Source organism: Staurois parvus, unplaced genomic scaffold, assembly GCF_062004578.1.
Source record: "Staurois parvus isolate SC_StPar_1 unplaced genomic scaffold, SC_StPar_1.0 ptg000534l, whole genome shotgun sequence".
Taxonomy (NCBI): Eukaryota; Metazoa; Chordata; class Amphibia; order Anura; family Ranidae; genus Staurois; species Staurois parvus.
In genome coordinates, this window is record NW_028318330.1 from 1,225,764 (window position 1) to 1,297,852 (window position 72,089).

Here is a 72,089-nt window from a genome sequence, read left to right on the forward strand (position 1 = left end):
TTAGCGCCATCTAAAGGCCAGAAAAGTATGGCATTTATTTATTGACTTTGTAAAATCATCCTTGCCCCTAGGTGGATGCTGCACCCATCCCCCGCCGGGTCCAAGTGTGAGAACTCAGCGATCACGTGATTGCTGACCATGAGTTCTCACAGCTGTGCTGAGCAGAGAGTGATGACTGTCAGTCACCGCTCTCTGCCCTGCCCCCCCACACTCACTGGGCTGTGGAGGGGGAGGGTGTGGCTGGTCGAGACTCTGATGTCGGGATCTTTCGCCAGACTGGACCGGCTGAGTGACGTCAGCTGACAGCGGGCTTCACCTGAAAACGGGTCACAGGAGTTCAGAATGAACTGCACTCCTCTGATCCACAGGAGAAGTACAGACAAAAGAGCTTTGCCTGAACTTCTCCTTCAAAGAATATGTTCCTCCAACATGTCCTATTCCTGATCTGTGCCGGCTGTCCCATGTCCTGGTATGAAGACGTCTCCTCTTCTCTCTGTATTGCTTCCTTTGTGTGAGATCCCCGGTGATCCTGCCAGTCCCTCTGATTTCCTATTAAAACTGACCACACTAGGCATGAGAGCTCAGCATGGTCAGTTCTGTAGCTGTGCTGGGAGCTCAGTTTGCTATCCTCCAATCATCAGACTTGTCCTGAAATCCCCCCTCCCTGCACAGCCATTCACTGGGAAGGCCAGTGAACTGAAGATAAGTGATTGCATGAATAGTAGTAAGGAGAATGTCACTTCCTGATATCATTGCTTACTACTAGTGAAATCTGTGAATGATCACCGAGGTCACATGGTACAGGGCTATTCCCAACAGACTTGTACCATGTGACAAGCTGGGACCAATCACAGCTCTCACAGTATTTCTCAATGGCTGCAGGAATGCAGCCGGAGAGGAGAAATTATTGCTTTTACAGCCTTTAAGGGTGTAAAAAAACATAAATAATATAAAAAAATAAAAATGTAAATTTTTTTTTAATTATAATTTTTGGTTATAAACTAATTTGTTTTTTTTTACTTAAAAGATATCTGAATACATTTTGGCCAAAATTTATGAAGAAAGATTATTTATTTGCAACATTTTATAAGACTTTTTTATAACACTTTTTTTTCAAAGTTTTTGGACATTTTCATTTATATAGCAAAAAAAAAAAAAAATTCCAGCAGTGAATAAATACCACCAAAATAAAGTTTTATCTGCCTCAGTGCGGGAGTGTGACCTCAGAGTGCGAGAGTGTGACCTCAGGGTGCGAGAGTGTGACCTCAGGGTGCGGGAGTGTGACCTCAGAGTGCGGGAGTGTGACCTCAGGGTGCGGGAGTGTGACTTCAGGGTGAGGGAGTATGACCTCAGGGTGCGGAAGCGTGACCTCAGGGTGCGGGAGTATGAACTCAGGGATTAGTATGTTGCCTTGTCTGATGAAGGAAACCAAGGGCTCTATTTATAGAACATTCATTGGACCAATGAGACAATCATTCCTCCAGCTGTGACAACATCCGGCCTATGGTAAGTAACACAGTGCTTTCCTATGATCGCCGGCTCCATCTAGTGGCCACAATGAGGTGATTTTTCTGAAATCTCTCCATCAGTAAAACTAGCCCAATATGATATTATGGCCACTAGATGGAGCCAATGATCATAAGAAATAAAATACGGCCAAAACTCCTCCCAGCTGGAGAATGCCGGTCACATCCATTCAACATTGTTCTCCATAGACCTCCAAGTGTTTGTGAAATCTCCCACCACAAAATGTACTCAGCCAATCACAGGGCAGGACTCCATTTTTATTCTCCTGCCATCAATGGCCAACCCAGTCCCACACTTCATCCATGTCTTTGGGGACCTCTGATCTCCTTATGAACTGTTTCTTCCATGATGAAGATCAGCCATGGAGTATATCTGAGGTGTATATCAGGGTGTGCTTCTTCCCCACATGAGAGCTGGGATGTCCAGCAACATTCATCTAGAAGACATTTCCCACACTCAAGGCACTAATACACCTCCAGGGTTGTGTGGGACCCCTGATGTACAGGAAGACAGGACTTCAGTGAGGAACATTTCCCTCACTCAGGACAGGAATACAGCTTCTCCCTTGTGAGATCTCTGATGTTTGTGCAGACTGGACTTCTCTGAAAAACATTTCCCACATTTAGGACAGGAAAATGGCTTCTCCCCCGTGTGAGATCTTTGATGTCTGACAAGTTTTGATTTTTCTATAAAACATTTCCCACACTCAGAACAGGAATACAGCTTCTCCCCAGTGTGAGATCTCTGATGTGTGTAAAGATTTGATGACTTTGAAAAACATTTCCCACATTCAGGACAGGAATACGGCTTCTCCCCTGTGTGAGATCTCTGATGTGCGTGAAGACTAGCCTTGTCTGAAAAACATTTCCCGCACTCAGGACAAGAATATGGCTTCTCCCCTGTGTGAGATCTTTGATGTTTGTGCAGAATGGACTTCTCTGAAAAACATTTCCCGCACTCAGGACAAGAATATGGCTTCTCCCCCGTGTGAGTTCTCTGATGTTTGTACAGACTGGAATGCTCTGAAAAACATTTCCCACACTCAGGACAGGAATATGGCTTCTCCCCTGTGTGAGATCTCTTATGTTTGTGCAGACTGGAATTCTGTGAAAAACATCTCCCGCACTCAGGACAAGAATATGGCTTCTCCCCCGTGTGCGATCTCTGATGTGTGTAAAGACTGTACTTCTCTGAAAAACATTTCCCGCACTCAGGACAGGAATATGGCTTCTCTCCCGTGTGAGATCTCTGATGTCTAAAAAGATGGAACTTCGATAAAAAACATTTCCCACACTCTGGACATGAATACGGCTTCTCCCCAGTGTGAGATCTCTGATGTGCGTGAAGACTAGCTTTGTCTAAAAAACATTTCCCACACTCAGGACAGGAATGCGGCTTCTCACCCATGTGACATCTTCGATGTGTGAAAAGATATGACTTATTAGAAAAAGATTTCCCACACTCAAGACAGGAATACGGCTTTTCCCCCGTGTGAGATCTCTGATGTCTGTAAAGATTGGACATCACTGAAAAACATTTCCCACACTCAGGACAGGAATGTGGCTTCTCCCCCGTGTGAGATCTTTTATGCACATTGAGATAAGATTTAGAACGGAACATCTTCCCGCACTCAGTACAGGAGAGACTCTCCACTGTTGGAAGGCCGGCCCGGTCCCGCACAGTCTGAGGCTCCTCAGGATATGAGGAATCCGATGGTCCATCTACACTGGGTGGTGCCGGATGGACATTGGAGGGAGCCGGGTTTTCTCCTGGACTATACTGTGTGATGTCCTCATCTTCTACTTTCCAGTCTGGAGACAAAGTGAGACAATCCTCGGAGGTTTTCCTCATCTCCAGGCCATGGACTAAAATACAAAGACAAAGAGGATTACTAGACAGGAGCTGATTGGTTCCCCCAAACCAGGACTCCGCCCACATCAGGCAGGATGGGGAGCACAGCTCAGGAAAGTGACCAGGGGATTACAGGCTGATATCACCCAGTCCCCGCCCTACTCTGGACCAATCAGTGAGCAGTATGGGTGGAGGAATGGATTTAGTGTTCATGACCCACCTGTGCTGATCTCTGTAGGAGTGTCCTCCTCTATAAATGTCCCCGTTATTCCATCCTCCTCCATAGACTGCTGATCATCCCTCACATACGCCTCTTCTTCTTCTGCTTTCACCTCAAATTCTATATCGATTGGATCTCCACTCTAAATCAAGGAAATGAGAGAAAATATCATCTGTAAAATGTAAGATATATGATTGTGACATCACACACAAAATCCACACATTGTCTCCCTTCACAGAAGCAGATCACATGTGATATGTGGGTACATTTCCCCTAAATACCGCATGCCATCCTGAAACTGTCCATTTCCTATCCCGTGTTGCGGTATTGACCACAAACACTGAACACGCTCAGTAAATACCGCATGAACAGGCGTTACATTCACAGAAGGAAATAAAGAATGAAATGCATGCGGTCATTAATTAGTGGTGGAGACATGCGGCATTCAGGAAATGTGTACTGCTTGGTAAAGAGTGGCAACAAAATATTAAGAAAATGGCGTGGGGTCACCCTCCCGGGTCTGGTATAGATTTTGAGGGGGACCCCTTGTCAAAATGAAAGAAATACATACCAGACCCCTATCTGAGCATGCTGCTGGCAGGTCAGGAAAGGGGGGACAAGCAAGCGACCCCCCCTCCTGAAACATACCAGGTCACATGCCCTTAATATGGAGTGGATGCTCTGGGGCAGGGGGGCTTTGCTCCCCCAGAGCACCTTGTCCATATTGATGGGGACAAGGGACTCTTCCCCACAACCCAGGCTAGTGGCTGTTGGGGTTTGCAGGCAGAGGACTTACAAAATTTAACAATGGGGCCCTCAGATCCCTCACCCCATGTGAATGAGTATGGGGTACATGGTACCCCTAATTATTCACCCCCAAAAAAGTATTCTTTTAAAGACAGCAGGCAGTTTTTGACAAGTCCTTTATTAAAAAAGCAAAAATAAAGCAAAATGTCCCCCCGGTGTAGATCCATCATCAATCACGATGCTCGCTGTCACCGCTGACTCGGAAAGAAAAGCTCCGCTCCCAATGAAGACTCCCCTCTGTCTGACAGCTCTGCTGCCTCCTGCCACTAAATATACTAAGGGACGGTGCCACTCGGTGACGTCACTGACCGGGGCATGTTGTATTGGTGACGTCACTGACCGGGGCATGTTGTATTATTGGTGACGTCACTGACCGGGGCATGTTGTATTGGTGACGTCACTGACCAGGGCATGTTGTATTGGTGATGTCACTGACCGGGGCATGTTGTATTGGTGATGTCACTGACCGTGACATGTTGTATTGGTGATGTCACTGACCGGGGCATGTTGTATTAGTGACGTCACTGACCGGGGCATGTTGTATTGGTGACATCAATGACCGGGGCATGTTGTATTGGTGACGTCACTGACCGGGGCATGTTGTATTGGTGACGTCACTGACCGGGGCATGTTGTATTGGTGATATCACTGACCGGGGCATGTTGTATTGGTGATGTCACTGACCGGGGCATGTTGTATTGGTGACGTCACTGACCGGGGCATGTTGTATTGGTGATGTCACTGACCGGGGCATGTTGTATTGGTGACGTCACTGACCAGGGCATGTTGTATTGGTGATGTCACAAGAGGGCAAGGCCACCCAGTGATGTCACAGGGTGTTGGCGCTCCTTAGTTTATTTAGAAGTGGGAGGCGGTGGAGCTGTCAGACGGCAGGAGGGGAGCTTTGTTTTTTATTTGAGTCAGCGATGACAGCGAGTATTGTGATTGGATCATCGATGGATCTACATCAGGGGGATATTGTTCTTTATTTTTGTTTTGTCAAAAATTACTTCCAGTGTTTTCTTAAACTACTTTTTTTTGGTGAATGAATAGGGGTACTATGTACTCTATACTCATTCACATTGTGGGGGGCCGGATCTGGGGGCCTTCTTGTTAAAAGTGGCTTCCAGATTCCAATAAATCCCCCACCCACACACCCCCACAACCACTGCCCAGGGTTGTGGGGAAGGGACCCTTGTCTCCATCGACATGGGGACAAGGTGCTTTTGGGAGGGCAGAGCGTCCCTGCCCTGAAGCACCCACCTAATCACCCAATGTTGAGGGTATGTGGCCTGGTATGGTTCTTGAGGAAGGTGGGCACTCACTAAGGGTCTGGTATGGATTTTGGAGGGGAACCTACACTTTTTTATATTATTTTGGCATCGGGGTTCCCCTCAAAATCCATACCAGACCTGGAACGTGGCAGCCATTTGCTCCTTCTTTACTGGTTGCTGAGGACACTGGCAGCTGCCCTCTCCTTAACAACAAGCTATTTACAAGTGTTGCTATGGACACCAGTGGTAAATTCCCCGCAGGATTCACTACTAAAAAACAGCATGCAGCATCTTACTACATACTGGGATACGGGAAGATACCGCTTTGTGATTGGAGCCCATAGTCTCTACAAGTCCATGTTCTAGATTCTCCATCCCACCAACCTTGTAATAGTGAGGGATGGTGTGACCTTCCTGTGTGGAATCCCGGGAATACAGAGGACGGGGACATCTCTCTGGTGGGTTCCTGGTATTAGGTGGCTCCATCATATCCTTGTGTCCTTCTGAAAACTCCTCCATCACTCCATACTCCTCATCCTCCTCTTTATACTCTTCTTTAACATCAATATTATCATCCCCGAGGATTCCACTCTGAAAGATATAATAAAACATTCATTGTAACAAACATGCTGTGTATAAATCACAACTACCAATAATTGTCATCATCTACCTGATGATGGTGAGGGATGGTGTGACCTTCCTGTGTGGAATCCCGGGAATACAGAGGGCGGGGACATCTCTCTGGTGGGTTCCCATGACTGGATCCATCTGTAGGAAACACACACACTGACTGAATCCATTGTTTCTATGTGTTTATCAGATGATGGGGGATCTAGGTGGATCCTCCGTACTGCTCTCTCCTTTACAATAAAGTCTCCTCTTACCCGGTGATGTGAGGGGCGGCTGATTGTGCATCATGACGTCCTTGTAGAGATCCTTGTGTCCTTCTAAATACTCCCACTCCTCCATGGAGAAATAGACAGTGACACCCTGACACCTTATAGGAACCTGACACACACAATGATACAGTCACCATCCAGACACATCCCTTGTCTGTTACTGGAGAATGTCCCAGAATTCCCGGCACCGCTCACCTCTCCTGTCAGCAGCTCCATCATCTTCTTGGTGACTTCTAGAATCTTCTGCATGTTGTGTCTCTCAGGGTTTAGGGAGTCACATGGAGGCACTGTGATGGTCATATGATCACCTGACTTCAGAAGAGGAAATCTCTGTATTGAGGAACCAATAGGAATATCATGTTAGACTCCCAGAATCCTCCTCACCTCTCCGGTCAGGTCTGTGTTTTATTAATAGAGATAAAAATGATGTCATGTGATCTCCCAGAATCCTCCTCACCTCTCCGGTCAGGTCTGTGTTTTATTAATAGAGATAAGAGTGATGTCATGTGACCTCCCAGAATCCTCCTCACCTCTCCGGTCAGGTCTGTGTTTTATTAGTAGAGATAAGAGGGATGTCATGTGACCTCCCAGAATCCTCCTCACCTCTCCGGTCAGGTCTGTGTTTTATTAATAGAGATCAGAGTGATGTCATGTGACCTCCCAGAATCCTCCTCACCTCTCCGGTCAGCAGGTAGATGATCTCCAGGGTGAGGTTTAGTATCTTCTCAGTCATGTGACTCTGGTCCTCCTCCATCCTCATTGGTGCCATCATGTGATCTATACAGGTCTCCTTGTAGACGGATAACTTTGGGAAATGAAAGTAAGAATGATTTGGATGGTATTGGTCACACAATAATAGGATGTGGATGTGAGGGGGGAATAGGAGGGTTGCTGGACATTGAAGAACTACTCCCCCCATGGGAAGACATTTAATCTGGACTGTTTAGGGTTTACAAAATTTTCAAGGTCCCGGGACCCTCTTGACCTGCTGCATCAGAAATCCCCTTTTCTCTGTTGGGTTTGTTTAGTCTCTGAACTGGTTTTGATGAGTTTTAGATCTGCAGACAAGGAATGATAAATCTGATCCTTCCTATGACTTGTTTGCTCTGAGGCAGTGCTGTGAGGTCAATGTCGGATCATCATGAGGTCCAGGAAGGGGAACTTGCTGGCCGGAGTTGCTGGATAATCAGGATAATTGGCAGAACTCCGGCTGCAAGGCTCCAATCTCCAGCAGCCTGCTGACTGACAGGAGTGATGTCACTGTCACTCTCTGCAGTAAGAGAAGAGATTGGATTGGATAGCAGGAGGATGGTGCTGGTGGAGTAGAGAGCTGTGGGGGAGGAGTCTGTTCTCATCTCTTCTATGTGTGGGTAGGAGGAGGACAGCAGGGGGAAGGGTTTGATCTCTTAGTTGTCAAGTATTCTGAAATTTCCAGGACATTGTACAGAGTGGCAGTGGATTTTTCTGGCTCTGAATTCCAGCACCGGGCACTGCCAGATTCTGTGGTATGGGAAGGTATTGGACTGTCCGCCCATTAAGCATTAATGCTATGCATACAGACCTCCCCAAGGACCAAGTGTCCTTCTTTGTTCTATTTTGTGTCTTGACCAGTGAGATGGTGAGGTGAAGACTTCCTACACGTGCTGGCAGGAGATCTTTAAGGAGGTCAGAAAAGTAAGTGAAGGTGGGGTGGGAGGACCATCAGAGACCAAGAGTTCCTATGAGCCCTAAAGCCCCCTCTTACCTCAGAGCCTTGCAGCCTGAATACCCCCTCAGAGGTCCCCACAGTCCTTCAGCCCCACTAACCTCTCAGAGTTGTTCAGCCCTATTACTTCCTAACAGACTCCAAAAGTTCTTCAGCTACTCCTCCTCCTCAGAGGTCCCAGAGTCCTTCAGATGCAGGAAACCCTCAGAGGATCCAGAGTTCTTTAGTCCGACTACTTCCTCAGAGCCCCCTCAGCTCCTCTACTTCCCTCAGACCCCTCAGTATTTCCCTCCCTCTGACACCAATGATGGAACATATTCTTCATGGCCGGCTGGGGAATGTTTCCTTCCTCCTGAGCAGCAATGTAAGGGGCTCTATGCTCCATACTCCTGACCCCGGCACTCCATCATTGTGTTGGCTGCATAGTGTAATGATTGCCCATTGGCTGCCTGTGTAGTGTCATCATTGTCCTTTGTAGGCCATGTATGGTCAGGATGGTCCTTGTCTTGTCTATTTATTGTCAGTGCTGTTTGTTTAGAGGACCATATTACTAGAATTTATCTCCACAATGAGGAGAATGTTCCGGCCCCGGAAGTGGGGGAATGTTCTGCCCCTGAAGGGGTCATCTGGGTTCCCACACTATATATGTGTGTATCATCATCTGCTGGAGATAAAAGACGTCACAGTGACTATGGAGGAAGAGGACGGACATGACTATGGAGGAAGAGGACGGACATGACTATGGAGGAAGAGGACGGACGTGACTATGGAGGAAGAGGACGGACGTGACTATGGAGGAAGAGGGCGGACGTGACTGTGGAGGAAGAGGACGGACGTGACTGTGGAGGAAGAGGACGGACGTGACTATGGAGGAAGAGGACGGACATGACTATGGAGGAAGAGGACGGATGTGACTATGGAGGAAGAGGACGGATGTGACTATGGAGGAAGAGGACGGACATGACTATGGAGGAAAAGGATGGATGTGACTATGGAGGAAGAGGACAGACATGACTATGGAGGAAGAGGATGGACATGACGGGGTTACTGGGTGTAAATAGGAAATAATATCTTATTACCTCATCTGCTGTAACTTCTGGTAACGTCTCTTCTCTACTTCAAAGCCACTTCGAACTTCCTGCCTGACATCACTTCCTGTCTGTCCCTGACATCACTTCCTGTCTGTCTTCCATAGAGGCTTCCTGTCTGGGAAGAAGTGAGATCTCCACCTTGTGGAGCTCAGAGGAACTGCAGCCCCGAGAAACATCTGTAGGGCTCTGTTTACACCTTTGCAGTTTGCTTTTTGTTCTTTTTGCAGTTCATTTTGTGTTTTTGTTGTGTTTTTGATATGTTTGTAAGGGAGAATATCACCAGCACACCGAGGATCACCAAAATGGGTTCAAAAGTTTTAATGAACGATGACATAGTTACAGAAAGGCAATGTTTCGGAGTCTCGTAGGATCCCTTCATCAGGCATGTGACAAAGGGTCCTGCGAGTCTCCAAAACATTGCCTTGCTGTAACTATGTGATCGTTCATTAAAACTTTTGGACCCATATTGGTGATCCTCGGTGTGCTGGTGACATTCTCCCTCGCTGATTCTATTTGTTTCCAGCTGACGGTCGCTGCAGCCATTTGTAACATAGGAACGTGTGCGTTTGGATTGTACACTTGCATGTTGATATGTTTGTGATGCGTTTTTACCGCATTTTGCATTTTGTTTAGATCTTTTTTTTTTGTCTTTTTCAAAGTGGGATTTTTTTTTGCTGGGCAGAATAAAAATGCAAAAACACACTACCATGCATTTCAGCAGATTCTCCATTGAATTCTATTGCATTTTGCTTTTTAAAAAGTCCCTGACCCTTTATAAAAACACAGCAGTTCAAAAAAGCCTAGATGTGAACATGGCCCATAGGAAACCATGTTAAGTGGACTGTTGTGTGTTTCTGAAAATAGAAAGTACTAAAAACGCATTGGTGTGAATGGAGCCTGAATAATCATTCCTGTAAAATATCTGCCTTACACGGCTACCAGGGAAATTCATATATAACACAAGATAATGAAGAACAAATCATTCTAGTTCTTATGGAACCAACACTTTAACAAAGATATTTTATTACATATAGAAAACAAATTAAAACAGATTCCCTCTGAAATAAATCTTTTTGGTGAAGAAAATGTAAAAATATTCTTTAATGCATAAAAATATCTATCAATCCACTCATAATGAAGATGTTAGACATAAATGACAAGCATGTAATGGTCACAGAGGAATGGTGGTGGAGATCTCTCACAGTAAGAACACTTCCTTGAATGGTTCTATAAATAAAGAATGAATCCTGGAGGGAATAAAGCTGTAAAGCAATAAATAATATATAAACTGGGCCATCCACTTCATCCATAAAGACATTGTGATTGAAGATCTTCTAGATCACATAGAAGGAGGACTCATCCATGATTTCATACATTTGTTTGGAAGGATAGAACAATCCTCAGAAGGGAACATGTAGGATGACAGGAAAGGCTCCTGACTGGTGAGATCCTCCAAACATAATGATGACATCCATGAACTGGAGCGAGCTCGTTGGGGTGATAAAGCCAATCTGGAAACACTGTGTAGACGTTCTCCAAGAACTCAGCACACTCCAGGTGTGGAGAAAGTCTCCAGGTGGGTTTAGCCTGTCATTTATCATAGATACAAACACACTGTAACCGGGATGGATCACTATGACATTTGCTTTCTTTTTTAGTCTGCTGGCATAGCTGTGTCCAAATCTATACCTACCGTGGTGCTTTATTTCTCCTCCTGAGACCGACACTTCCTATCCTCCATCCTACAGCCATCATACTACACTGCAGTGTGGATGGGAAGAATACTCTCCATGATGCAATGATAGAAATTGACCAGAATTCCTGAACACCATAATTCCAATCATATCAATGTGGAACTCTTTGGCGTAATCCTCTTTGGACATACTGCAAAAAGTTCTGCAATGCCTTCTCTTCTCACCTTGGAACTCCTATCTGAAGATATCCACCTTGTAATGTCTTTTGGGGACTGTTTTTTAAGAAAATGATATTATCCCAAAAATTGGGAATCCCAGCTGACTGCTAGGGGTTAACATTCTAGTGTAAATTTCAAGGGATATTTCAAGAGGTTACCACACGCAATGAGTGGAAGAGACTATTTGAATTTCTACAGGTGATCAAAGTACCAGAAAATTACAATGGTGGGATCTGATTCTGGTTATTCCAAGACCTTGCAGATGTGTGTCATCTAAACAAGTACCATTGTCTATGGGAAGCCAGGAGATACTTCAATGGCAGGAAACTCAATTATAGGGAGTCAAACACCACTATTTGGAGGTCTGTAGGTGAACATATACGAGGTCTGGAAGTGACAATAGGGGAACCAAACCTGATTGTCTGAGAGCTCACACAAAACCTTGGAGAGTGTGATGACAAACAAGACTTCTTGAAATGTGACAATATACTATTATCCACTCAAAATATAACTGGCTGTTTACCCTAATTCCCACACAATAAACAGGTAAACAGAGGGTATTTCCTCCTCATGGAAACTTCATTCCTTAAACAAGAAGGTGAAACTTAGGTCATCTAAAGCTAAAAACTTGATATATCTACCCACAGAGACATTATCAAAAGGCATATTACCAACACTTTGTATCAAGGGAAAATATCTTTGAGAAGGTTGGGTATTGCATCCCACTCAACCAAGTTTGAAATAATGAAAATAAAATGATTTGTGAATCGGGGTAAATTGTACATTTCCAAAAGAAATCAGCTATTCCAATACAGTTTAAACATCAGGAAAATGAGAAACCAAATGTATTCATATCTTTCTATGGTCCTTATCTAAGAGTTAGTAGTGAAATCAACTATACTTGAATAGGACATATATATTTGATACCTAAAGACATTTTGTTTCTATCAAAGTATGAGTCATCGTTAAGACCACCAATTTTTTTTTGATACCTGACTGTCCCCAGTGGACAGATGAGGAATATCTCTAGGTATGCACACTTCTTGACCGGCCAATCAACAAGCCTGTTGGGAGGGTCCCTTGAAACAAAAGGTTGTATGGTCTAAAAATGCCATACACCTCAGAAAAAAGAACACTTCTAAACTGCTACACTTGTTCTATGACACTTCTGATCTAGACTTCTGATTTACACTTCTATGACTATACTGAACTACTTCTTCTGATATACTTTACTTATATAATAGCTACACTCTACTCTAAATACTACAATCAAGACTGCTCTAACTTACAAAATATATATTATCTATCCTATTGCTAACACCTACTGCACTATCCCTCACTTGCTACCTGCGGCCATTTTTCTGAAGGAGTTCCAGCTGCCATTTTGTCTTGAGGACCATTTGAAGGCCCAACTGCATCCCACTGGAGAACCTCAAACTCAAGATTCTGGGAGTGGTGAGACTGCTAGGTTATAATTTTCTTTGATATTTCCAATTTTCTAAAGGCTTATAACATTTATTGTGTGTTTAGGAATATTAAGGTCATACAGATATAATTATCACTAGTATTGTTTGATTTTGGTATCAAGATTATATATTGCATATCAACTGATTTGTAGTTTTGTGGTAGTGCAGTTTATCAGAGAATACTTTCTTCTATCCCTATGGCCACGGAATATGAGAAATAATTTCCGAGGCGCTATAAGACAACTTATACCTAAATTTGTTTTTTCCTATATTTACCGTCATCTGTAAGCATCTATTGTTTGATTGTATAGAAGTTAGAATATCATATATTTGATTGTATGTACAAGTATACATTTATCACCAGTATTTTGCGTTTGTATTAATATATATATAAATTTTGTACATAAATAAATTTATTTATTTATCAAAAAGGCAATTTTTGTGTGTATGGTACAAAATCATACTGGCTAAAAGGACTCAAGGTACATTATTAAGTGGTGATCAAATTATTAAGGTGTCCAAATTATTGGTTCATTAAATATTTGCCGTATTTTAACGGCTGGAGGCACTGCGATATTTTGTTTAAGGGAGAGGACACCGCCCTACGTATTTAGAATAAATTCTTACATAAACCACCACAACCTGTAAACTTGTACACAAAGGGCATTGGCTCTGTCAAAGATCTGCTGAACAACACTTACATAAGAACGTTTCAGGATCCCAGCCTGATAAACTGTTGTGCATGTAAATTGCTTTGATCCACAATCAATGCATACAGATCTTCTGTGAAAAACAGCTCCAAAAATCAAGGGGAGTAGTTAAATTTGCTGTTTCCACCTGAATTCCAGGTTGGGCAGTGAATGGGGGAAGTACGGGTGCTGCGGAATTTATGGGCTGCCAATTTGGATTTGCAAGCACATATGAAAGGATACTAGGGACTCTACAGGCCTGTGTGCGAATTCTTGGTGGCTGAGGGACAATACTTGTGGTTGCTGGACAATACTTGTGCTCTCCACCACACTATCTTGTACTGCACTTCTGGGACTCACCACATCACTAAGTGATACTGCAGTGATGGTATGTGAAAGACCAGGATGTACTAGGCTGCTGGTGCTCACCAGTTCACCAAAAGGTAGCGTGGCACTAGTACTGGCACTTTGCTGCATATGAGAGTCATCAAAATTTACCGGCAAGTGCTAACAGAGATCAGGCCTGCTTCTGCCAACACTGCGGTTTTGTGTGCAATGTATCAAGTGACAGTGACCTACTGACACTGCATGTCAGGGCTCCAGGGTGTGACCAGAGGTATGTGACTGACGCAGGGAAACGCAGGCTTCAGATATGTTATAAACAATAAGACAATTTATTAAAGACTAACAATACAAACATAAACGCAGTGCAATACTAAAACATAACACAGTGCAAACGAACCAAACCACCCACAGATAACAATATATACAATGCAAGCGTCGTCAGGCAGGCCGGGTCAATAACAATCGGGCAGGTAGGAACAGGGGGTCAGGCAGAGAATGGTCGGGGTCACAAGCCAGGGATGAAACAGGAGAAGTCAGCAGAGGTCCGGAATCAGGCAGGGTCAGCAACGAATCAGAGACAGGAACAGGAATGCAGGAACAAGATTCAGGGCCCAGGAAAAAGACAGACACCAAGGCCAAGACTGCAGGTCTGGCCATCACCTAAATACACCTGCATAAGCAGTTTCAGGTGTTTGGCTGGCTGCAGGGTTGAGTCTCTGATTGCTGGGAGCACCCGCTGGCCAGCCCTGGTACTGCAGCCCACAAGGCAGGTGAGTCCCACCATTACTGGCCAGTCCATTCCTGACAGGTCTGCTCTGAGGTTAGGAAGGAGAGGAAGAGGACAATCCAAAGGTCTGCTCTGAGGTTAGGAAGGAGAGGAGGAGGACAATCCAAAGGTCTGCTCTGAGATTAGGAAGGAGAGGAGGAAGAGGACAATCTAAAGGTCTGCTCTGAGGTTAGGAAGGAGAGGAGGAGGAGGACAATACAAAGGTCTGCTCTGAGGTTAGGAAGGAGAGGAGGAGGACAATCCAAAGGTCTGCTCTGAGGTTAGGAAGGAGAGTATAGATCTTTGAAAACCAGAAAAGGGAATTCCAAGAGAAAGAAACCAAAGAAATGAAGCAGTTACTTGTTTGCAACATTTTATAACAGAAACTAAGAAAACATTATTTTAGTTTTATTTTAATGTTTGGTCTTTTATAGCATAAAAATAAAATCCCAGAGATAAATAAATCCCACCAAAAGAAAGCGCAATTTGTGTGAAAAATGATACAAATGTCATATAGTACAATGTTACATTCCTGAGTAATTGTCATTGGAAGTGTGAGAGCGCTGAAAGCTGAAAATTGTCCCGGGCTGGAAGGGGGTTAAATGAAAACGACATTATGGCCACTAGATGGAGCCAATGATCACATGAAATAAGAACATGGCCAAAACTTGTCACAGCTGGATGAAGGCTCCTCACATTCCTTCAAATGATGTTTTTTTAAATAGACCTCCAAGTGTTTGTGAAATCTCCCACAACAAAATGTACTCATAGGTCAGGATTCGATTTTTATTCTTCTCCTGCCATCAATGGCCGACCCGATCCCACACTTCATCCATGTCTTTGGGGGCCTCTGATCTCCTTATCAACTGTTTCTTCCATGATGAAGATCAGCCATGGAGTATATCTGAGGTGTATATCAGGGTGTGCTTCTTCCCCACATGAGAGCTGGGATGTCCAGCAACATTCATCTAGAAGACGTTTCCCGCACTCAAGGCACTAATACACCTCCAGGGTTGTGTGGGATCCCTGATGTACAGGAAGACAGGACTCCAGTGAGGAACAATTCCCTCACTCAGGACAGGAAAGTGGCTTCTCCCCCATGTGAGATCTCTGATGTCTGGAAAGATTGCACTTCCATGAAAAACATTTCCCACACTCAGAACAGGAATACGGCTTCTCCCCTGTGTGAGATCTCTGATGTGTGTGAAGATGGGGCTTATTTGAAAAACATTTACCGCACTCAGGACAGGAAAATGGCTTCTCCCCTGTGTGAGATCTCTGATGTGTGTAAAGATTGGACTTCCGTGAAAAACATTTCCCGCACTCAGGACAGGAATACGGCTTCTCCCCCGTGTGAGATCTCTGATGTGCGTGAAGATGAGACTTATTTGAAAAACACTTCCCACAATCAGGACAGGAATACGGCTTCTCCCCCGTGTGAGTTCTCAGATGTGTGTAAAGATTGGACTTCTGTGAAAAACATTTCCCGCACACAGAACAGGAATTCAGCTTCTTCCCCATGTGAGATTTCTGATGCCTGCAAAGAACGGACTTATATGAAAAACATTTCCCGCACTCAGCACAGGAATACAGCTTCTCCCCTGTGTGAGATCGCTGATGTGTGTACAGACTGGATTTACTTGAAAAACATTTCTCGCACTCAAGACAGGAATATGGCTTCTCCCCCATGTGACATCTCTGATGTCTGTAAAGATTGGACTTCTGTGAAAAACATTTCCCGCACACAGAACAGGAATACGACTTCTTTCCCGTGTGAGCTTTCTGATGTCTGCAAAGAACAGACTTGTATGAAAAACATTTCCCACACTCAGGACAGGAATATGGCTTCTCTCCGGTGTGAGATCTATGATGTGTGAATAGACTGGACAAACTTGAAAAACATTTCCCGCACTCAGAACAGGAATACAGCTTTTTCCCCGTATGATATTTCTGATGTCTGCAAAGACTGGATTTAAGTGAAAAACATTTCCCGCACTCAGAACAGGAATTCGGCTTTTCCCCTGTGTGAGATTTCTGATGTCTGCAAAGATTGGACTTCTCTGAAAAACATTTCCCACACTCAGGTTCCTCAGGATACGAGGAATCCGATGGTCCATCTACACTGGGTGGTGCCGGATGGACATTGGAGGGAGCCGGGTTTTCTCCTGGACTATACTGTGTGATGTCCTCATCTTCTACTTTCCAGTCTGGAGACAAAGTGAGACAATCCTCGGAGGTTTTCCTCATCTCCCGGCCATGGACTAAAATACAAAGACAAAGAGGATTACTAGACAGGAGCTGATTGGTTCCCCCAAACCAAGACTCCGCCCACATCAGGCAGCTTGGTCTCTGAGGAGCTTACAATTCCACCCTCAAGGGAACTAGGAAATGGCTCCTCTGATCTCCTACCAGGTCATTTCTTTATTCATGGACCTTAGTCAGAGAGTGAGGAAACAACCAGAACTGTCTTTTATAGGAGGGACAGTGATGAGGGGATTATAGGACGAGGGTCCCCACCCCCTCTATCACTCATCGCCATCTTCCCAACACAAGAAGTACTGCACTTCCTTATTTAGTCCATGATTTAGTCATGAAGAACAGCGGGGCTGAGCCCCACCAGAGGTCAGAGAGTGAGGATGGGGGGAGAACAACCAAGATGAAGACTGGACTGATCCTGAAGACCACCATCATTGGGGTATTGACTCCTCCCTCATTATAACTTTCTGTTTAAGGGTCCAAAGTTGGAGGATGTTATCACATTATTATCACCATGTAAAAGTCTGTGCTCCAATCACATCATCCGATATAAAATGTCCAGCTGGGAGGAAATGGGTGTAACAAAAGAGAATCCATATTATTTGTATATATAGCAGTGGGGGGAGGGGGAGAGCAGAAGTCAGGACTATGGACTGTACAACATGGAGTATATAGTGCAGGGGTCAGGAGTATGTAATGTACAACATAGAGTATATAGTGCAGGGGTCAGGAGTATGTAATGTACAACATAGAGTATATAGTGCAGGGGTCAGGAGTATGTAATGTACAACATAGAGTATATAGTGCAGGGGTCAGGAGTATGTAATGTACAACATAGAGTATATAGTGCAGGGGTCAGGAGTGTGTAATGTACAACATAGAGTATATAGTGCAGGGGTCAGGAGTATGTAATGTACAGCATAGAGTATATAGTGCAGGGGTCAGGAGTATGTAATGTACAATGTAGAGTATATAGTGCAGAAGTCAGGAGGATGTAATGTACAACATAGAGTATATAGTGCAGGGGTCAGGAGTGTGTAATGTACAACATAGAGTATATAGTGCAGGGGTCAGGAGTATGTAATGTACAACATAGAGTATATAGTGCAGGGGTCAGGAGTATGTAATGTACAACATAGAGTATATAGTGCAGGGGTCAGGAGTATGTAATGTACAACATAGAGTATATAGTGCAGGGGTCAGGAGTATGTAATGTACAACACAGAGTATATAGTGCAGGGGCCAGGAGTATGTAATGTACAATGTAGAGTATATAGTGCAGGGGTCAGGAGTATGTAATGTACAACATAGAGTATATAGTGCAGGGGTCAGGAGTATGTAATGTACAATGTAGAGTATATAGTGCAGAAGTCAGGAGTATGTAATGTACAACATAGAGTATATAGTGCAGGGGTCAGGAGTATGTAATGTACAACAGAGTATATAGTGCAGGGGTCAGGAATGTGTAATGTACAACATAGAGTATATAGTGCAGGGGTCAGGAGTGTGTAATGTACAACATGGAGTATATAGTGCAGGGGTCAGGAGTATGTAATGTACAATATAAATTATATAGTGTAAGGGTCAGATCTCATAATATTGGTGTTCAGTAATCAGTGGAAGCTTAGTGGTTTACTGTAGACAAGTTGCAGAGGTCCCACACCGCTGCCTCCCATCTCCTGAGACTGCACTCAGTGACTTGGGTCTGAGACACTACAGACATATCCCTCCACCCGGCACAGCCAGCAGATAACAGAGAAGGTACCCTGGAGGAGTCAGGCACAAGGCAGGAGACCCCAGTCACATGTCCTGGGTGCCTACATTATGCAATGCTTATAGTAAAAATGAACATTTTGCTGCCAGCTGAACCCCAGAACCTCCATAAATCCAGTCTAGATACATAAATTGTGTCTGCAGCACAGAGAAGGAAGATTATCCGAGAGAAATCCAGGAATACAGGACGGGGAACACAGCTCAGGAAAGTGACCAGGGGATTACAGGCTGATATCACCCAGTCCCCGCCCTACTCTGGACCAATCAGTGAGCAGTATGGGTGGAGGAATGGATTTAGTGTTCATGACCCACCTGTGCTGATCTCTGTAGGAGTGTCCTCCTCTATAAATGTCCCCGTTATTCCATCCTCCTCCATAGACTGCTGATCATCCCTCACATACGCCTCTTCTTCTTCTGCTTTCACCTCAAATTCTATATCGATTGGATCTCCACTCTAAATCAAGGAAATGAGAGAAAATATCATCTGTAAAATGTAAGATTTATGATTGTGACATCACACACAAAATCCACACATTGTCTCCCTTCACAGAAGCAGATCACATGTGATATGTGGGTACATTTCCCCTAAATACCGCATGCCATCCTGAAACTGTCCATTTCCTATCCCGTGTTGCGGTATTGACCACAAACACTGAACACGCTCAGTAAATACCGCATGAACAGGCGTTACATTCACAGAAGGAAATAAAGAATGAAATGCAGCTTTGTACGTCAGTGTTAGGATTTTGAATTTGATCCGTTGCGCAATCGGAAGCCAGTGGAGGGATTGGCAGAGGAGGGTGGCGGACACTGAGTGGAGGCCAGTGGAGGGATTGGCAGAGGGGGGTGGAGGACACTGAATGGAGGCCAGTGGAGGGATTGGCAGAGGGGGGTGGCGGAGATGGAGCGGTTGGTAAGGTGAATGAGTCTGGCAGCCGTATTCAGAATGGACTGAAGCGGGGATAGCCAGCGGCGAGGCAGGCCAGTGAGGAGGGAGTTGCAGTAGTCGAGTCGTGATATGATGAGGGAGTGGATGAGCTGTTTAGTGGTTTCTGGGGTTAGGAACGTGCAGATTTTGGCGATGTTGCGGAGGTGGAGTCTGCATGTTGCGGAGGCGGAGTCTGCATGAGTTTGTTAAAGATTGGACTTGGGGCTGGAAGGATAGGTTGGAGTCCAGAATGACACCAAGTACTCTGGCCTGCGGGGCGGGTTTGATGGTGGACATGATGGAGAAGTCAATGGGGGGGGGGTGTCTGGGCTGGGGGGAAAACAAGAAATTCGGTTTTGGATAGGTTCAGTTTAAGGAAGTGGAGCGACATCCAGTCTGATATGTCGCTCAGTAGGTGTGTGATTCGGGCGGAGATCAAGGGGGTGAGGTGGGGGGTTGAGAGATAGATTTGTGTGTCGTCGGCATAGAGGCGGTAGTTGAAGCCATGAGAGTGTATGAGTTGGTCAAGGGAGGAGGTGTAGATGGAGAAGAGAAGGGGCCCGAGGACAGAGCCTTGAGGGACCCCAACAGAGAGGGGGAGTGAGGGGGAGGTGGTAGCATTATAGGTAACGCTGAAAGAGCGTTGTGACAGGTAGGATGAGAGCCAGGAGAGAGCAGAATCTCTGAGGCCGAGGGAGTGTAGTTTTTTGAGGAGGAGGGGGGTGGTCGACTGTGTCGAAGGCCGCAGAGAGGTCAAGGAGTAGGAGCACTGAATAGTGGCCATTAGCTTTGGCGGTTAGCAGGTCGTTGGAGAGTTTGAGTAAGGCGGTTTTGGTGGAGTGTAGGGGACGGAAGCCGGACTGTAGCGGATCGAGGAGGCATCCTTAACAACCAGTAAACAACATGGTTGTTAGGGAGCGAGCAGCCGCCGCCACTTCCTAACCAATAAATCTTAAAAAAATAATTACCGGCAATGAAATATTAAGAAAATGGCGTGGAGTCCCCCCTCGGTTCTGGTATGGATTTTGAGGGGGACCCCATGCCAAAATGAAAGAAATACATATCAGACCCCTATCTGAGCATGCAGCCTGGAAGGTCAGGAAAAGGGGGGATGAGCAAGTGACCCCCCCCCTCCTGAAACATACCAGGCCACGTGCCCTTAACATGGAGTGGATGTTCTGGGGCAGGGGGGCTTTGCTCCCCCAGAGCACCTTGTCCATGTTGATGGAGACAAGGGACTCTTCCCCACAATCCAGGCTAGTTGCTGTGGGGGTTTGCAGGCAGAGGACTTAAGAAATTTAACAAGGGGGCCCTCAGATCCCTCACCCCATGTGAATGAGTATGGGGTACATGGTACCCCTAATTATTCACCCCAAAAAATATAAGACAGTTTTTCACAAATCCTTTTTTAAAAAACCAAAAATAAAGCAAAGTGTCCCCCCAGTGTAGATCCATCATCAATCACGATGCTCGCTGTCACCGCTGACTCGGAAAGAAAAGCTCGGCTCCCAATGAAGACTCCCCTCTGTCTGACAGCTCTGCTGCCTCCTGCCACTAAATATACTAAGGGGCGGTGCCACTCGGTGATGTCACTGACCGGGGCATGTTGTATTGGTGACGTCACTGACCGGGGCATGTTGTATTGGTGACGTCACTGACCGGGGCATGTTGTATTGGTGACGTCACAAGAGGGCAAGGCCACCCAGTGATGTCACAGGGTGGTAGAACGCCTCAGTTTTTTCAGAAGTGGGAGGTGACAGAGCTGTCAGACAGCAGGAGGGGAGCTTTGTTTTTTCTTCGAGTCAGCGATGACAGCGAGTATTGTGATTGGATCATCGATGGATCTACATCAGGGGGATATTTTTCTTTATTTTTGTTTTGTCAAAAATTTATTCCAGTGTTTTTTTACCCTTTTTTGGTGAATGAATAGGGGTACTATGTACTCTATACTCATTCACATTGTGGGGGGGCTGGGATCTGGGGGCCTCCATGTTAAAGGTGGCTTCCAGATTCCAATAAGCCCCCCACCCACAGCCCCCCACAACCAGTGCCCAGGGATGTGGGGAAGGGACCCTTTTCCCCATCGACATGGAAACAAGGTGCTTTTGAGGGGTGGCAGAGCCCCCCTGACCTGAAGCACCCACCTCATGTTGAGGATATGTGGCCTGGTATGGTTCAGGAGGAAGGTGGGCACTCACTAAGGGTCTGGTATTGATTTTGAAGGGGAACCCACAACTTTTTTTATTATTTTGGCATCGGGGTTTCATTTAAAACCCATACCAGACCTGTCACAGCTGTCAGCGGGGAACTTGGTGACCGTCCGCTCCTTGTTTACTGGTTGTTGGGGACACTGGCGGCTGCCCTCTCCTTAACAACAAGCTATTTACAAGTGTTGCTATGGACACCAGTGGTAAATTACCCGCAGGATTCACTACTAACAAACAGAATGCAGCATCTTACTACATACTGGGATACGGGAAGATACCGCTTTGTGATTGGAGCCCATAGTCTCTACAAGTCCATGTTCTAGATTCTCCATCCCACCAACCTTGTAATAGTGAGGGATGGTGTGACCTTCCTGTGTGGAATCCCGGGAATACAGAGGACGGGGACATCTCTCTGGGGGGTTCCTGGTATTAGGTGGCTCCATCATATCCTTGTGTCCTTCTGAAAACTCCTCCATCACTCCATACTCCTCATCCTCCTCTTTATACTCTTCTTTAACATCAATATTATCATCCCCGAGGATTCCACTCTGAAAGATATAATAAAACATTCATTGTAACAAACATGCTGTGTATAAATCACAACTACCAATAATTGTCATCATCTACCTGATGATGGTGAGGGATGGTGTGACCTTCCTGTGTGGAATCCCGGGAATACAGAGGACGGGGACATCTCTCTGGTGGGTTCCTGTAGCTGGATGACTCCACCATGGTGTCCTGGTACAGATCTTTGTGTTCTTTTAGAAGCTCTGACTCCTCCATCCCCCCATCCTCCTCCTCTTTTATCTCTTCTTTAACCTCAACTTTAGGATCTCTCAGGTTTCCACTCTGAATATATAATAAAAATGACATCAATGGTAACAATGCAGATAATGTACAGATCCTAATGATACTATCAGTGATTGTTCCTCATCTACCTGATGATGGTGAGGGATGGTGTGACCTTCCTGTGTGGAATCCCGGGAATACAGAGGACGGGGACATCTCTCTGGTGGGTTCCCATGACTGGATCCATCTGTAGGAAACACACACACTGACTGAATCCATTGTTTCTATGTGTTTATCAGATGATGGGGGATCTAGGTGGATCCTCCGTACTGCTCTCTCCTTTACAATAAAGTCTCCTCTTACCCGGTGATGTGAGGGGCGGCTGATTGTCCATCATGACGTCCTTGTAGAGATCCTTGTGTCCTTCTAAATACTCCCACTCCTCCATGGAGAAATAGACAGTGACACCCTGACACCTTATAGGAACCTGACACACACAATGATACAGTCACCATCCAGACACATCCCTTGTCTGTTACTGGAGAATGTCCCAGAATTCCCGGCACCGCTCACCTCTCCTGTCAGCAGCTCAGTGATCTCTCTGGTGACTTCTAGAATCTTCTTCTTCTTTCTCTCTTCTATCAGGGAGGGAGGTGGAGGCAATGTGATGTCATATGATCTCCAGACTTCACAGGAGGAAAACTCTACATCTGAACACAAATAGTCACATTAAATGATATTCCCAGAATCCTCCTCACCTCTCCATTCAGGTCTCCATTTATTATAGCCCCACTTGACTCCGAATGGAGGGACATTGGGAGGAGGAGCTGTGAGGTCAGTGTGATGTCATAGGATTCTCTGACTCTGGATGGAGGGACATTGGGAGGAGGAGCTGTGAGGTCAGTTTGATGTCATAGGATTCTCCGACTCTGGATGGAGGGAAATTGGGAGGAGAAGCTGTGAGGTCAGTTTGATGTCATAGGATTCTCTGACTCTGGATGGAGGGACATTGGGGGAGGAGCTGTGAGGTCAGTGTGATGTCATAGGACATATAGACTCTAGATGGAGGGACATTTGGATGGGGAGATTTGAGGGGTCCTCTATATGAGACTTCCATGCAAACCAAATCCTTGTTCCTGGGTGCGTCCTACCTCTCCTAAACTGAAGAGTGACCTTTGACCTTTACCATCCAGAAATCTGTCTGGAATCTGTGGAAGTAAGCTGTCATGTGATCAGGTGACGTGTGGAGGAACGGAGTGTAAATAGCAGACAATTGTCTCCAGAGCCCCTAATGGTGGGGATGGATTTGGCGGCGTGCTGGTGCCAAGTTTCCTCCCCCCAGGGTCACTGCAGGTGTGCAGAAAAGCTGTGTAAGAAGATATGGAGGAGAGATGAGGAGGAGATCCAGGAATCAGGAGAAAGGTCAGGGCAAGCAACAGACAAGTATGAAGACAAGGCGGTTGGCCCCACAAGCAGTGATGTAGGGGATAAAATCCTTTATTGGAATCCTTTACACACAATGTAGTAACACATGACAGCTCCAGGACAGAGCAGAGGAACAGAACACGCGTGTCACACCAATACAGGCTTAGTCATTACTGATTTTTATTTGTCCAGAACAGCTTTAAATAACATGTAACAGCTGATAAGGATTTGTCTGGAATCCGGGATAACAAAGTATACAACAACATGACATCATTAATATCATGACACATAAAGTGACAACAATCCCTGTAATATATGTGGTTCCTCGGACAGGTCACAGATATATGAAATGGAAACCAGCATGATAAGGAAGGATGAGTGACACCTTTTATTTGTTCAGTCCAAGCAGGGAGGTGGACTCCCCCACAATATAATGAGACAATAAATGAAACAATCCTACATAAAGATGATAACATCCACTCGGCACTCAGCCCTGGAGGGAGGTGTCTGCAAATGACAAATCCAAATCCTTCCATTTACATAGAACATGAAAGCCTGTATTGGTGTGACGCGTCTTCTGTTCCTCTGTCCTGTCCTGGAGCTGTCATGTTATTACTACATTGTGTGTAAAGGATTCCAATAAAGGATTTTATCTCCTACATCACTGCTTGTGGGGCCAACCGCCTAGTCTCCATACTGCCCCTGTGACCACGGATCAGGCCGGCACCTACGTGTCTGTGGAGGGGTCAGACACATTCCGCACTCACTTACAGACATCATTTTGTTTTTCCTGTAAGTCAGCTTTGGGAGCAAAATATATTATCATCAACTCCTCCCCCTGAAGGGGTTCATCTACGTATTATTATTATACAGTATTTATATAGCGCCAAAGGGTATGCTCAGAGCTGTACATTACAATGGAAGATAGAACATGAGACAATACAGTAACAATACAATACACGAGGGGTTCGAGGGCCCTGATCCTTGGAGCTTACAATCTAGGAGGGAGGGGATGGTGATACAGGAGGAAGTGGCTGTGGGGATGGAGTGGTGGGGAGAGTGGAGGAGATCAGCAGTTAGGTGAGGGTGGGGTAGGCTTCCCTGAAGAGATAGAGGGTGAGGAGAGTTGGTGATAGTCTGATGGATTGGGGTAGTGAGTTCTAGAGGATGGTGGAAGCCCTGGAGAAGTCCTGGAGACGGGCATGGGAGGAGGAGGCCAGGGAACCGGAGAGTAGGAGGTCTTGTGAGGAGCGGAGAGTACATTTTGGGTGGTAGATGGATATCAGGTCGGTGAGGTAGTTTGGGGTAGTATTATGAACAGCTTTGTACGTCAATGTTAGTGTTTTGAATTTTATGCATTGGGCAATCGGAAGCCAGTGTTACCTCCTCTGCTGCCAGATCCAGGAATGTCTCTTCTCTACTTCCTTATTCATGGAACTTCCTGTCTGTACCCGACATCACTTCCTGTCTGTACCCGACATCACTTCCTGTCTGTACCTGACATCACTTCCTGTCTGTATTCCATAGAGACATCCTGTCTGGGTAGAAGTGAGATCCCCACCTTGTGGAGCTCAGAGAGGTCCAGAACCCCTCCCCCGAGCAGTCCTATATTTCTGTCCCCCTTGGTGGGAGTGGAGGTGACCCCTCTATAAGGATCTACAGTCCATACACACCCAGCACAAGGCCGGGGTCACACTACCAGACGCTTCTCGGGGCTGCAGTTCCTCTGAGCTCCACAAGGTGGGGATCTCACTTCTACCCACACAGGAAGTCTCTATGGAAGACAGGAAGTGATGTCAGGTACAGACAGGAAGTGATGTCAGGTACAGACAGGAAGCAGATCGGAGACGTTTGTGGAAGTGGCAGCAGAGGAGGTAATAAGATGTTATGTTCTATTTACACCCAGTAACCCCCCATCATGTCCGTCCTCTTCCTCCATAGTCACGTCCGTCCTCTTCCTCCATAGTCACGTCCATCCTCTTCCTCCATAGTCACGTCCCTCCATAGTCACGTCCGTCCTCTTCCTCCATAGTCATGCCCGTCCTCTTCCTCCATAGTCATGTCTGTCCTCTTCCTACATAGTCACGTCCTTCCATAGTCACGTCCGTCCTCTTCCTCCATAGTCATGTCCGTCCTCTTCCTACGTAGTCATGTCCATCCTCTTCCTCCATAGTCATGTCCGTCCTCTTCCTCCATAGTCACGTCTGTCCTCTACCTCCATAGTCACATCTGTCCTGTTCCTCCATAGTCACTTCCGCCCTCTTCCTCCATGGTCACATCCGTCCTCTTCCTCCATAGTCACGTCTGTCCTCTTCCTCAGTAGTCATGTCCGTCCTCTTCCTCCATAGTCACTGTGCCGTCTTTTATCTCCAGCAGATGATGATACACACATATATAGTGGGGGAACCCAGATTAACCCCTTCAGGGGCAGAACATCCCCCACTTCCGGGGCCGGAACATTCTCCTCATTGTGGTGAGGTGGTCTTCTCATAGGAGTGGGCTGAGCTCTCCTGGGTTCGGTTCCAGTGTTGCTCAGTGAACTGGCTGAACTCAATCCTTCCTGAAGTCAATGGCAGCCAATGCACAATAGTTGGGCTAATAGACAAGGGGGTGTCAGACAATCACCCTGAGGGACATGTACAATGCAGGAATCCAGTTGGCCGGGAGCAGGGAGGTTTAAATGGTTAAAGTGAAACATTATAAATGTCCAACACCTTTAAATAACATTTCTGGGGAGTGTCCTAATCTTGGGGGGTTTCCTAATAATGGGGGTGTCCTTATCCTGGGGGGTTGTCTTCATCCAGGGGAGTATCCTAACCCTGGTGGATGTCCTAACTCTGGGGTATGTCCTACTCCTGGGGGGTGTCCTAATCCTCGGGGTTGTTCTAATCCTGGGAGGTGTCCTAATCCCTCCTGTGAAGGGACATCTCTGTGATGTACAGAAAGTGCTGCAGCAGCGCTGACACTTACAAAGGAAATAGTGTTTAACCATTTGCCTGCCAGCAACTTCCTGGTTTACAGGAGAGCACGCCCCCCCTTGCTGCTCACGCTGTGGTTGGACACAGCATGAGTTTGTCATCAGGCTTGCAGCCAATGATTGAGCTGTGAACCTGCTGATAATTGTGGCCAACCACAGCACAGAGATCAGGGTGTTAGTGATCACACAGCAAGATCTGGCTGCTTCTTCTCCCTGATCTCACTTACCATTCAGAGCTGAGATCAGGAAGAAAATCCATCCAGTCTGGGAGTACAATCAGCACACATACACTTGTTAGGCACACAGTGAACCCCTTGATTGCCTTCCTGATCACCCCTGTCACCCAGACAGAGTCATTAGTACAGTGACAGTGTACAGTATTATCACAGATCTCTGTATTAGTGTCACTAGTGACATCAGTTAGTGTCCCCCCCAGTCAGTGTCAGTTACTGTCAGTCTCTGATTGGCTGCCACATTATCACAGTCACACTATAAATCACTGATCACTAGTATAGTGTTTCTCTGGACCGGTATCCTGGTCACGGTCAGAACTATACTAGTGTCCCCGATGGAATGGTAGAAATTCTGAGGCCCCTCTGCACACTGCTATATACCCTTCAAGCAGACTATGCAATAAATAGGGACATTTAGTTCACACATATTACAATACATGCTTAAGCTGCCAACTGCGTCAAAGTGATCCCTCTATGGCCAGTCCTACACAATGGGGAGAGCTACAAGGTTCAGGTCTGGCTACTGACCCAACAATACAACAAACAAGCTGGCCAACTGGGTCAAAGTAACCCCTCTATGGCCAGTCCTACTCTGCTCTGCCTCTATGGCCAGTCCTACTTTGCTCTGCCTACGCGAGTGCTACTGTGGACACAATGCCAACATAGGGGAAAAGACACAATGGGGAGAGCTACAAGGTTCAGGTCTGGCTACTGACCCAACAATACAACAAACAAGAGATCCATGTGCTCAAATCCCAACAGCTAGCGTGTGCTCAAATCCCAACAGCTAGTGCATGCACTAGCTGTTGGGATATGAGCACATGGATCTCTTGTTTGTTGTATTGCTGGGTCAGTAGCCAGACCTGAACCTTGTAGCTCTCCCCATTGTGTAGGACTGGCCATAGAGGGATCACTTTGACGCAGTTGGCAGCTTAAGCCTGTATTGTAATATGTGTGAACTAAATGTCCCTATTTATTGCAGAGTCTGCTTGAAGGGTATATAGCAGTGTGCAGAGGGGCCTCAGAATTTCTAGAGTTAATATGCGGTTACACCCCTTTAGCACCTGATGGATAAATGCATGCACTAGCTGTTGGGATTTGAGCACATGGATCTCCCGATGGAATGGTGTCCCCATAAATGCAGTGTTAGCAGGATCAGCCCAATCACTGCCACCACTTGCATTTAGCCCCCCCAACAAATGCAATGTGAGTATAATTTTTCAGATCACTGCCATCTCTGATACATTGTCTGCAAAACACAGTGTCAGCAACATCTGAGCCTGATCTCTCCTACCACTAGCAGATCATTTTATTTCTAGCACACAAGCAGTCCCTGATTGCTAGCCAGGAGCTCTTTTTCCCAGAGTCACCACTAAGTACCTGTAAATTTAGTGTCCAAAAAAAGGTTCCCTAGGGAGGCGTACAGGATTCCCAGCATGACAGATGAGAGTGAAGGGGAAGCCTCACTATCAGAATCAGGCTCAGATTATGGACCTGTAGAGAGCAGTGACACCCCAGCAGGTAGGTCTGATGATGGTGAAGAGGTCCCTGCTAAGATCAGGCACACCCAACCCCATTCCCAGGTTTCTGAGGTGCTAGAAATGCAGGATTATTCTCATATGCAGCACAGTGACAGTACTAGCACTGCACTACCTTTTGGTGGGTTGACAAGCCCCAGTGTCCTAGTACTTCCTAGCCTTTTATACATCAGCACTGCAGTATTTCATGGTGAAGTGGTGAGTCCCAAGTGCAGTACAAGCTGGTGAGGTGGCTAGCACTCATAACATTATGCAACTGCATCCACCAAGAATTCAAGCACAGGCCTGTAGAGCCCATAGTGTCCTTCCAGAGGTGCCTGCAAACCTTAATTGGCTTCCCCCAGATTCAGCAGCACCCATTCTCCCCCCCATTCACTGCCCAGGGTTCAGGTGGAAACAGAGAACTTAACAATGCCCCATGATTTTTTTTAGCTGTTTTTCACTGAAGACCTCTACAATTTGATTGTGCACCAAAGCAATCTTTATGCCCAACAATACATCTCTGCCAACTCAAATTCAAAGTTTGCCAGGATATTCGAGTTCAAACCTGTCACGGTTTCTGAATTTAAAGCTTTTTTGGGCCTAACCCTTAACATGGCCCTTACAAAGAATGAATTGTGCTCATTGGTCCACTGACCCAATTCATCATATGTCTGTGTTCTCTGCTGCAATGGCCCCCGATGTCCAGACTACATGGAGAGCAGTGGTAAGATAGTGTGGGACTTGTCACCCTTGTTGAATATGGGGTACCATTTGTACGTGGACAACCTTTATGCTAGCATGCAACTTTTTAGACATTTGTTCCTTCAAGAAATTGGCTGCTATGGCACCATGCGATCTAATCACAAAGGCTTTCCCCAGTGGCTTGGTAACACCCCACTTAGAGAGGGGAAGAATTCTGCTTTTGCATGAAGAACTACTCGAGTAAAATGGAAGGACAAATGTGATGTATTTATCCTGTCTTCCATTCAGACACAACGGTCCACATTTACATGGCCTCTGGTGTTGTTGAAAGGCCTATCTGTGTCAGCGTCAGAATACACCGATCAATGCTGCAGCTGACTGGTGTTCCTGCAAAGCAAATAACAGTTAACAATAACACAGTAACAATATAACATTATTTAAAAAAAAAATATATACAGTCAGGTCCATAAATATTGGGACATCAACACAATTCTAACATTTTTGGCTCTATACACCACCACAATGGATTTGAAATGAAACGAACAAGATCTGCTTTAACTGCAGACTGTCAGCTTTAATTTGAGGGTATATACATCCAAATCTGGTGAACGGTGTAGGAATTACAACAGTTTGCATATATGCCTCCCACTTCTTAAGGGACCAAAAGTAATGGGACAGAATAATAATCATAAATCAAACTTTCACTTTTTAATACTTGGTTGCAAATCCTTTGCAGTCAATGACAGCCTGAAGTGTGGAACGCATAGACATCACCAGACGCTGGGTTTCATCCCTGGTGATGCTCTGCCAGGCCTCTACTGCAACTGTCTTCAGTTCCTGCTTGTTCTTGGGGCATTTTCCCTTCAGTTTTGTCTTCAGCAAGTGAAATGCTCAATCGGATTCAGGTCAGGTGATGGACTTGGCCATTGCAGAACATTCCACTTCTTTGGTGGCTTTTGCAGTCTGCTTTGGGTCATTGTCCATCTGCACTGTGAAGCGTCCAATGAGTTGTGAAGCATTTGGCTGAATATGAGCCGATAATATTCCCGAAACACTTCACAATTCATCCGGCTGCTTCTGTCAGCAGTCACATCATCAATAAATACAAGAGAAGCAGTTCCATTGGCAGCCATACATGCCCACGCCATGACACTACCACCACCATGATCACTGATGAGGTGGTATGCTGAGGACCATGAGCAGTTCCTTCTCCATACTCTTCTCTTCCCATCACTCTGGTACAAGTTGATGTCGGTCTCATCTGTCCATAGGATGTTGTTCCAGAACTGTGAAGGCTTTTTTACATGTCGTTTGGCAAACTCTAATCTGGCCTTCCTGTTTTTGAGGCTCACCAATGGTTTCCATCTTGTGGTGAACCCTCTGTATTCACTCTGGTGAAGTCTTCTCTTGATTGTTGACTTTGACACACATACACCTACCTCCCGGAGAGTGTTCTTGATCTGGCCAACTGTTGTGAAGGGTGTTTTCTTCACCAGGGAAAGAATTCTTCGCTCATCCACCACAGTTGTTTTCCGTGGTGTTCCGGGTCTTTTGGTGTTGCTGAGCTCACCGGTGCATTCCTTCTTTTTAAGAATGTTCCAAACAGTTGTTTTGGCCACGCCTCATGTTTTTGCTATCTCTCTGATGGGTTTGTTTTGTTGTTTCAGCCTAATGATGGCTTCATTGATAGTGACAGCTCTTTGGATCTCATCTTGAGAGTTGACAGCAACAGATTCCAAATGCAAATAGCACACTTGAAATGAACTCTAGACCTTGTTATCTGCTCATTGTAATTGGGATAATGAGGGATTAACACACACCTGGCCATGGAACAGCTGAGAAGCCAATTGTCCCATTACTTTTGGTCCCTTAAGAAGTGGGAGGCACATATGCAAACTGTTGTAATTCCTACACCGTTCACCTGATTTGGATGTAAATACCCTAAAATTAAAGCTGACAGTCTGCAGTTAAAGCACATCTTGTTCGTTAAATTTTAAATCCATTGTGGTGGTGTATAGAGCCAAAAATGTTAGAATTGTGTTGATGTCCCAATATTTATGGACCTGACTGTATATATTTTTCCTGACTACCTATGATCTTTAGAGACCTGTCCTGTGCTGAATTGTGTGGACCCCTACACTGTACCATGCTGTACCCTGGAGTTCCTCCCCTTATTCCATGTTTACCACAGATACATCATTTTTGGGGCGACTTTTGTGTTGAGGTAGGTGGGAGGACAACAGGAAAATGCCTCTCATGCAGCCGGCTATCTGGATTTGAGCTTTGGGCCGCAGTGCCTTCTGGATACAGAAGGGCCTTGATGATCTCTTCCTGATATTTAGGAAGGATCTGGTTCTTCCAGTAGCTTTGTAAATAACAAAAGCATTGTATAGAGCCAATTGACATAAATATATAGACACTTTTTATACCAATGTCTAGCTCTGCAGGTGGTTAAAAATGGCTTCATCATTTGGTTGTTGAAGTCTACACCTCCCAGGCTTTTGGAAAATGAAGAAAAAAAAAATATTTTTTATTTTCATCTTTCATTCCTCAAAACCTTGTGACAATAAAATGAGATCTGCAAAATACTCAGCATGCCGCTGGTTAAATACCTTGGAGTGTCGACTTTCCAAAAAAGGGTCATTTAGGGGTGTTTGTACTATTGGGGCATTTTAGAGTCTCCAAAACTGTGATAAGTATTCAGGACATCCAATGAATAATTAATGCCCCTTGAAAGCCTGAAGGTGCTGATTGGATTTTGGGCCCTGTACATGGATAGGCTGTACTTGTTTGGGGCTGTAATTACACATATACCCATGGCATGTGTGAGAAATATCTCATTAAAGTGACAACTTTGTGTAAAGAAAAATAAAATTTTTGTCATATCCCAAATACTTGTGGCAAAAAATAAAATCTTCCATGGATTCAACATGCCTCCCAGAAAATACCTCAGACTGTCTACTTTCCAAAAATGAGGTAATTTAGAAACATAGAAAAGTGAAGCAGAAAAAACTGTGTGGTCCACCGAGTTCTTTTGGGGGGGAGGTGGGTGGGGGTTTGTTTGGTAACGTTTTGTCTGAGTATAGAGCTATGCTTATCCCAAGCATGTTTGAAGCTATTTGCTGCTGACTGGCTCACTACCTCTGCTGGAAGTTTACTCCAAGCATCATCTACTCTTGTGTGTACTGTCCTGGCATTTTAGCACCTCAAGAAATGTGATAGGCAGTAGGAAAGTCAGAGCTGCTTAAAAGCTGCGTAGATTCTAGTATATATCCCGTAGTTTGTAGACTCTATAACTTTCACACATAACAATTAATATACACTTACTGGGGATTGTTTTCCAAAGACATGTAGTGGAATACATTTTGGCCTAAATTTATGAAGAAATGTGATTTGGTCAGGTATTTTTAATAACAGAAAGTAGAAAATATAGTTTTTTTTTAATGTTGGTCTTTTTTCATTTATATGTAGCACTACCCCCTCAAGAGCCGCTGAGTATTTTGGGTTCCCTGTTCACTTCTGAGCCCTGGCTGCTGCACAACCCCTGCTGACACCATTGTAATACCTTGGTCAGGTGTTCCCCCCGGCTATAACACACAATAATCACATAGCATTGAATGAATAGTAAATCAGTCTGTATTAGAGTCAGATTAGCAGCAATATACACACAAAGAATCGATGACTGATGTGAGAAACTATGAACCGTTCAGGAGAAATAAACAACATATTACAGCACAATACCACGTTAAATAGACCAAATTGTCCTCCAGGACTCAGAGTTTTATTGTTTCTCTCCTACCCAGAGAACGTTCCCCAAACAGGCAGAAAAGGGGAGATTAGGAATGTTAGACTTGCTCCCTTGTGGGCTCCCAGTAAACAGAACCAGTGCTGAACTCTCTGAGGGTTTCAACAAGCAGAAAGTCCCATATAAATCCCATCACCCAATGCAGGAAAGACTCTTCTGCTGGCTTTGGTGGAGCTCTTTATGTTGGTGTACAGTGGAGGGGTCATCCCTTTTCTTCATGAGAAAATGTCCCTTCCCTGGTGATGAGGACACAGCAAGCAGAGTTCCCCTTCAATAAAGGCAGCAATCTAGGAGTTTACTTGGGTATGGTGGTTACTCAAACTGAGGAGGGTGAGAGCAGACTTCAGCAGAAGTATGTCCCTTTAGTGTGAGACTTGGCTGGTGGAACTTTGTGTAGAACAGGCCGGAGGTAATATGATTTTACTTTTTCCAGTTCCTGCCAATCAGGCAACAGAATCTATTAGGGCTGATATACTGTGTGTGATACTTCAATGGGCTTCTGGTGTAGATAGGCCGCAGCACTGATTGGGCTACAGAGACTGTGTCTCTATGTGGCAGTCTGTATTGTAAGAATCCTGGACTTTAGTAACCGGCAACAACAACTATGGAACCTGTATCACATGGTGGTGTGGTGTGGGTTAGGAACTCTCTCACCAGTCCTTTGAGGTAGTGGTGTGAAATGATGTCCTTGTTGCTGGGGGGCCCCTTTTCTGGCTGTCTTCCCATGGAGATAGTGGTGTCAATGCAGATGACTCGATCCACCTACATGCAGGATGGACTATCCTGCCTCTCAGTACGATCAACAATCTGGAAATTCCCTTCTCCATCCTCTGATTCAGTCTGATCCAGCCTGAGGCCTCCTGGATCGGCACTCTGTTCTCACACGCACCCTGCCTCTCTTCTCCTCTCCTCCTGGGCTTTTCTCCTTTTATACGCTCCAGTCCCTTTACTCACTGACTTGGGATCTGTAGTTCTATGTCAGCTGAACTGAATGAAGAAATCCTGCTTGCAGCATACAAGTCCCAGCATTCTCAGCGTTTCTGTACAATTTCCTGTGTCATCTGAACTGCAGAGCACAGCCATCTTGTGGCCATTTAACAATCTGCAATTAGCAACAATGCAGTGTGTTACATACATAAAAAACCCCAGTGGTGATCAAATACCACCAAAAGAAAGCTCCATTTGTGTGAAAAAATTATATCAATTGCATTTGGGTTCAGTGTTGCATGACCGAGCAATTTGCCGTTAAAGTAGTGCAGTGCTGAACAGCAAAAAATAACCTGGTCATGAAGGGGTAATACCTTCTGGAGGTCAAGTGGTTAAACTGTGTGTTAGGTTCTTTACTGTTAGAGCGGTAAGGATGTGGAACTCCCTTCCACAGTTGGTGTGTCAGCGGGGAGTGTAGATACATTCACAAACCTTTTAGATGTGTTTCTTAGGGCACACAATGTAAAGGGATATGGAAGAGGATGGTGCCATAGACACGCAGATACACACACTGCGGCTGAACTGGAGGGACGGGTGTCTTTAGTCAACCTTACCGACTATGTAACCATTTATCATCCCTTGTCTGCAGATCTAAAACTCATCAAAACCAGTTCAGAGACCAAACAAACCCAACAGAGAAAAGGGGATTTCTGATCCGCAGACCAAGAGAGTTCTGTGGTCTAAACACTAAACAGTCTAAAGTAAACGTGTTCCCATGGGGGGCGGTAGTTCTTAAGGTATAATTAAAGGGAAAACTTTTTTCTTTTTAGTTTTGGAGTGGAGAGGAATTAGAGCATCTGTCAGTTTTTATAGCGGTTTGTGCCCCCATTTGTCCCGGTGACCATTATAACCAAGAGTGAAAGAGAGCCCCAAATTTTGGGTTGACATCAGAACACTAATAGAGGGTAAATCCTCCAATGGGGAAACTAGTTCTGGTGACAACCCAGAATTCCCTCACTTTGGGGGATTTCTTCTCACTTCTTGTTTTGGTTATGAGACAGGAAGTGAAGGGAAATCTCCCCAATGGGACACAGATGGCAAAAACACCTGACAGAGGTTATAACCCTCCCTTACTCTATACAAAATGAAACAAGTGGTTTGTCTTTAGTTACACTTTAAATGTCCAGCAACCCTCCTATTCCCCCCTCACATCCACATCCTATTATTGTGTGACCAATACCATCCAAATCATTCTTACTTTCATTTCCCAAAGTTATCCGTCTACAAGGAGACCTGTATAGATCACATGATGGCACCAATGAGGATGGAGGAGGACCGGAGTCACATGACTGAGAAGATACTAAACCTCACCCTGGAGATCATCTACCTGCTGACCGGAGAGGTGAGGAGGATTCTGGGAGGTCACATGACATCACTCTTATCTCTATTATTAAAACACAGACCTGACCGGAGAGGTGAGGAGGATTCTGGGAGGTCACATGACATCACTCTTATCTCTATTAATAAAACACAGACCTGACCGGAGAGGTGAGGAGGATTCTGGGAGGTCACATGACATCACTCTCATCTCTATTAATAAAACACAGACCTGACCGGACAGGTGAGGAGGATTCTGGGAGGTCACATGACATCACTCTTGTCTATTCTGGTCAATAGACCATTTTATTTTTGCACACATTTAGATGATGTCAGGTGATTGATATTGTTTTATTTGTCTCCTGATCTGTAGGATTATGTTGTAAAGAAGAAGTCTAGTGGGGAGCCAATCTCAGGAGGATGGAGCAGAACCCGGAGCCTCACCATGGTGCCTCCATCTCATTCTCTGATACCTGAGAGGGAGAAAGAGCAGAAGATTCTGGAACTGACCACCATGATGGTCCATCAGCTGACAGGAGAGGTGAGCGGTGCCGGGAATTCTGGGACATTCTCCAGTAACAGACAAGGGATGTGTCTGGATGGTGACTGTATCATTGTGTGTGTCAGGTTCCTATAAGGTGTCAGGGTGTCACTGTCTATTTCTCCATGGAGGAGTGGGAGTATTTAGAAGGACACAAGGATCTCTACAAGGACGTCATGATGGACAATCAGCCGCCCCTCACATCACCGGGTAAGAGGAGACTTTATTGTAAAGGAGAGAGCAGTACGGAGGATCCACCTAGATCCCCCATCATCTGATAAACACATAGAAACAATGGATTCAGTCAGTGTGTGTGTGTGTTTCCTACAGATGGATCCAGTCATGGGAACCCACCAGAGAGATGTCCCCGTCCTCTGTATTCCCGGGATTCCACACAGGAAGGTCACACCATCCCTCACTATTGCAAGGTTGGTGGGATGGAGCATCTAGAACATGGACTCATGGAGACAATGTGTGGATGTTTATGTGACCTTACATTTTACAGATGATATTCTCTCTCATTTCCTTGATTTAGAGTGGAGATCCAATCGATATAGAATTTGAGGTGAAAGCAGAAGAAGAAGAGGCGTATGTGAGGGATGATCAGCAGTCTATGGAGGAGGATGGAATAACGGGGACATTTATAGAGGAGGACACTCCTACAGAGATCAGCACAGGTGGGTCATGAACACTAAATCCATTCCTCCACCCATACTGCTCACTGATTGGTCCAGAGTAGGGCGGGGACTGGGTGATATCAGCCTGTAATCCCCTGGTCACTTTCCTGAGCTGTGTTCCCCGTCCTGTATTCCTGGATTTCTCTCGGATAATCTTCCTTCTCTGTGCTGCAGACACAATTTATGTCTCTAGACTGGATTTATGGAGGTTCTGGGGTTCAGCTGGCAGGAAAATGTTGATTTTTCCTATAAGCATTGCATAATGTAGGCACCCAGGACATGTGACTGGGGTCTCCTGCCTTGTGCCTGACTCCTCCAGGGGACCTTCTCTGTTATCTGCTGACTGTGCAGGGTGGAGGGATATGTCTGTAGTGTCTCAGACCCAAGTCACTGAGTGCAGTCTCAGGAGATGGGAGACAAGCAACCCTTAAATTACTGAATACCAATATTATGAGTCCTGACCATTACACTATATAATTTATATTGTACATTACATACTCCTGACCCCTGCACTATATACTCTATGTTGTACATTACATCCTCCTGACCCCTGCACTATATACTCTGTGTTGTACATTACATACTCCTGACCCCTGCACTATATACTCTGTTGTACATTCCATACCCCTGACCCCTGCACTATATACTCTATGTTGTACATTACATACTCCTGACCCCTGCACTATATACTCTATGTTGTACATTACATACTCCTGACCCCTGCACTATATACTCTATGTTGTACATTCCATACTCCTGACCCCTGCACTATATACTCTATGTTGTACATTACATACTCCTGACCCCTGCACTATATACTCTATGTTGTACATTACATACTCCTGACCCCTGCACTATATACTCTATGTTGTACATTGCATACTCCTGACCCCTGCACTATATACTCTATGTTGTACATTCCATACTCCTGTCCCCTGCACTATATACTCTATGTTGTACATTACATACTCCTGACCCCTGCACTATATACTCTATGTTGTACATTGCATACTCCTGACCCCTGCACTATATACTCTATGTTGTACATTACATACTCCTGACCCCTGCACTATATACTCTATGTTGTACATTACATACTCCTGACCCCTGCAGTATATACACTATGTTGTACATTACATACTCCTGACCCCTGCACTATATACTCTATGTTGTACATTACATACTCCTGACCCCTGCACTATATACTCTATGTTGTACATTACATACTCCTGACCCCTGCAGTATATACACTATGTTGTACATTACATACTCCTGACCCCTGCACTATATACTCTATGTTGTACATTACATACTCCTGACCCCTGCACTATATACTCTATGTTGTACATTACATACTCCTGACCCCTGCACTATATACTCTATGTTGTACATTACATACTCCTGAACCCTAAACTATATACTTTCTGTTGTACATTACATGCTCTTGACCCCTGCACTATATACTCTATGTTGTACATTACATACTCCTGACCCCTGCACTATATACTCTATGTTGTACATTACATACTCCTGACCCCTGCACTATATACTCTATGTTGTACATTACATACTCCTGACCCCTGCAGTATATACACTATGTTGTACATTACATACTCCTGAACCCTAAACTATATACTTTCTGTTGTACATTACATCCTCCTGACCCCTGCACTAAATACTTTATGCTGTACATTACATACTCCTGACCCCTGCACTATATACTCTATGTTGTACATTACATACTCCTGACCCCTGCACTATATACTCTATGTTGTACATTACATACTCCTGACCCCTGCACTATATACTCTATGTTGTACATTACATACTCCTGACCCCTGCACTATATACTCTATGTTGTACATTGCATACTCCTGACCCCTGCACTATATACTCTATGTTGTACATTACATACTCCTGACCCCTGCACTATATACTCTATGTTGTACATTACATACTCCTGACCCCTGCAGTATATACACTATGTTGTACATTACATACTCCTGAACTCTAAACTATATACTTTCTGTTGTACATTACATGCTCTTGACCCCTGCACTAAATACTTTATGCTGTACATTACATACTCCTGACCCCTGCACTATATACTCTATGTTGTACAATACATACTCCTGACCCCTGCACTATATACTCTATGTTGTACATTACAAACTCCTGACCCCTGCACTATATCCTTTTTGTTGTACATTACATACTCCTGACCCCTGCACTATATACTCTGTGTTGTACATTACAAACTCCTGACCCCTGCACTATATCCTTTTTGTTGTACATTACATACTCCTGACCCCTGCACTATATACTCTATGTTGTACATTACAAACTCCTGACCCCTGCACTATATCCTTTTTGTTGTACATTACATACTCCTGACCCCTGCACTATATACTCTATGTTGTACATTACATACTCCTGACCCCTGCACTAAATACTTTATGCTGTACATTACATACTCCTGACCCCTGCACTATATACTCTATGTTGTACATTACATACTCCTGACCCTTGCACTATATACTCTATGTTGTACATTACATCCTCCTGACCCCTGCACTATATACTCTATGTTGTACATTACATACTCCTGACCCCTGCACTATATACTCTATGTTGTACATTACATACTACTGACCCCTGCACTATATACTCTTAGTTGTACGTTGCATACTCCTGACCCTGCACTATATACTCTATGTTGTACATTACATCCTCCTGACCCCTGCACTATATACTCTATGTTGTACATTACATACTCCTGACCCCTGCACTATATACTCTATGTTGTACATTACATACTCCTGACCCCTGCACTATATACTCTATGTTGTACATTACATACTCCTGACCCCTGCACTATATACTCTATGTTGTACATTACATAGTCCTGACTTCTTCTCTCCCCCCTCCCCCCACTGCTATATATACACTAATATGGAGTCTCTTTTGTTCCCCCCATTTCCTCCCAGCTGGACATTTTATATCGGATGATGTGATTGGTGCACAGACTTTTACATGGTGATAATAATGTGATAACATCCTCCAACTTTGGACCCTTAAACAGAAAGTGATAATGAGGGAGGAGTCAATAGCCCAATGATGGTGGTCTTCAGGATCAGTCCAGTCTTCATCTTAGTTGTTCTCCCCCTATCCTCACTCTCTGACCTCTGGGGGGGCTCAGCCCCGCTGTTCTTCATGACTAAATCATGGACTAAATAAGGAAGTGCAGTACTTCTTGTGTTGGGAAGATGGCGATGAGTGATAGAGGGGGTGGGGACCCTCGTCCTATAATCCCCTCATCACTGTCCCTCCTATAAAAGACAGTTCTGGTTGTTTCCTCACTCTCTGACTAAGGTCCATGAATAAAGAAATGACCTGGTAGGAGATCAGAGGAGCCATTTCCTAGTTCCCTTGAGGGTGGAATTGTAAGCTCCTCAGAGACCAAGCTGCCTGATGTGGGCGGAGTCCTGGTTTGGGGGAACCAATCAGCTCCTGTCTAGTAATCCTCTTTGTCTTTGTATTTTAGTCCATGGCCGGGAGATGAGGAAAACCTCCGAGGATTGTCTCACTTTGTCTCCAGACTGGAAAGTAGAAGATGAGGACATCACACAGTATAGTCCAGGAGAAAACCCGGCTCCCTCCAATGTCCATCCGGCACCACCCAGTGTAGATGGACCATCGGATTCCTCGTATCCTGAGGAACCTCAGACTGTGCGGGACCGGGCCGGCCTTCCAACAGGGAAGAGGTTCTCCTGTACTGAGTGCAGGAAGAGGTTCTATTCTAAATACAAACTTAATAGGCATAAAACATCTCACACAGGGGAGAAATTGTATTCCTGTCCTGAGTGTGGGAAATGTTTTTCACAGAAGTCCGTTCTTTACAGACATCAGAGATCTCACACAGGGGAGAAGCCATATTCCTGTCCTGAGTGCGGGAAATGTTTTTCAGATAAGTCCAATCTCTACACACATCAGAGATCTCACACAGGAGAGAAGCCGTATTCCTGTCCTGAGTGCAGGAAATGCTTTTCATTGACGTCCTATCTTCATAAACATCAGAGATCTCATACGAGGGAGAAGTCGTATTCCTGTCCTGAGTGCGGGAAGGGGTTCTGTTCTACATCCAGTCTTAATGTGCATAAAAGATGTCACACGGGGGAGAAGCCGTATTCCTGTCCTGAGTGCGGGAAATGTTTTTCAGTAAAGTCCAATCTTTACAGACATCTGCACAAACATCAGAGTTCTCACACGGGAGAAGCCGTATTCCTGTCCTGAATGCAGGAAATGTTTTTCAAGGAAGTTCCATCTTTCCACACATCAGATTTCTCACACGGGGGAGAAGCTGTATTCCTGTCCTGAGTGCGGGAAATGTTTTTCAAGGAAGTCAGATCTGCACACACATCAGTGATCTCATACAGGGGAGATGCCGTATTCTTGTTCTGAGTGTGGGAAATGTTTTTCAGTAAAGTCCAATCTTAACCGCCATCAGAAATCTCACGGGGGAAAAGCCATACTCCTGTCCTGAGTGCGGGAAATGTTTTGTAGAAAAATCAACACTTGTCAGACATCAGATTTCTCACACGGGAGAGAAGCCATATTCCTGTACTCAGTGTGGGAAATGTTTTTCATGCAAGTCCAATCTTTTCATACATCAGAGATCTCACACAGGGGAGAAGCCTTATTCCTGTCATGAGTGTGGGAAATGGTTTGTAAAAAAATCAATACTTGTCAAACATCAGAGATCTCACACAGGGGAGAAGCCATATTCCTGTCCTGAGTGCGGGAAATGTTTTTCAAAGAAGGCCAGTCTGCACAAACATCAGAGATCTCACACGGGGAGAAGCCGTATTCTTGTACTGAGTGAGGGAAATGTTTTTCAGTAAAGTCTAATCTTAACAGCCATCAGAGATCTCAAAGGGGGGAGAAGCCATATTCCTGTCCTGAGTGCGGGAAATGTTTTGTAGAAAAATCAAAACTTGTCAGACATCAGATTTCTCACACAGGGAGAAGCAATATTCCTGTCTTGATTGTGGGAAATATTTTGTAAAAAAAGCAAAACTTGTCAGACATCAGATTTCTCACATGGGGGAGAAGCCATATTCCTGTCCAGAGTGTGGGAAATGTTTTTCAGAAAAGTCCAGTCTGCGCAAACAGAGTTCTCACACAGGAGAGAAGCCATATTCCTGTCCTGAGTGCAGGAAATGTGTTTCATGCAAGTCCAGTCTTTTCATACATCAGAGATCTCACACAGGGAGAAGCCATATTCCTGTCTTGAGTGCGGGAAATGTTTTGTAAAAAAAAGCAAAACTTGTCAGACATCAGATTTCTGACACGGGGAGAAGCCATATTCCTGTCCTGAGTGTGGAAAATGTTTTTCAGAGAAGTCCAGTCTGCACAAACATCAGAGATCTCACACGGGAGAAGCCGTATTCCTGTTATGAGTGCGGGAAATGTTTTTTAGGTCACACTCCCGCACTCTGAGGTCACACTTCCGTACTCTGAGGCCATACTCCCGCACTCTGAGGTCACACTCCCGCACTCTGAGGTCACACTCCCGCACTCTGAGGTCACACTCCCGCACTCTGAGACCGATAAAATTTTATCTTGGTGGTATTTATTAACTGCTGGAATTTTTTTTTTGCTATATAAATGAAAATGTCCAAAAATTTTGAAAAAAAAGTTTTTCTTATAAAATTTTGCAAATAATCTTTCTTCATAAATCTTGGCCAAAATGTATTCAGATATCTTTTTAGTAAAAAAAAATAAAATTAGTTTATAACCAAAAATTTGAATTTTTCAAAAATTTTTTTACATTTTTATTTTTTTTTATATTATTTATGTTTTTTTTACACCCATAAATGCTGTAAAAGCAATAATTTCTCCTTCATTCCGGCTGCATTCCTGCAGCCATTGAGAAATACTGTGAGAGCTGTGATTGGTCACAGCTTGTCACATGGTACAAGTCTGTTGGGAATAGCCCTGTACCATGTGACCTCGGTGATCAGTCACAGATTTCACTAGTAGTAAGCAATGATATCAGGAAGTGACATCTTGCTTACAACTATTCATCTGATCACTTGTCTTCTGTTCACTGGTCTCCCCAGTGAATGGCTGTGCAGGGAGGGGGATGGCAGGACAAGTCTGATGATTGGAGGAGAGCAGACTGAGCTCCCAGCACAGCTAGAGAACTGACCACGCTGAGTTCCAATAGGAAATCAGAGTCACTGGCAGGATCACCGGGGATCTCACACAAAGGAAGCAATACAGAGAGAAGAGGAGACGTCTTCATACCAGGACATGGGACAGCCGGCACAGATCAGGAATAGGACATGTTGGAGGAACATATTCTTTGAAGGAGAAGTTCAGGCAAAGCTCTTTTGTCTGTACTTCTCCTGTGGATCAGAAGAGTGCAGTTCATTCTGAACTCCTGTGACCCGTTTTCAGGTGAAGCCCGCTGTCAGCTGACGTCACTCAGCCGGTCCAGGCTGGGGAAAGATCCCGACATCAGAGTCTAGACCAGCTGCACCCTCCCCCTCCACAGCCCAGTGAGTGTGGGGGGGGGGCAGGGCAGTCACCGCTCTCTGCTCAGAACGGCTGTGAGAACTCATGGTCAGCAATCACGTGATCGCTGAGTTCTCACACTTGGAGCCGGCGGGGGATGGGTGCAGCATCCACCTAGGGGCAAGGATGATTTTACAAAGTCAATAAATAAATGTCATACTTTTCTGGCCTTTAGATGGCGCTAAGTATCATAGAAATTAGAACCATCTTATTGCCAAATGTGGTATTCTCCATTTTATCTCCATGGAAACCATTCACCCCGCCCAGCACAGAGCCTACTCCCTCTACTCCCCCCATCCCATTCACACAGAGGGAATGACAGGCACATTCACCGGGTGTATTGCTGTGCAATTGTTTTATGAACAGACTCCTAGATGATTACAGCTACTTATATAGGGCCATCAATTTACAGATTTATTACCCATCAGTCCCCGCCCCCGAGGAGCCGACAGTCTAAGGTCCCTAACATACATTCATACATACACATACTAGGGGCCAATATAGACAGGAGACAATTACCTTCCAGCATGTCTTTGGAGGGTGGGAGGAAACCGGAGTACCCGGAGGAAACCCACGCAGGCACAGGGAGAACATGCAAACTCCAGGCAGGTAGGGAAGTGGTTGAGATAGCAGCATCAATAACATTAGAGCTGCTAGGAGGAAGTGCTAACCACTGAGCCACTGTGCTGCAGAATATGTTTCTATAAAGGTGGGAAGTATGTAGCAGTGAATAGACCTCCCAGCAATGTTATTACCAGGCTGCAGCTAGGGGGCGCTCTAATGTGTACAGTGTGACCCCAGCAGAGTGATCCCATCTAGCCCACATTGACCCTCTCACTGCCAGAGCTGTTTCTGCATGATTTTGCACAAATGGGAAAATGAAGATTTTGGTCCTGAAGATGAGATAAACCCCCAAACATCTATTCTGTGACATCAGAGGCCCTGGAGAATACAATGGTGAGAGTTCTGATTTTTATGTCACATGATATTCGCTCCATCAGTGCAAAATACACTAAATGTAATGTTTGAGAACACATACATTATTTTACCAATTTGTTTGTAAAATATAAAAGATGAGGTTGTGCCGAGTCAATAGATACCCAACATGTCCAGCCCTAAGATGGGGTGTGCCATTGAGATGATGAAAAACGTTGTTACTGAACAATGGCCCCTAGGTGGCACTTGAACCCTTTCCCTGCCATGGATGTACTGATGTCGTACTGACCTACAGAACTGCTTCCAGCTGGTCAGGTGACTACAACATACTGTCATGGCTTTCCCCTTCTGCTATGAGTGCCTGGTCTGCTGAACTTCCCCCCACTCCACAGCCCCTCTGCCTGTCCTCCAAGATGGCTCCCTGCAGCTCTAACATCCCCCTGCAGCACTGATCACCCCACAGCACCCATCCCCCCACAGCACTGATCCCCCCGCAGCACTGATCCCCCCACAGTACTGATCCCCCACAGCACCCATCCCCCTTCCCCCACAGCACTGATCCCCCACAGCACTGATCCTCCTTCAGCACTGATCCCCCCACAGCATCCATCCCACTGTTCCCTGCAGCACTGATCCCCCCACAGCACTGATTCCCCCCACAACACTGGTTCTCCCACAGCACTGGTACCCCCACAGCACTGATCCCTCCACAGCACTGATCCCCCCTCCCACACAGCATCCACAGTACTGATCCCTCACAGCACCCATCCCCCTTCCCCCACAGCACTGATCCCCCCACAGCACTGATCCCCCCACAGCATGCATCCCACTCCCCCTGCAGCACTGATCCCCCCACAGCACTGATCCCCCCCACAGCACTGATCTCCCCACAACACTGGTCCCCCCACAGCACTGATCCCTCCACAGCACTGATCCCCCCTCCCCCACAGCATTCATCCATCTGTGGCTCACCTACTTCTGGCTTTTTCTCTCCCCTCCCACTGGCTTCAGCTGTTGTAGGGGAGCCACAAGGAGATCAAAATGTCCAAATACTTCCCCATCACTAAAACTCCCCCTCTGTGCTGGGACCTCCTACCGATGCCCCAGCCCCCCTCTGTGCAGTGCTGCTGTCTGACTTCCCCTCCTGCCCCCCACACTGGATGCAGCTGGGGTTGGATATCAGTGTGGTGTTCAGGATAGAGAATGGGGGGTTGGCATGTCATATTTACCAGCCCCTTCCTGAATGAACAAAGAATGATTTATACCAATCACTCCTGTGTTCATTCATCACAAAAGCATAGTCAATTTTTGTGAATGAATAGGAGCCTCTGTACAGAATCTTCCTACAAATCCCACCCATAGAACAATATTGGAGATAAAAGCAGTATTGTCCTCACCAATCACAGCCAGGATATTTCCCAGTACAGGTCAGGAGGGGGAGGGGTTATAGTACAATAAGGGGCCCATAGACATGACATGACAGAGACCCTCATAGATACGACTGTGTCATCTGATCTATCAGGAAATGACCAGATTGGAGGACAGTCTCATGTCTGGGGGGTACCTGCACACAGTGGGGGCTCCTCAGGGGATATTGTGATTGGACAGGGCAGAATACCCTATAGGTCCCCCTCATAAACCAACACTGGGAGGAGTCTGTCTGTGTACTCCTCCCCCTCCCCTCTGCATACAATTAAAGTAGACCTGTCATGAGAGCAATATGTCGAAATCCTCCAAACCATCAGGAGATGGGAGAAGAGGATAAAAGACCATGGAAGAGATGGGACTGAGTGTAGTGATGGATACCAGAAGGTGGGAGATGGTTCTAGAAGATGGGGAGAAGTACGGTGCATGTACTCACATCTGGGAGGTTGTGGGAACCCATCCAGGGATCAGACAACCTATCTGAGGACTTGTGGAGAATATGTCCCTCTCCTCACTGAAGTCAATGGGTGGTCACCCTCCATGGTCATCGGGGAATTCCGGATCATCATATACTAAGCAGGATTTGGATCCCGGTGGAGAACTTTCACCCCAAGAAAAAATGAGGGTGAGGTGAGCAGAGGAGCCCATAGTAAAGGAGGAAACTCTGAAATGTTTTCTTCAGAAGGTCGGTGTTTACTGGACAAGTGAATGTAAAATACACCATCAACGCGTTTCATGGCTTCAAAGTGTCACTTCATCAGGACAGGTGTAAGAAGACGATATAAAAATAGGGAATGAAGTAACAGTCCAGTATATGGTATTATAAAGACAAGAGTCAGATTCCCTCTCTCATTCTCTCTGTTGTCCTTCCCCACCCCATGCTTTCTAGGCTCCATACCCCCCCCATACACTCTAGGCTCCTTCCCCTCCCCAAACTCTCTTGGCTCAATTGCCTACAATTTCTCTAGGTTCCCTTCACTCCCCTTCCTCTCTAGGCTCCTTCCCCTCCCCATCCTCTCTATGCTCCTTCCCCTTCCCATCCTCTCTATGCTCCTTCCCCTCCCCATCCTCTCTATGCTCCTTCCCCTCCACATCCTCTCTAGGCTCCTTCTCCTTCCCATCCTCTCTAGCAGGGGTGGCGAACACACGGCTCTCGAGCCGCGTGCGGCTCCCGGCCAAAATGAATGCGGCTCTTTGCCTCTTATCATATTTTGTATACTGTGGCTCTTTGCCAAGTTTCATGTTTCTCTTATTTTTACCTGTTCCTCTATCCAGCGGCACGCTGTCTTCCGGCTTCTGTAGTGTGGGCATGACAGCCGGGTGCCCAGTGCGCATGCGCAAGAAGCGGTGCTTTTTGGGAATAGTAAGGCAGTACCTGGGACACATGACAGATCCCAGAAGCCGCCGGACCAATCACAAAGCGCAAGTGCTTCTCGCTCATGCGCACTGGGCACCCGGCTGTCATGCCGAGCGCCATTACAGAAGCCGGGAAGACAGCGCGCGGCTGGATAGAGGAACAGGTAAGATCAAACAAAAACTCTGCCGAAGTAAGAGCGGGTACCTGTCAAATTCAGGTACCGCTCCCCACCTCCCCAAAGGTCCTGTACTGTCCGCAGTCTATGGTCATCCCTGTGCTGTCCGCAGTCTCTGGTCATCCCTGTGCTGTCCGCAGTCTCTGGTCATCCCTGTGCTGTCCGCAGTCTCTGGTCATCTCTGTGCTGTCCGCAGTCTCTGGTCATCTCCTGTACTGTCCGCAGTCTCTGGTCATCCCTGTGCTGTCCGCAGTCTCTGGTCATCCCTGTGCTGTCCGCAGTCTCTGGTCATCCCTGTACTGTGTCCGCAGTCTCTGGTCATCCCTGTGCTGTCAGCAGTCTCTGGTCATCCCTGTGCTGTCCGCAGTCTCTGGTCATCCCTGTGCTGTCCGCAGTCTCTGGTCATCTCCTGTACTGTCCGCAGTCTCTGGTCATCCCTGTGCTGTCCGCAGTCTCTGGTCATCCCTGTGCTGTCCGCAGTCTCTGGTCATCCCTGTGCTGTCCGCAGTCTCTGGTCATCCCTGTACTGTCCGCAGTCTCTGGTCATCCCTGTGCTGTCCGCAGTCTCTGGTCATCCCTGTGCTGTCCGCAGTCTCTGGTCATCTCCTGTACTGTCTGCAGTCTCTGGTCATCCCTGTGCTGTCCGCAGTCTCTGGTCATCCCCTGTGCTGTCCGCAGTCTCTGGTCATCTCCTGTACTGTCCGCAGTCTCTGGTCATCCCTGTGCTGTCCGCAGTCTCTGGTCATCCCTGTGCTGTCCGCAGTCTCTGGTCATCCCTGTACTGTGTCCGCAGTCTCTGGTCATCCCTGTGCTGTCCGCAGTCTCTGGTCATCCCTGTGCTGTCCGCAGTCTCTGGTCATCTCCTGTACTGTCCGCAGTCTCTGGTCATCCCTGTGCTGTCCGCAGTCTCTGGTCATCCCTGTGCTGTCCGCAGTCTCTGGTCATCTCCTGTACTGTGTCTGCAGTCTCTGGTCATCCCTGTGCTGTCCACAGTCTCTGGTCATCTCCTGTACTGTGTCTGCAGTCTCTGGTCATCCCTGTGCTGTCTGCAGTCTCTGGTCATCCCTGTGCTGTCCGCAGTCTCTGGTCATCTCCTGTACTGTGTCTGCAGTCGATTAGTTCAGAATTTTTTTTTGTATACTTGTGTGTTAGAGTGAGAGAGAGAAGGGAGAGAGAGAGAGACAGGTGCCACAGCAACCTCCAGGGTAGTTGATGTGTTAACTCTGGCTAAGTTGCATTTGATGTGTGTGTTGAGGGTGGACACTTACCTTGAAATGAACACATTGTTGTTTTGTAAGGGGAAGAAAGTGTTATGGTGAATAATATGGTTTTAATTATGTGTTTTTGTGTGAGTGTTTGTCTGTTTTGGCAGGTCACTGCGTGGTGTGGCTCTCTGACTTTCACAGTTTAAAATTTTGGCTCTTTGTGTCTAACTTGTTCGCCACCTCTGCTCTCTAGGCTCCTTCCCCTCCCCATCCTTTCTATGCTCCTTCCCCATCCTCTATACTCTTTTTCCCTTCCCTATCCACCTTAGTCTCCTTCTCTTATATTCTCTTTAGGTTTCTGCCCCCCATCCTCTCTAGGCTCCATCCCCTCCCAATCTTATCCATGCTCCATCCCCCCTCATCCTCTCTAGGCTCCTTCCCCTCCCCATCCTTACAAGGTTCCTTCCCCTCCTCATCCTCTCTAGGCTCCATCCCCTCCCAATCTTATCCATGCTCCATCCCCCCTCATCCTCTCTAGGCTCCTTCCCCTCCCCATCCTTACAAGGTTCCTTCCCCTCCTCATCCTCTCTAGGCTCCATCCCCTCCCAATCTTATCCATGCTCCATCCCCCCTCATCCTCTCTAGGCTCCTTCCCCTCCCCATCCTTACAAGGTTCCTTCCCCTCCTCATCCTCTCTAGGCTCTTTCCCCTTTCCAACCCTCTCTAGGCTCCTTCCCCTCCCCATCCTTACAAGGTTCCTTCCCCTCCTCATCCTCTCTAGGCTCTTTCCCCTTTCCAACCCTCTCTAGGCTCCTTCACCTCCCTATCCTCTCTAGGCTCCTTCCCCTCCCTGTCCTCTGTAGGCTCCTTCCCCTCCCTGTCCTCTGTAGGCTCCTTTCCCTCCCCATCCTCTCTAGGCTCCTTCCCCTTTTTCATCCTCTCTATCCTCCTTCCACTCTCCATTGTTTCTTGGTTCCCCTCCTCTCTAGGCTCCTTCCCCTCCCCATCCTCTCTAGGCTCCTTCCCCTCCCCATCCTCTCTAGGCTCCTTCCCTTCCCCATCCTTTCTATGCTCCTTCCCTCTCCTCTATACTCTTTTTTCCCTTCCCTATCCACCCTAGTCTCCTTCTCTCCCATTCTCCTTAGGTTCCTGCCCCGCCCCATCCTCTCTAGGCTCCTTTCCCTCCCCATCTTATCTAAGGCTCCTTTCTCTCCCCATTTTTACTAGGCCCCTTCTCCTCCCCATCCTCTCTATGCTCCTTCCCATCCCCACCCTCTCTAGGATCTTTCTCTCCCCATCCTCTCTAGGCTCCTTCCACTCCTCATCCTTGATAGGCTCCTTCCCCTCCCCATTTTTTCTAGGCTCCTTCTCCTCCTCATCCTCACTAGGCTCCTTCCCCTCTCCATGCTGTCTAGGCTCCTTCCCCTTTCCATCCTCTCTTGGTTCCTTCCCCTTTCCATCTCCTCCTTCCCTTCCTCTCTATGCTCCTTCTCCTTCTCATCCTCTTTAGGCTCCTTCCCCTTCCCATCCTTTCTAGGCTCCATCCCCTCCCCATCCTTCCTAGACTCCCTCCCCTCTCTAGGCTCCTTCTCCTTATCCTCTCTAGGCTTTTTCCCCTCCCCATCCTCTCTAGGCTCCTTACCCTCCTCATCCTCTCTAGGCTCCTTCCACTCCTCATCCTTGCTAGGTTCCTTCCCCTCCCCATTTTCTCTAGGCTCTTTCTTCTCCCCATCCTCACTAGGCTCCTTCCCCTCTCCATGCTGTCTAGGCTCCTTCCCCTTTCTATCCTCTCCAGGCTCCTTCTTCCTATCCTTTCTATGCTCCTTCTCCTCCCCACCCTCTCTAGGCTCCATCTCCTCCCCATCTTTTCTATGCTCCCTCCCCTCTCTAGGCTCCTTCTTCTCGTCATCCTCTCTAGGCTTCTTCACCTCCCCATCCTCTCTAGGCTTCTTCACCTCCTCATCCTCTCTAGGCTCCTTCTGCTTCCCATCCTCTCTAGGCTCCTTCTGCTTTCTATCCAAGTGCTGTTTGCTAATACATTGTCTTCCCGCTGCATAGTGGAAGTGTAGAGGTATGCCGTGAAGTCATCCGTGGATAATTAGGTCTGCAAAGAGGTCTAGTGTGTCCGTTGTGGTGCGGGCTGAAGAAGCTCACGTGACTCAGTGGATGAAACATGTTGATGTCACAGCATTGTGACGCCCCCGTCCACGGCATCCAGGCATCTCCACCCAGCCTCACCACCTGGCCGCACCACTCTGGACACACTAGACCTCTTTGCAGACCTCCTCATCCACAGATGATTACACGGCGTGCCTCTACACTTCCACTATGCAGCGGGAGGACAATGCATTAGTAAATGGCACTTGGATGGGTGAGCGGACTCTGTTTTTTGGACTAAGGCACTAATACACTGCGGGAGTCCCCATTCATGGAAATTGCTTGGCTGAGCTCCACCTGTCTGATGTCCTTGTTCCTATCGCTGGCACACAGGGCTCTATCAGTCTCATATTTCTGCTCACCCACTGCCTACTGCACTATCTATCCTGTCATTATAACCCGCCATCCATATACTGACAACACTGCTATTACCACAATTATCCGTGGATGACTACGTGGATTACCCCCTATGGGATCTATATGGGTCTGCCATGTATGTATATGACCTCACTGAGGATTGAGGGACTCTCCTGTGCTGAAAGTGAATGGTGACCGCTGCCTCCTTTGACTCTACAAGTGCCCCGTTCCGTCATCTCTTTACATCCATCTACTGGCTGTCTTTGTGCCAAGTGTGAGATAGCAGCGTGTGGCTTTATCTGATATCTCAGTGACTATCATCTACATATGAGGATACCTGAGGATTGTCCTCCATGACACCACAAGGGTCTATTATACATGTATGTGACCCCATGAGGACTGATCGGGTCTGCCTCTACTATCAAGGAGCTTGATTCTGCCCGTCCCTTCATCACCTTCCATTGACTACAATGTCCACATTATCTATCCATTCTATTCTATTTCATGTTGTGTCAGTAATAAAAGTCACGGAGGGTTGGGAACCCTGCAAGGGGGGCAGAGATATGTGACTGCCTAGTCCAGCCTTTCTCAGCCAGGGTTCCTCCAAAGGGTTCTAGGGCTTCCTTGTCACTTCATTGGGCTGTATATGGAAGTGTCACCAACCAGCCGTTTCTGGATACACAACGTAGTCATCATTGCACACACACGCAGGATTTTTTTTTGTTCAATACATTTTTATTACAATTTCACTTTCAACAAGATTATAAAAATAATCAGGAAATAGTAAAGGCAGAAATCTGATTGGTCAGGAAGATCCCTTGTCTGGAATGTGGGGGCGGAGTCATTATTATTGGTGTACAATGCAATACACAACGTGTTCCATTATTATAACAAAGTATTGTAGAAAAGATCCCAACATAGAAAATGGGGGAAAGGAGGAAATAAAGGTGGATATGAAGGGGAATCTGTGTACGGGGAACACCTTAACAATCACCACGTTAGAAAATATATTTTTTGGGGAGGGGTTTAGCTAACCTTCAGGCCCCAGATCTGCATTTTCCCATTTGTGCAAAAATGGCCCTGGCAGTGAAAGGGTTAATCGGAGCCAGTATGAGTATCTGTGGACATGGAGTGAATTGTGGGGCCCCCTTTGTGAGAATAGCTATCACATGTGTGGGACTGTGTTTGTAGGAGCGTGGTGCAGGTTTCTGATGTGTGGGTTTTTGTGGTGTGGTGCAGGTCTCTGTGGTGTAGTGTAGGTCTCTGTGGTGTGGTGCTGGTCTCTGTGGTGTGGTGCTGGTCTCTGTGGTGTGGTGCGGGTTTCTGTGGTGTGGTGCTGGTCTCTGTGGTGTGGGTCTCTGTGGTGTGGTGCGGGTCTCTGTGGTGCGGGTCTCTGTGGTGCAGTGCGGGTCTCTGTGGTGCGGGTTTCTGTGGTGCGGTGCGGGTCTCTGTGGTGCGGGTCTCTGTGGTGCGGTGCGGGTCTCTGTAGTGTAGTATGGGTTTTTGTGGTGTGGTGCGGGTCTCTATTGTGTGGTGCAGGTCTCTGTGATGTAGTGTGGGTTTCTGTGGTGTAGTGCGGGTTCCTGTGGTGCGGTGCGGGTTTCTGTGGTGCGGTGCGGGTCTCTGTGGTGCGGGTCTCTGTGGTGTAGTATGGGTTTTTGTGGTGTGGTGCGGGTCTCTATTGTGTGGTGCAGGTCTCTGTGATGTAGTGTGGGTTTCTGTGGTGTAGTGCGGGTTCCTGTGGTGCGGTGCGGGTCTCTGTGGTGCGGGTCTCTGTGGTGCGGTGCGGATCCCTGTGGTGCGGTGCAGGTCTCTGTGGTGTGGTGCAGGTCTCTGTGGTGTAGTGTGGGTTTCTGTGGTGTAGTGCGGGTTCCTGTGGTGTAGTGCGGGTTTCTGTGGTGTGGGTCTCTGTGGTGTAGTTTGGGTTTCTGTGGTGTAGTGCGAGTTCCTGTGGTGCGGGTCTCTGTGGTGTAGTGTGGGTTTCTATGGTGCGGTGCAGGTTTCTGTGGTGTAGTGTGGGTTTCTATGGTGCGGTGCAGGTTTCTGTGGTGTAGTGCAGGTTTCTATGGTGCGGTGCAGGTTTCTGTGGTGTAGTGTGGGTTTCTATGGTGCGGTGCAGGTTTCTGTGGTGTAGTTTGGGTCTCTGTGGTGTGGTGCAGTGGGTTCCAACCTTTCCAACTCTATGCTTGCAGGCAGGCCCCATCCCACTAGGCCTCCTTCCTCCAGCCTCACATCTTCCACCTGACTGCTCACACTCCACTCCCCACTCCTACTACTCAGCAGGCTCTTACACTATTAAGGGACTCCCAGCCGCTTGTCAAGCCTTCTGTTGGGGATTGGCTGAAATCCCTGAAGAGTGCAGCCTGGCTGGCTCCTCAGATCCACCCACTTCCTCCAAGGCCCTCTTCTAAAAGGTTCAAAACGGGGATATTCCAGAGGGGCTGCCTGCAGAGTCTCTCAGCCCTGACCACAATCTGACCCCTCTGGCTATCACACCATTAGGGTGTAGCTCCCCCTGGCTGAAGTAGGAGGGCGCTACAATGTATAATGTTGTGTCTCAAAAGTCTCACTTCACTATAATTGTTGTATGTCTATATGAGCTAGAAGGAATCACTCTCCTGTGGTCGACTCTAAACATTAGAGCTCCCCCTAGCTGCAGCCTGGTAATGACATTGCTGGGAGGTCTGTTCAGTTACCTGCTCCATACTTCCCGTCTTTATAATATAATACAATATAATACAATATGATACAATATAATACAATACAATATGATACAATATGATATAATATAATACAATATATCTCCTGACATTTAGGGGTCTATTGATAAAACATTTGTCTAGCAGAGCGCTCAGTGACAAAGCATGTACATTCCTTCTGTATATATGGGGAACAATTTAAAATGATATTTGACCTAAAATGGAAAATGTTGCCTTTTGTTAGAATTTCTATGAGGAAGATCATATTTTCATCGTTTCCCCGGGTTGAACCATGGGAGTTATTATACCAAATAATAGACAAGGGTCATTTTCAGGTCTCAAGTCCCACAAGGGACAAACTTCTCCCCAACTGAAGTATTTAGTTCTGTGTATAGAGAAGGAATGGAAGCCGGGACCCCTCAGTGCAGGAACAAGGGGGGAGGTAATTACAAACACCAAATAATCCCGTGGTGGTCCCCACATCCTCTAGTCTAGCTGAGATGTCATTGTTCTGCCAACGAGAAGGATGAACAAGATGAAGAGACGCGGTATATGGAAGTATTCTCTACGTTTCTGCAGACACAGCGGCCATTATTCCAAGCTGAGGGATTCTGGGAGAGCTCGGGAATAAATGTCACAATGGAAGAGTTTCTCTCCTCCAATGTAATGAGGACAAGAGAAGTCCCACATCATGGACTATAGTAGGAATGACAACTCTACAAAGCTGCACACCCTCCTCCATGTCTATGGATCCATCTAGGGATCTTCTCATGATTCTCATATCTATAGATTACTGGCTGACATGGCTGAATGAATGCTGGTCATATTACTTCATCTATTCTCTAAGTGGGGCGGTATCTATTGGGCCAATCCCTTTTACAAACCACACATAATATCGCCCTTCAAAGTGAAAACAGAAACGATTTGCACAAAATCAAAGAGTAGAAATATTTTCCGGTGGATCCCCTCTACCCAGACCCCATATGTAGACATAGAACAACAAGCTGTGTTCCCTCTCGTGCCGCACTCCTCCAACCACCCAAACCCACACAGAGGCCAAGGGAAATAATGAGAGGAAAGTTCCCCCCTAGTTTGGGGCAGAGTTCTCCTTCCCTCCTGTTGGGGGATGGGAGAAGGATGGACTGAAGACAGAGAGACGCTTCGGGGTCACCACTGTTCTGTAGAGCCTTGAAATGAAGGACATCAACTTCAGACGTTCTTGTTGTCTGTGTAAAGTTCCCCGATAACGAGATCTGGGCTCTCCCGGCTTCTAGCTCTGTAACCCGCTATATCATTATCAGGAAACGCAACTCCGACACCCAAGAAGGGCTGAAGTTGTGTCCTTCATTTCCAGGATCTACTGACCACTCTGCACCCCGACATTTACTGCACTTCATCCATGTCTTTGGGGGCCTCTCATCTCCTTATCAACTGTTCCTTCCATGATGAAGATCAGCCATGGAGTATATCTGAGGTGTGTATCAGGGTGTGCTTCTTCCCCACATGAGAGCTGGGATGTCCAGCAACATTCATCTAGAAGACATTTCCCGCACTCAAGGCACTAATACACCTCCAGGTTTGTGTGGGACCCCTGATGTACAGGAAGACAGGACTTCAGTGAGGAACATTTCCCTCACTCAGGACAGGAAAGTGGCTGCTTCCCCGTGTGAGATCTCTGATGTTTGGAAAGATGCGACTTCCATGAAAAACATTTCCCGCACTTAGGACAGGAATACAGCTTCTCCCCCGTGTGAGATCTTTAATGTCTATAAAGGTGGGAATTCTGTGAAAAACATTTCCTGCACTCCAGACAGAAATATGGCTTTTCCCCTGTGTGAGATCTCTGATGTGTGTGAAGATGCGACTTCCATGAAAAACATTTTCCGCACTTAGGACAGGAATACAGCTTCTCCCCTGTGTGAGATCTCTGATGTGTGTGAAGGCTAGACTTCACTGAAAAACATTTTCCGCACTCAGAATAGGAATTTCTGTGTGAGATCTCTGAGTGTGTGACATTTCTGATGTGTGTAAAGATTGAACTTCCATGAAAAACTTTTCCCGCACTCAGGACAAGAATACATCATCTACCCTGTGCGAGACTTCTTCCCCATGTGAGATCTCTGATGGTTGGAAAGACTGGACTTCAGTGAAAAACATTTCCCACAGTCAGGACAGGAAAGTGGCTTCTCCTCCGTGTGAGATCTCTGATGAATGGAAAGACTGGTCTTAGCTGAAAAACATTTCCCACACTCAGGACAGGAATATGGCTTCTCCCCCGTGTGAGATCTTTGATGTCTGGAAAAATTGTACTTCTGTGAAAAACATTTCCCGCACTCAGGACAAGAATACATAATCTCCCCTGTGTGAGATTTCTGATGATTGCAAAGAAGAAACTTCTGTGAAAAACATTTCCCGCACTCAGAACAGGAATAAGGCTTCTCTCCTGTGTGAGATTTCTGATGTGTGTGAAGACTGTACTTGACTGAAAAACATTTCCCGCACTGAGGACATGAATACGGCTTCTCCCCTGTGTGAGATCTCTGATGCGTGTGAAGACTGTACTTGAAGGAAAAACATTTCCCGCACTCAGGACAGGAATACGGCTTCTCCCCTGTGTGAGATCTCTGATGTTTGGAAAAATTGGATTTTGTTAAAAAACATTTCCCGCACTCAGGACAGGAATACGGCTTCTCCCCTGTGTGAGATCTCTGATGTGTGTGAAGACTGACCTTGTCTGAAAAACATTTCCCACAATCTAGGCAGGAATAAGGCTTCTCCCCTGTGTGAGATCTCTGATGTATGTGAAGACTGGACTTCACTGAAAAACATTTCCCACACTCAGGACAGGAATAAGGCTTCTCCCCTGTGTGAGATCTCTGATGTATGTGAAGACTGGACTTGACTGAAAAACATTTCCCACACTCTAGACAGGAATAAGGCTTCTCCCCTGTGTGAGATCTCTGATGTATGTGAAGATGGGACTTGCCTGAAAAACATTTCCCACACTCTGGACAGGAATAAGGCTTCTCCCCTGTGTGAGATCTCAGATGTGTGTGAAGACTGGACTTGTCTGAAAAACATTTCCCACACTCAGGACAGGAATACGGCTTTTCCCTTGTGTGAGATCTCTGATGTGTGTGAAGATGGGACTTGCCTGAAAAACATTTCCCACACTCTAGACAGGAATAAGGCTTCTCCCCTGTGTGAGATCTCTGATGTGTGTGAAGATGGGACTTGCCTGAAAAACATTTCCCACACTCAAGACAGGAATACGGCTTCTCCCCTGTGTGAGATCTCTGATGTGTGTGAAGACTGGACTTGACTGAAAAACATTTCCCACACTCAGGACAGGAATATGGCTTCTCCCCTGTGTGAGATCTCTGATGTATGTAAAGATGTGACTTCTGTGTAAAACATTTCCCGCACTCAGGACAGGGATATGGAATCTCCCCTGTGTGAGATCTCTGATGTCTGGAAAGATGATACTTATCTGAAAAACATTTCCTGCACTCAGGACAGGAATACAGCTTCTCCCGTGTGAGATCTCTGATGTCTGGAAAGATGATACTTATCTGAAAAACATTTCCCACACTCAAGACAGGAATACGGCTTCTTCCCTGTGTGAGATCTTTGATGTGTGAAAAGACTGGACTTCACTGAAAAACATTTCCCACACTTAGTACAGGAATACGGCTTCTCGCCCATGTGAGATCTCTGATGTTTGTAAAGATGGGACTTCTGTGAAAAACATTTCCCGCACTCAGGACAGGAATACGGATTCTCCCCCGTGTGAGATCTCTGATGTGTGGAAAGACTGGATTTCTGTGAAAAACATTTCCCGCACTCAGGACAGGAATACGGCTTCTCCCCCGTGTGAGATCTTTTATGCCTATTAAGAAGGGATAAATAATGGAAACCTTTCCCGCACTCAGAACAGGAGAAGATCTTCCCTGTTGGAAGGCCGGCATGGTCCCGTACAGTCTGAGGTTCCTCAGGATACGAGGAATCCGATGGTCCATCTACACTGGGTGGTGCCGGATGGACATTGGAGGGAGCCGGGTTTTCTCCTGGACTATACTGTGTGATGTCCTCATCTTCTACTTTCCAGTCTGGAGACAAAGTGAGACAATCCTCGGAGGTTTTCCTCATCTCCCGGCCATGGACTAAAATACAAAGACAAAGAGGATTACTAGACAGGAGCTGATTGGTTCCCCCAAACCAGGACTCCGCCCACATCAGGCAGCTCTATCACTCATCGCCATCTTCCCAACACAAGAAGTACTGCACTTCCTTATTTAGTCCATGATTTAGTCATGAAGAACAGCGGGGCTGAGCCCCACCAGAGGTCAGAGAGTGAGGATGGGGGGAGAACAACTAAGGTGAAGACTGGACTGATCCTGAAGACCACCATCATTGGGGTATTGACTCCTCCCTCATTATCACTTTCCGTTTAAGGGTCCAAAGTTGGAGGATGTTATCACATTATTATCACCATGTAAAAGTCTGTGCTCCAATCACATCATCCGATATAAAATGTCCAGCTGGGAGGAAATGGGGGGAACAAAAGAGAATCCATATTATGTGTATATATAGCAGTGGGGGGAGGGGGGAGAGCAGAAGTCAGGACTATGGCAGGTACAACAGAGAGTATATAGTGCAGGGGTCAGGAGTATGTAATGTACAACATAGAGTATATAGTGCAGGGGTCAGGAGTATGTAATGTACAACAGAGTATATAGTGCAGGGGTCAGGAGGATGTAATGTACAACATAGAGTATATAGTGCAGGGGTCAGGAGTATGTAATGTACAACATAAAGTATATAGTGCAGGGGTCAGAAGTATGTAATGTACAACATAGAGTATATAGTGCAGGGGTCAGAAGTATGTAATGTACAACACAGAGTATATAGTGCAGGGGTCAGGAGTATGTAATGTACAACATAGAGTATATAGTGCAGGGGTCAGGAGTATGTAATGTACAACATGGAGTATATAGTGCAGGGGTCAGGAGTATGTAATGTACAACATTGAGTATATAGTGCACGGGTCAGGCTTTTGTAATGTACAACATAGAGTATATAGTGCAGGGGTCAGGCGTATGTAATGTACAACATGGAGTATATAGTGCAGAGGTCAGGAGTATGTAATGTACAACATAGAGTATCTGGTGCAGGGGTCAGGAGTATGTAATGTACAACATAGAGTACATAGTGCAGGGGTCAGGAGTATGTAATGTACAACATAGAGTATATAGTGCAGGGTCAGGAGGATGTAATGTACAACACAGAGTATATAGTGCAGGGGTCAGGAGTATGTAATTTACAACATAGAGTATATAGTGCAGGGGTCAGGAGTATGTAATGTACAACATAGAGTATATAGTGCAGGGGTCAGGAGTATGTAATTTACAACATAGAGTATACAGTGGGGATCAAAAGTTTGGGCACCCCAGCTAAAAATTTGTATTAATGTGCATAAAGAAGCCAAGGAAAGATGGAAAAATCTCCAAAAGGCATCAAATTACAGATTAGACATTCTTATAATATGTCAACAAAAGTTAGATTTTATTTCCATCATTTACACTTTCAAAATAACAGAAAACAAAAAAATGGCGTCTGCAAAAGTTTGGGCACCCTGCAGAATTTATAGCATGCACTGCCCCCTCTGCCAAGCTGAGACCTGCCAGTGTCATGGATTGTTCTCAATCATCGTCTGGGAAGACCAGGTGATGTCAATCTCAAAGGTTTTAAATGCCCAGACTCATCTGACCTTGCCCCAACAATCAGCACCCTGGGTTCTTCTAAGCAGTTGTCTAGAAAACTGAAACTGAAAATAGTTGACGCTCACAAAGCTGGAGAAGGTTATAAGAAGATAGCAAAGCGTTTTCAGATGTCAATATCCTCTGTTCGGAATGTAATTAAGAAATGGCAGTCATCAGGAACAGTGGAAGTTAAAGCAAGATCTGGAAGACCAAGAAAAATATCAGACAGAACAGCTCGCAGGATTGTGAGAAAAACAATTCAAAACCCACGTTTGACTGCACGATCCCTCCAGAAAGATCTGGCAGACACTGGAGTTGTGGTCACTATTCCACTATAAAGAGATACTTGTACAAATATGGTCTTCATGGAAGAGTCATCAGAAGAAAACCTCTTCTACGTCCTCACCACAAAAATCATCGTTTGAACTTTGCAAATGAACATATAGACAAGCCTGATGCATTTTGGAAACAAGTTCTGTGGACCGATGAGGTTAAAATTGAACTTTTTGGCCGGAATGAGCAAAGGTACGTTTGGAGAAGAAGGGGCACAGAATTTAATCAGGCTTGTCTATATGTGGGTCTGATGACTCTTCCATGAAGACCATATTTGTACAAGTATCTCTTTATAGTGGAATAGTGACCACAACTCCAGTGTCTGCCAGTTTTCTACGTTTTGAATTGTTTTTCTCCAATCCTGCGAGCTGTTCTGTCTGATATTTTTCTTGGTCTTCCAGATCCTTGCTTTAACTTCCACTGTTCCTGATGACTGCCATTTCTTAATTACATTCCGAACAGAGGATATTGACATCTGAAAACGCTTTGCTATCTTCATACCTTCTCCAGCTTTGTGAGCGTCAACTATTATCAGTTTTCAGTTTTCTAGACAACTGCTTAGAAGAACCCAGGTGCTGATTGTTGGGGCAAGGTCAATGAGTCTGGGCATTTAAAACCTTTGAGATTGACATCACCTGGTCTTCCCAGACGTGATTGAGAACAATCCATGACACTGGCAGGTCTCAGCTTGGCAGAGGGGCAGTGCATGCTATAAATTCTGCAGGGTGCCCAAACTTTTGCAGACGCCATTTTTTTGTTTTCTGTTATTTTGAAAGTGTAAATGATGGAAATAAAATCTAACTTTTGTTGGACATATTATAATAATGTCTAATCTGTAATTTGATGCCTTTTGGAGATTTTTCCATCTTTCCTTGGCTTCTTTATGCACATTAATACAAATTTTTAGCTGGGGTGCCCAAACGTTCGATCCCCACTGTATAGTGCAGGGGTCAGGACTCTCAGTATTAGTATTCTGTAATCAGTGGAAGCTTAAATGTTTACTGTAGACAACATGTAGAGGTGAGCTGGGATTAAACCATCATGAAACAGGTTAGATTGGAGGTGAGAAAATCCTTGGACAGAGGGGTGGCGGTGGACGTGGTATACTTGGACAGAGGGGTGGCGGTGGATGTGGTATACTTGGACAGAGAAATCTGAATGTAAATGGATTGAAAACTGGCTAAAAGATGGTATTCAGAGAGTAGTGGTTAATTATTCATTCTCTGAATGGTCTGGGGGTGTCAGTGGTGTACCCCAAGGTTCAGTGTTATTAGTGGAGGGGACCCCAAGGTTCAGTGTTATTAGTGGAGGGGACCCCAAGGTTCAGTGTTATTAGTGGGATACCCCAAGGTTCAGTGTTATTAGTGGGGTACCCCAAGGTTCAGTGTTATTAGTGGGGTACCCCAAGGTTCAGTGTTATTAGTGGGGTACCCCAAGGTTCAGTGTCATTAGTGGGGTACCCCAAAGTTCATTGTTATTAGTGGGATACCCCAAAGTTCAGTGTTATTAGTGAGGTACCCCAAGGTTCAGTTTCATTAGTGGGGGACCCCAAAGTTCATTGTTATTAGTGGGGTACCCCAAGGTTCAGTGTTATTAGTGGAGGGGGACCCCAAGGTTCAGTGTTATTAGTGGGATACCCCAAGGTTCAGTGTTATTAGTGGGGTACCCCAAGGTTCAGTGTCATTAGTGGGGGACCCCAAAGTTCATTGTTATTAGTGGGGTACCCCAAGGTTCAGTGTTATTAGTGGTGTACCCCAGGGTTCAGTGTTATTAGTGGGGTAACCCAGGGTTCAGTGTTATTAGTGGGGTACCCCAAGGCTCAGTGTTATTAGTGGGGTACCCCAAAGTTCAGTGTTATTAGTGGGGTACCCCAGGGTTCAGTGTTATTAGTGGTGTACCCCAGGGTTCAGTGTTATTAGTGGGGTACTCCAGGGTTCAGTGTTGGGCCCCTTACTTATTAATATATATATAAACAATATGGGGTGTGAGATTATAAATCCCATTCCAGTCTTTGCAGATGACACCAAGCTGTGCCGGGGAATAACGTCCTTACAGGATGTCTCCAACTTACAAGCCGACCTCAATGCTCTGTGTAATTGGGGGACTATGGGGCCAATGAGGGCTAATGGTGATAAATGTAAGGTTCTGCACTTGGGGGGGGCTAAGAAAATGCATCATACATACTAGGGGGGTACAACTGGGGGGGACAATGGTGGAGAAGGATCTGCGGGGGGTCAATGGTGGAGAAGGATCTGGGGGGGGTCAATGGAGAAGGATCGGGGGGGAGTCAATGGTGGAAAAGGATTTGGGGGTCAATGGCGGAGAAGGATCTGGGGGGGTCAAAGAACATTGGGGAATTGGAGAAAGTACAAAGAAAGGCAACCAAACTGATACGAGGCATGGAGGAGATCATCTATGAGGAGAGATTAGAGGAACTGAATGTATTCTCTACTGAGAAGAGGAGATTAAGGGGGGATATGATCTCCATGTATAATACATAAGGGGGGGATATGATCTCCATGTATAATACATAAGGGGGGGATATGATCTCCATGTATAATACATAAGGGGGGATATGATCTCCATGTATAATACATAAGGGGGGGATATGATCACCATGTATAATACATAAGGGGGGATATGATCTCCATGTATAATACATAAGGGGGGATATGATCTCCATGTATAATACATAAGGGGGGATATGATCTCCATGTATAATACATAAGGGGGATATGATCTCCATGTATAATACATAAGGGGGGGATATGATCTCCATGTATAATACATAAGGGGGATATAATCTCCATTTATAATACATAAGGGGGGGGGATATGATCTCCATGTATAATACATAAGGGGGATATGATCTCCATGTATAATACATAAGGGGGGATATGATATCCATGTATAATACATAAGGGGGGATATGATCTCCATGTATAATACATAAGGGGGATATGATCTCCATGTGTAATACATAAGGGGGGATATGATCTCCATGTATAATACATAAGGGGGGGATATGATCACCATGTATAATACATAAGGGGGATATGATCTCCATGTATAATACATAAGGGGGGATATGATCACCATGTATAATACATAAGGGGGATATGATATCCATGTATAATACATAAGGGGGGGTATGATCTCCATGTATAATATATAAGGGGGGGATATGATCTCCATGTATAATACATAAGGGGGGATATGATCTCCATGTATAATACATAAGGGGGGATATGATCTCCATGTATAATACATAAGGGGGGATATGATCTCCATGTATAATACATAAGGGGGGATATGATCTCCATGTATAATACATAAGGGGGGATATGATCTCCATGTAGAATGCATAAGGGGGATATGATCTCCATGTATAATACATAAGAGGGGATATGATCTCCATGTATAATACATAAGGGGGGATATGATCTCCATGTATAATACATAAGGGGGATATGATCTCCATGTATAATACATAAGGGGGGGATATGATCTCCATGTATAATACATAAGGGGGATATGATCTCCATGTATAACACATAAGGGGGGATATGATCTCCATGTATAATACATAAGGGAGATATGATCTCCATGTATAATACATAAGGGGTGATATGATCTCCATGTATAATACATAAGGGGGGGATATGATCTCCATGTATAATACATAAGGGGGATATGATCTCCATTTATAATACATAAGGGGGGGGGGATATGATCTCCATGTATAATACATAAGGGGGATATGATCTCCATGTATAATACATAAGGGGGATATGATCTCCATGTATAATACATAAGGGGGGATATGATCTCCATGTATAATACATAAGGGGGGATATGATCTACATGTATAATACATAAGGGGGGATATGATCTCCATGTATAATACATAAGGGGGGGATATGATCTCCATGTATAATACATAAGGGGGGATATGATCTCCATGTATAATACATAAGGGGGATATGATCTCCATTTATAATACATAAGGGGGGGGGGGGGATATGATCTCCATGTATAATACATAAGGGGGATATGATCTCCATGTATAATACATAAGGGGGGATATGATATCCATGTATAATACATAAGGGGGGATATGATCACCATGTATAATACATAAGGGGGATATGATATCCATGTATAATACATAAGGGGGGGTATGATCTCCATGTATAATATATAAGGGGGGGATATGATCTCCATGTATAATACATAAGGGGGGATATGATCTCCATGTATAATACATAAGGGGGGATATGATCTCCATGTATAATACATAAGGGGGATATGATCTCCATGTATAATACATAAGGGGGATATGATCTCCATTTATAATACATAAGGGGGGGGGATATGATCTCCATGTATAATACATAAGGGGGATGTGATATCCATGTATAATACATAAGGGGGGGATATGATCTCCATGTATAATACATAAGGGGGGATATGATCTCCATGTATAATACATAAGGGGGGATATGATCTCCATGTATAATACATAAGGGGGATATGATCTCCATGTATAATACATAAGGGGGATATGATCTCCATGTATAATACATAAGGGGGATATGATCTCCATGTATAATACATAAGGGGGATATGATCTCCATGTATAATACATAAGGGGGGATATGATCTCCATGTATAATACATAAGGGGGGGGATATGATCTCCATGTATAATACATAAGGGGGGATATGATCTCCATGTATAATACATAAGGGGGGGGGATATGATCTCCATGTATAATACATAAGGGGGGGATATGATCTCCATGTATAATACATAAGGGGGTATATGATCTCCATGTATAATACATAAGGGAGGGATATGATCTCCATGTATAATACATAAGGGGGGGATATGATCTCCATGTATAATACATAAGGGGGATATGATCTCCATGTATAATACACAAGGGGGATATGATCTCCATGTATAATACATAAGGGGAGGATATGATCACCATGTATAATACATAAGGGGGGATATGATCTCCATGTATAATACATAAGGGGAGGATATGATCTCCATGTATAATACATAAGAGGGATATGATCTCCATGTATAATACATAAGGGGGGATATGATCTCCATGTATAATACATAAGGGGGGATATGATCTCCATGTATAATACATAAGGGGGGATATGATCTCCATGTATAATACATAAGGGGGGATATGACCTCCATGTATAATACATAAGGGGGATATGATCTCCATGTATAATACATAAGGGGGGATATGATCTCCATGTATAATACATAAGGGGGGATATGATCTCCATGTATAACACATAAGGGGGGATATGATCTCCATGTATAATACAAAAGGGGGATATGTTCTCCATGTATAATACATAAGGGGGATATGATCTCCATGTATAATACATAAGGGGGGATATGATCTCCATGTATAATACATAAGGGGGGGATATGATCTCCATGTATAATACATAAGGGGGATATGATCTCCATGTATAATACATAAGGGGGGGGGATATGATCTCCATGTATAATACATAAGAGGGTGGGGGGATATGATCTCCATCTAGAATACATAAGGGGGGATATGAGCTCCATGTATAATACATAAGGGGGGATATGAACTCCATGTATAATACATAAGGGGGATATGATCTCCATGTATAATACATAAGGGGGGGGATATGATCTCCATGTATAATACATAAGGGGGGGGATATGATCTCTATGTATAATACATAAGGGAAGATATGATCTCCATGTAAAATACTTAAGGGGGGATATGGTCTCCATGTATAATACTTAAGGGGGGATATGGTCTCCATGTATAATACATAAGGGGGGATATGATCACCACACATAATACATAAGGGGGGGATATGATCTCCATGTATAATACATAAGGGGGGGATATGATCTCCACGTGTAATACATAAGGGGGGATATGATCACCATGTATAATACATAAGGGGGGATATGATCTCCATGTATAATACATAAGGGGGGGATATGATCTCCATGTATAATACATAAGGGGGGATATGATCTCCATGTATAATACATAAGGGGGATATGATCTCCATGTATAATACATAAGGGGGATATGATCTCCATGTATAATACACAAGGGGGATATGATCTCCATGTATAATACATAGGGGGGATATGATCTCCATGTATAATACATAAGGGGGGATATGATCTCCATGTATAATACATAAGGGGAGGATATGATCTCCATGTATAATACATAAGGGGAGGATATGATCTCCATGTATAATACATAAGGGGGGATATGATCTCCATGTATAATACATAAGGGGGGATATGATCTCCATGTATAATACATAAGGGGGGATATGATCTCCATGTATAATACATAAGGGGGGGATATGATCTCCATGTATAATACATAAGGGGGGATATGACCTCCATGTATAATACATAAGGGGGATATGATCTCCATGTATAATACATAAAGGGGATATGATCTCCATGCATAATACATAAGGGGGATATGATCTCCATGTATAATACATAAGGGGGATATGATCTCCATGTATAATACATAAGGGGGGTATGCTCTCCATGTATAATACATAAGGGGGGGTATGATCTCCATGTATAACACATAAGGGGGATATGATCTCCATGTATAATATATAAGGGGGATATGTTCTCCATGTATAATACATAAGGGGGATATGATCTCCATGTATAATACATAAGGGGGGGATATGATCTCCATGTATAACACATAAGGGGGGGATATGAACTCCATGTATAATACATAAGGGGGATATGATCTCCATGTATAATACATAAGGGGGGATATGATCTCCATGTATAATACATAAGGGGAGGATATGATCTCCATGTATAATACATAAGGGGAGGATATGATCTCCATGTATAATACATAAGGGGGGATATGATCTCCATGTATAATACATAAGGGGGGATATGATCTCCATGTATAATACATAAGGGGGGATATGATCTCCATGTATAATACATAAGGGGGGGATATGATCTCCATGTATAATACATAAGGGGGGATATGACCTCCATGTATAATACATAAGGGGGATATGATCTCCATGTATAATACATAAAGGGGATATGATCTCCATGCATAATACATAAGGGGGATATGATCTCCATGTATAATACATAAGGGGGATATGATCTCCATGTATAATACATAAGGGGGGTATGCTCTCCATGTATAATACATAAGGGGGGGTATGATCTCCATGTATAACACATAAGGGGGATATGATCTCCATGTATAATATATAAGGGGGATATGTTCTCCATGTATAATACATAAGGGGGATATGATCTCCATGTATAATACATAAGGGGGGGATATGATCTCCATGTATAATACATAAGGGGGGGATATGAACTCCATGTATAATACATAAGGGGGATATGATCTCCATGTATAATACATAAGGGGGATATGATCTCCATGTATAATACATAAGGGGGGATATGATCTCCATGTATAATACATAAGGGGGGGATATGAACTCCATGTATAATACATAAGGGGGATATGATCTCCATGTATAATACATAAGGGGGATATGATCTCCATGTATAATACATAAGGGGGATATGATCTCCATGTATAATACATAAGGGGGGGATATGATCTCCATTTATAATACATAAGGGGGATATGATCTCCATGTATAATACATAAGGGGGGGATATGATCTCCATGTATAATACATAAGGGGGGGATATGATCTCCATGTATAATACATAAGGGGGTATATGATCTCCATGTATAATACATAAGGGGGGGATATGATCTCCATGTATAATACATAAGGGGGGGATATGATCTCCATGTATAATACATAAGGGGGATATGATCTCCATGTATAATACATAAGGGGGATATGATCTTCATGTATAATACATAAGGGGGATATGATCTCCATGTATAATACATAAGGGGGGATATGATCTCCATGTATAATACATAGGGGGGATATGATCTCCATGTATAATACATAAGGGGGATATGATCTCCATGTATAATACACAAGGGGGATATGATCTCCATGTATAATACATAGGGGGATATGATCTCCATGTATAATACATAAGGGGGGATATGATCTCCATGTATAATACATAAGGGGGGATATGATCTCCATGTATAATACATAAGGGGGGGATATGATCTCCATGTATAATACATAAGGGGGGATATGACCTCCATGTATAATACATAAGGGGGATATGATCTCCATGTATAATACATAAGGGGGGATATGATCTCCATGTATAATACATAAGGGGGGATATGATCTCCATGTATAACACATAAGGGGGGATATGATCTCCATGTATAATACATAAGGGGGATATGTTCTCCATGTATAATACATAAGGGGGATATGATCTCCATGTATAATACATAAGGGGGGGATATGATCTCCATGTATAATACATAAGGGGGGATATGATCTCCATGTATAATACATAAGGGGGATATGATCTCCATGTATAATACATAAGAGGGTGGGGGGATATGATCTCCATCTAGAATACATAAGGGGGGATATGAGCTCCATGTATAATACATAAGGGGGGATATGAACTCCATGTATAATACATAAGGGGGATATGATCTCCATGTATAATACATAAGGAGGATATGATCTCCATGTATAATACATAATGGGGGGGATATGATCTCTATGTATAATACATAAGGGGGGATATGATCTCCATGTATAATACATAAGGGGGGGATATGATCTCCATGTATAATACATAAGGGGGATATGATCTCCATTTATAATACATAAGGGGGGGGGATATGATCTCCATGTATAATACATAAGGGGGATATGATCTCCATGTATAATACATAAGGGGGGATATGATCTCCATGTATAATACATAAGGGGGGATATGATCTCCATGTATAATACATAAGGGGGGATATGATATCCATGTATAATACATAAGGGGGGATATGATCACCATGTATAATACATAAGGGGGATATGATCACCATGTATAATACATAAGGGGGATATGATATCCATGTATAATACATAAGGGGGGGTATGATCTCCATGTATAATACATAAGGGGGGGATATGATCTCCATGTATAATACATAAGGGGGGATATGATCTCCATGTATAATACATAAGGGGGGATATGATCTCCATGTATAATACATAAGGGGGATATGATCTCCATGTATAATACATAAGGGGGATATGATCTCCATTTATAATACATAAGGGGGGGGGGATATGATCTCCATGTATAATACATAAGGGGGATGTGATATCCATGTATAATACATAAGGGGGGATATGATCACCATGTATAATACATAAGGGGGATATGATCTCCATGTATAATACATAAGGGGGATATGAACTCCATGTATAATACATAAGGGGGGATATGATCTCCATGTATAATACATAAGGGGGGATATGATCTCCATGTATAATACATAAGGGGGGATATGATCTCCATGTATAATACATAAGGGGGATATGATCTCCATGTATAATACATAAGGGGGGATATGATCTCCATGTATAATACATAAGGGGGGAAATGATCTCCATTTATAATACATAAGGGGGATATGATCTCCATGTATAATACATAAGGGGGGGGGGATATGATCTCCATGTATAATACATAAGGGGGGGATATGATCTCCATGTATAATACATAAGGGGGTATATGATCTCCATGTATAATACATAAGGGGGGATATGATCTCCATGTATAATACATAAGGGGGGGATATGATCTCCATGTATAATACATAAGGGGGATATGATCTCCATGTATAATACACAAGGGGGATATGATCTCCATGTATAATACATAAGGGGAGGATATGATCTCCATGTATAATACATAAGGGGATATGATCTCCATGTATAATACATAAGGGGGGATATGATCTCCATGTATAATACATAAGGGGGGATATGATCTCCATGTATAATACATAAGGGGGGGATATGATCTCCATGTATAATACATAAGGGGGATATGACCTCCATGTATAATACATAAGGGGGATATGATCTCCATGTATAATACATAAGGGGGGATATGATCTCCATGTATAATACATAAGGGGGATATGATCTCCATGTATAACACATAAGGGGGGATATGATCTCCATGTATAATACATAAGGGGGATATGTTCTCCATGTATAATACATAAGGGGGATATGATCTCCATGTATAATACATAAGGGGGGGATATGATCTCCATGTATAATACATAAGGGGGGGATATGATCTCCATGTATAATACATAAGGGGGATATGATCTCCATGTATAATACATAAGGGGGGGGATATGATCTCCATGTATAATACATAAGAGGGTGGGGGGATATGATCTCCATCTAGAATACATAAGGGGGGATATGAGCTCCATGTATAATACATAAGGGGGGATATGAACTCCATGTATAATACATAAGGGGGATATGATCTCCATGTATAATACATAAGGGGGGATATGATCTCCATGTATAATACATAAGGGGGGATATGATCTCCATGTATAATACATAAGGGGGGGGATATGATCTCTATGTATAATACATAAGGGGGGATATGATCTCCATGTATAATACTTAAGGGGGGATATGGTCTCCATGTATAATACATAAGGGGGGATATGATCACCACGCATAATACATAAGGGGGGATATGATCTCCACGTGTAATACATAAGGGGGGATATGATCACCATGTATAATACATAAGGGGGGATATGATCTCCATGTATAATACATAAGGGGGGGATATGATCTCCATGTATAATACATAAGGGGGGATATGATCTCCATGTATAATACATAAGGGAGATATGATCTCCATGTATAATACATAAGGGGGATATGATCTCCATGTATAATACACAAGGGGGATATGATCTCCATGTATAATACATAAGGGGGGATATGACCTCCATGTATAATACATAAGGGGGATATGATCTCCATGTATAATACATAAGGGGGGTATGCTCTCCATGTATAATACATAAGGGGGGGGTATGATCTCTATGTATAATACATAAGGGGGGATATGATCTCCATGTATAATACATAAGGGGGGATATGATCTCCATGTATAATACATAAGGGGGGATATGATCTCCATGTATAATACATAAGGGAGGATATGATCTCCATGTATAATACATAAGGGGGGGATATGATCTCCATGTATAATACATAAGGGGGATATGATCTCCATGCATAATACATAAGGGGGGATATGATCTCCATGTATAATACATAAGGGGGATATGATCTCCATGTATAATACATAAGGGGGGGTATGATCTCTATGTATAATACATAAGGGGGGGATATGATCTCCATGTATAATACATAAGGGGGATATGATCTCCATGTATAATACATAAGGGGGGGTATGCTCTCCATGTATAATACATAAGGGGGGTATGATCTCCATGTATAATACATAAGGGGGGGATATGATCTCCATGTATAATACATAAGGGGGGATATGACCTCCATGTATAATACATAAGGGGGATATGATCTCCATGTATAATACATAAGGGGGATATGATCTCCATGTATAATACATAAGGGGGGATATGATCTCCATGCATAATACATAAGGGGGGATATGATCTCCATGTATAATACATAAGGGGGATATGATCTCCATGTATAATACATAAGGGGGGTATGCTCTCCATGTATAATACATAAGGGGGGTATGATCTCCATGTATAACACATAAGGGGGATATGATCTCCATGTATAATACATAAGGGGGATATGTTCTCCATGTATAATACATAAGGGGGATATGATCTCCATGTATAATACATAAGGGGGGGATATGATCTCCATGTATAATACATAAGGGGGGGATATGATCTCCATGTATAATACATAAGGGGGATATGATCTCCATGTATAATACATAAGGGGGGGATATGATCTCCATGTATAATACATAAGAGGGTGGGGGGATATGATCTCCATGTAGAATACATAAGGGGGGATATGAACTCCATATATAATACATAAGGGGGGATATGATCTCCATGTATAATACATAAGGGGGATATGATCTCCATGTATAATACATAAGGGGGATATGATCTCCATGTATAATACATAAGGGGGGGATATGATCTCTATGTATAATACATAAGGGGGGATATGATCTCCATGTATAATACTTAAGGGGGGATATGGTCTCCATGTATAATACATAAGGGGGGATATGATCACCATGCATAATACATAAGGGGGGATATGATCTCCACGTGTAATATATAAGGGGGGATATGATCACCATGTATAATACATAAGGGGGGATATGATCT

General features: G+C 44.9%; 2 protein-coding genes across 2 annotated transcripts; both read right to left on the minus strand.

The window, feature by feature from the left end:
* Positions 1-1,052: 1,052 nt before the first annotated feature.
* On the minus strand, positions 1,053-3,732 carry LOC149451544 (uncharacterized). Its single transcript, XM_089690585.1, has 2 exons — positions 3,599-3,732; positions 1,053-3,392 (listed from the first exon to the last, which is right to left on the minus strand). Exons 1-2 carry the CDS (start codon positions 3,660-3,662, stop codon positions 2,068-2,070), a joined length of 1,389 nt encoding a protein of 462 aa, XP_089546711.1. The 5' UTR covers positions 3,663-3,732; the 3' UTR covers positions 1,053-2,067.
* Positions 3,733-14,092: 10,360 nt separating this feature from the next.
* LOC149451545 (uncharacterized) lies at positions 14,093-16,877 on the minus strand. Its single transcript, XM_089690589.1, has one exon. It carries the CDS (start codon positions 16,797-16,799, stop codon positions 15,621-15,623), a length of 1,179 nt encoding a protein of 392 aa, XP_089546715.1. The 5' UTR covers positions 16,800-16,877; the 3' UTR covers positions 14,093-15,620.
* Between the last annotated feature and the right edge of the window lie 55,212 nt (positions 16,878-72,089).

Bases quoted from the DNA above. Each gene is read 5' to 3' on its own strand.
- LOC149451545 (XM_089690589.1), bottom strand. From the start codon at position 16,799: ATGAGGAAAACCTCCGAGGATTGTCTCACTTTGTCTCCAGACTGGAAA.
- LOC149451544 (XM_089690585.1), bottom strand. From the start codon at position 3,662: ATGGAGGAGGATGGAATAACGGGGACATTTATAGAGGAGGACACTCCT. The intron at 3,393-3,598 runs GTGGGTCATGAA...TTTGTATTTTAG, and splicing joins TCCTACAGAGATCAGCACAG to TCCATGGCCTGGAGATGAGG.